This window comes from Lepidochelys olivacea (assembly GCF_965140295.1).
Source record: "Lepidochelys olivacea isolate rLepOli2 genome assembly, chromosome: 3".
In the NCBI taxonomy this organism is placed as follows: domain Eukaryota; kingdom Metazoa; phylum Chordata; order Testudines; family Cheloniidae; genus Lepidochelys; species Lepidochelys olivacea.
The window spans coordinates 107,925,126-107,997,214 of record NC_140413.1 but is presented as its reverse complement, the minus strand read 5'-3'; the positions used below and the strand labels follow the sequence as shown (position 1 = coordinate 107,997,214).

At 40.0% G+C, this 72,089-nt stretch overlaps 1 long non-coding RNA gene across 3 annotated transcripts; it reads right to left on the bottom strand.

Annotated features, from left to right (window-relative positions):
* Positions 1-16,442: 16,442 nt before the first annotated feature.
* LOC311518708 lies at positions 16,443-38,133 on the bottom strand. 3 transcript variants are annotated; one of them, XR_014711087.1, is made up of 5 exons: positions 38,110-38,131; positions 36,160-36,272; positions 23,164-23,276; positions 18,061-18,227; positions 16,443-17,755 (listed from the first exon to the last, which is right to left on the bottom strand). It is a non-coding gene; the product is annotated as an uncharacterized lncRNA (long non-coding RNA). The 3 variants fall into 3 exon arrangements; XR_014711088.1 differs by lacking the exon at positions 38,110-38,131 and adding an exon at positions 37,372-37,525; XR_014711086.1 differs by lacking the exon at positions 36,160-36,272 and having other exon boundaries at positions 16,445-17,755; positions 38,110-38,133.
* Between the last annotated feature and the right edge of the window lie 33,956 nt (positions 38,134-72,089).

Genomic DNA, 72,089 nt, shown 5'->3' with positions numbered 1-72,089 from the left:
GCATACTTGAGTAGGCTTTAGTTTAACTGGGTTTTCTTTTCTGTGTTGTTAAACTGAAGCAGCAATATGGGCTGGACATGCAGAGTCAACGCTGGGGAGGGAGAAATCAGAAGAAGACATTGAAAAGCATGCACATTTGTGCATTTTATGATGGCTGCTGTGGTCAGATCTTTCAAGAGTAATTTTTCACTCTCTTTATATTGTTGTGCTGATGGCCTGTCAGCTTCCTAAATTTATCTCTGAGCTCTTTTCTTCACTCTTAGGCTGTCCTTAGAGCTTGATTTTAATTCTTCCAGATCCTCTATTTCTCTGTCTGTATCATTTCTTCCAGGCTACGGAATCGTCAACCATGATGGCCAGCTCTTGAATTATTTTCAGTAATGCCACGGTAGAAGGAAGCAGTCAGTCATGAGCTTTTGTGTGCACCGTCTCTTTAAAAGAGAATGAAGGGAGTCACTGTTATTGAATGGCAAGGGTCTGCAGAGTGGATGCTGTGAATCTCTGACAAAAGATCTACGGTAGTCATGAAAAATTATGTGCAAATACAGTTCTAATGACTGCCTTGAGAACTGCTTCTGCAATGGTGTTGGGTGGCAAAGTCATATATTTAAATATAGGCATGCAAAGGTCATCTTTTTTTAGGTGACCAATGCATCATAGATATCAGTATACACTCTGGGCCTGAGCATGAGTCATCTATGCACAAAATCCCAAGAAGAAGAGTCCTTGTCAAAAGACAGCAGACATGGCCATTTGTGCATGCTTCTGATAAAGAATTAGCACTCTCTCATAGTGACCATAGAGCAAGAGGAATTTAGATTCACAGGAAACTGCTAATCAGACTAGCTCCCAGACTGGGTATGTTGATGCTTCAGACCCTGAAATGATAGTTCTGATGTCTGAGGAGCTGAAGCCTCCGTATTCCCTGATGCCACTAGCTCTTGGTAGAATAAAGAAAGTGAGGAACAAGCACATTGATTTTTCTAACCTTGGTATGTGAGGAAACAATCTCAGTCCTTCTGGTTGGTTTGTTGTACTAGTCTCTGCAATAACTATATTTTTTAGAAGGCTAATAGGTAAAACAGAGAAATGACATGCATAGCAGTATGCCTGCTAATAAAAAGCATGTGCTCAGTGCACTGGAGAGCTTATAAAAAAATAGTTCATCCATAGAAAAATATGCCGCCTAGAGTATTGCCAAGGTCAGTGAGAGTTAGGATGAACTGAGTTAATGCTGGTTGTGCAAACGAAAGCTGCCTGGGGCTGTTTAACCTTATGCACTGAATGTTTTTCAAAGTTTGTTTTTTCCCCCCTCCAAATTTGAGGAAGTCAAATTATGGCAACCTGAATGACTGGGCCAGTTTCTTCTCTCAAACACAGCCCATCCATCCAGGTTTTTATGAATAGTATCTAAGCAGTCTAGTCTAAGGCCAAATCCTCAGAAGGTGTAAACTGACATGGCTTTGCGTCAGATCCTCAGGTCAGAGCTGCACCAGTTTACACCAACTGAAGATCTGGCCCAAAGAGTTCAAAACTAAAAACAGTCTTATACAGTCTGTGCAGCAAAACAAAGAGAAAGCCTGAATAAAAATATTAGAAGCATACAAGAGAAGTAGATAGACTCAGAGGCATCATTGTTTATAAAAAGATATTACAATAAATCAATATATCCCACTGCATAGGCAGCTAGACACTAGTTCAGAGTGGTTCTGAAATGCTCATTATTTTGTCTCTGCTCAAAAGATGATTTCCTTTTAAAGTTTGAGGAAAATCCCATTAGTTAAGAACATCTGAAGATTTTGTAGTGGGATTTCAGAGCACAAAATTTCACTGAGACTGAGAAGAGACACTACCCATGAGTATATTTTTCCATAATCAGAGAGCGAGCATATACTTTGTCTCAATTACTGACTTTAGACTAAATAAAACATCACAAGAAAGAGCAAACACCCATGGAAAAAATAGTACATGTCTCTTCTGTAACAACCTGCATTGAACTCTGCCTCACAAAATGGCAGCTACCTCTTCAGAAAACTGTAAAACAGAAAATGTAACCACTCCTAGCAGCCATACATGCACCAAACATGGCCTTGTGTTTAAAGATGCAGCACTGGGAGCCAGAAGATCCAAGTTCTGCACCCAGAACAAACTTATGCTTCCTAGTATGGTCTTGGGCAAGCCACTTACTCTCTCCTTGTGCCTCATCCATAAACTGGAGAAATATCACCTTTTTTTCAGGAGCGTCCTGAGGCTTAATCCAATTTAAAATGTTCGTTCCTGGAGATGGAAAGTGCTACAATTATTGTTGTGCACACAATTACAGTGATTGTTAAGAGCCTCTGACTCTTGTCATTTTTGGCAACTTTATAATTCTGGTGCCCTTTAGCTAGGCAAGCACCTCCTTTGTTACACAGTGACTAGGCAATAAGTCTTATCGATGCCAGTGAGTACTTTTGTTCTTTCCCTCCCTTCTTCTGTTTTTCTTTTTGTCTGTCCTTTTCCACTCCTCCCCCCTTAAACAAAGAAATTAGAGATTCTTTCTACTCTGTCAAAATGGTGGTGTGATATCTGACGTTTTTAAATTTACAAGTATAAAGATGGTATTTTAACTGTTAATCCTACCAACACCTCCCAGTTCTGAGAGTCAAACTGGGTATTTTACATCTCATACATCACAAGTATTCAAAGTTTTCTGCAAGAACCTTCATTGACACTTGTGTAATAGCTTACAATTGCCTCAATTGATTTACACCGAAATTTTTAACAGTTCTGTTGATTGTGCAAAAACTTAGCAGAATCTGCAGCAGAGTCATCCAGTATTTGCTGTGTTGGCTCTGCAGGGCTAAGAAGAGTAAAACTATATATATATATATATATATATATATATATATATATATATATATATATATATATATATAAATCTTACTTTCATCACTAGAGTCTGTAATTCTAAATGCCCAGAAGGAGCGGATCTGACTAAGAAGGTGCTACTTTTACATGGTCACTTTTCAAAGCAGAATTGCTCTTTAAATGTAACAACATTAAGGGTGAACAGATAAAGTCACCAGAATGACTTCAATAGGTCTTAGGAAAGGATTGAATAAAACCCCAGTAAGGACCCCACAATCCAGCCTGAGAAGAACAGTGCATTTCAATAATTGCCCAAGTCTCTTTACTCTGTGTATAGAACTCCTTATTAATAACTAATAGCAGCCCAAGGGAGAATAGCCCCTTAGACAATAGTTTGAAAAAGCAATTACAAATAAATTCCCTAAGAACAGTTTTGGCAACTTTACAATTAGTTCAGCTGTGAATATTCCTGCCCCCACATCCCATCCCCAGCGTGTTTATAGATAGAAGCAGATACTGCAGAAGTGTAATACCTAAGGCCCTGATCCTCTAAAGTATCATCTATGGAGACTGAGGAATTTATATCTGCCTTGCACATCTCTACACAGTGTACTGTATATTGGATGCAGAGATATATTCCATATTTGTGTTGCTGTATTTAAAATAAAGGTCCATTTCCCATGGGAAAAAATGGCTTCCATCAGCCAGATATGTTTATTTGTAAAAGCTTTTAGCACTTGTGTGGCTACAGGACAAGTTTAGACTCCTACAGCACATCCTAAGTGTAAACTGTGATTTGGCATTGAAGTTTAACTGCATTTGTTCAGTATTTGGTCCTTCATCAGTATTATTGTACAGAAAATGGCCACCCTCTATTTAACCAACCACAGCACATTTTAAGTCAAATATAAAGTGATTTTTGTTCTTTGTAGTTTTTATAGATAGTTTAGAAATGTTCATAGACTAAATATAATCTAGGAGAAACTATCTATAAATAAATGCACACATATACAATATTTCACACACACTTCTTTCTAGCAGTGTTTGAGCCCTGACAGATCAGAGTACGATGAATGTCTACAGTTTGATTTGGCCCCCAATTACTAATTTTCTACATAATATTTTCATGTCCTAGAGTCCTTTATTCAAAAAGGATCAGAGCAGGTTTAAGCAGAAGTAATATTTGACAGACAATTCAATTTCAGATTTGGGTGGTGAATGGTAAGGAGATAGAACTAGATGAATTAGATCTGATAAAATTAGGTGGAAAATTTTTCTTCCCTTTCCCATTCGTTACTTTGTCACCGATTGTTGCAAGACCTTGAGCAAGCCACGTAGACCAACATTCACATATTAAGGCAAAATCCTGTGCTGATCTCACAAAGTAAGCCTGAGACACAGGGGAAACAGTTCTGCTGTATAAGAAGACAGGATTATGGGATCCTGCCAGTGGGCACATTTTGGAAGCATTAGCATGATTATAGCAGAGGATCTACAACCATACAGATCCACAGTCTATTTTCCACAGCAGAGGGAAGCATGGCAGCCATGCGAACTACTGCAGTCCTAAGGTAGTAGCCATAGGATGGCTCTGTAAAAGGGGTTCCACTCACTGCAGGGTGTGCCTCTTTGTGGCTACATTTAGGCTCTCAGCCCCTTCCATTGATTGCCCATGCTGTGGCCCTTCTCTCTCCCTGTGACTCAGAGTGCTGCCTTTTGTGACTTGACCCTCCAGCCAGGTCACTATATAATCCCACCAAACAAATTGTCCAGACACTACCTCAGATGGTCTTCTGGTCCACATCTCCAGGTTCTGTGCTACTTGCCCCATGGCTTGTAGGGAACCTGGCCCCACTGGGACTCTATGACTACCAACCAAGAGCTGCTCAGTCTCAAAAGCTGTTGCTGCGTCCCTGGACTCCTTCCTCCCCTGTCACATCCTCTTACCTATCTCTGGCTTTCCACCAGACATTCCTCTGGCCCCCATGGCTACTTCATCTTCTCAGCCTCTGGCAGAACCCAGGGTTTACTCTCCCACTGGATCTCCTTCTTGTCCCTGACCAACTCCCTTTCCCTCTAGGAAACCTCTTCCCTACAGCCTCTTCCTGCTCTCACTTCCTGGCTTATAAACCTAACCCAGCTGCTCCCCCAGTTGACTTTCATCTGCCATTAGGCCTTATCATGCCCTGGTTCCCTTCCAGGTGCAGAATGTAGGGTTAATTGTCCCTTCCTAGCCCACAGTTAATTGGCCCTTCCTAGCCCACCTGCTCAGGGCTTGTATGCCAGTCAGAGTCCAGTGGGGAAGAATCCCTTCGTCCTCAGCCCCCACTGCTCCCCCCAACACACAATCCATGTAATGTGCATGGGATTAGGCCCAGGGATATCAATGGGAGGTTTGTACATGTATGGTAGAGTTAGGATAAAGGACCCCTAAACACTGATGTCGTGTTCACTGAAATTCTATTGCCTATGAGTTAGAATCATAGGAGACAATGTACAGAGCTTCTGTGATGTGCATGCATCACAGACCTTGAAGAGGAGGGTAACATGTTTCTTTGACCTGCAGTAGTGCTCAAGAGTTCATATTGACAAATTAAATCCAAGCATAAAATGAGAAAGGTGCTGGCACTGATTAATTCTCCAGGTGCTCATAGTGTTTTGTATTACTTTGTACAATGTCAACATGTTCTGACTTGAAGCAATAGCCTTGGAGTAGAGAGTGAGACTCATAATGACACTGTACTTTGTGTCAGTGATATTACAACTCGAGTTGTAGGGAAACAATTCTTATTATTGGCAAAACCAGTGAAAACTTTAGTTTATTGTTGGAGTTGGAAAAGGTGAAAAATATAACACATTCATCTGATGCTTTTGTGGTTTTCCACCATGTAAAAGACAATTTCTTGTAAGATAAAAAAGAAATCTGCTTCAACTTAAAAACGTTCCACTTCCATATATAATTGAAGAACAAAAGAGTTGGGAAAACCTCTCTTTTTTCCTCCTCACTTTAAACATTTTCCTCTATTTTCTCACTTTCATCAGTTTCAAACAGACCCTGGATCTCAAAACAAAAGCTAACTCTCAAATTTAAGCTACGTTTTAACCTACCAACCAAAACAAACAAACAAACACCTTACACAGGAAAATCATTAGGGATGTTTTTTTGTTTCTTTGTTTCATTTTTAAAAACCTGAGTTTTGAGTTTGTAATGAAAAGTACCAGAAAAGCATTATGGAGTGTTGTAAGGCATAAAGTTAGGTGAATAGTGGGGTGTATATGAGGAAATCTATCAATATTCATTTGGATATTTTCAGTTAAGTTAATTTTGACCATGTTCTTGTCCTTTTGTGATTGCTTTCTATGAATATTCAGTGAAAAATATGGTAGGAATATTCACCAGCCTGCAGGGTTTACATGCATGGGAAGTGAATTTAGGATTTGTAACTGGACTGTGCACACCAGAAACTTGATTCAAACAGTTAGGCTGATTCAATTACTTTATATGAGCCTGTAATTTCTTAGCAAACAGTTTAATAGATTCAGAGATTCCAAAGCCAGAAACATTGTGACCATCTACTCTGACCTCTTGAATAACCCAGACCATAGAACTGCCCTGAATTAATACTGGTTTAAAACAGAGCATATCTTTCAGAAATGCATCCAATCTTGATTTTAAAATTTCCAGTGATAGAGAATCTTCCACAGCCCTTCGTAAGTTCTTCTAATAGCTAATTAACCTCATGGATAAATATTTGTGCCTTATTTCTAGTCTGTTCAGTTCAGTTCTCAGTTCTCAGACTGAAAATGTATAGTCTCACACAGCTTTAACAATAAGTCATCTGGCAGTTAACTTGCTGAGTCACTCAGCTTTCCCTCTCTTTAAACTCTCACAGGCCCACTTAGAGCTGGTCTACCCTGAAAAGTTACATTGGCATAACTACATCTCTCAGGATTGTGAAAAATCCGCATTCCTGAGAGACTGTGAGTATGTCTACAGGGACAAAAACCCTATGGCTGGCCTGGTTCAGCGGACTCAGGCTCATGGGGCTGGGCTCTGGTGCTGAACAATGTCTGTGTAGACGTTTCGGCTTGAGCTAGAGCCCAAGCTCTGGGACCCTGCGAGGCTATAGGGTCCCAGAGCTTGGGCCCAACCCAAGCCCAAATGTCTACACAGTGATTTTTAGCCCCAAAGCCCAAGTCCCACAAGCCAGAGTCAGCTGACCCGGGTCTTTTATCCTTGCATAGATGTACCTATAGTTAAGCCGACCTAACCCCTAGTGTAGACTGTGCTACGTTAATGGGAATTCTTCCACTGAACTAGCTACTGCCTCTCCAGGAGGTGGATTCCCTACAGTGATGGGAAAAACCCTCCCGTCATGGTAGTAAGCACTACATTGAAGCACTACAGCAGCATTTTGAATGTAGCTTTTTGAATGTACATATAGCCTTAGTCACTGAGATATGGGAACACTTACTAAAGGAAGGCTCAGTCATGGCTTTGCCATGAGCCCTGAACAAGCTGCAGTCCATTATGGTGCTGGTCCTGGACCAGACCAGGAGGGAGATAGGAGACCAATAGGCAGACCTTACAAGACCCTCTTGCACATCACACTTCCTCTAGAGCACCAATGAAACTACTCTCATTGACATGTTGGGGTTTTGGGTGGGGGAGGGAACAAGACCTAGTTCTCCTTGCTACATACCTGTGAAGGGGGAAGATGGGACAGAACAGAGCCACCACAGATTCTCTTATGCACCACATGCAAGCCAGGCCGCAATTTGGCCCTGACAATGCTATCAGCTGAAAGAAACACCATACTGCTGCTTTTGGTTCTTGTTATGGAAGTTTGTTAATGTAGAAGGAGAGTAATAGCAATTTACCTAGTTTACTTTTGTTCCATGTTATTATTTAAAATTGTAGGTAGGCTCTAATGCGCAAAGTTTGGCCCCAAACTATCACAAAGTTTAGAAGAGTTCAGATCCTGGGGTCTGGTGCAGGCTCATCTGTACACTTCAAACACTGGAATTTTGCATGCAGGCTGTGTGCAATTTGTATTTGTCAAGGTTTTATCTCAGGATCTTTTAAAAATTACAAGATTTTCCTATGCTGGCACCAATATCAGAATTTATTCCCATTGCCATTCACATGTGTAACACCTATAGATTCCAATAGGACTAATGCAAGCGTATGGAGGGGAGGTTAAAGTCGGTCGTGAATAACTTGATTTTGCAAAAGCAGGTAGAGTGCACATGATGATATAGATGCCAGTTATAACAACAAAGAATAATTCTCATGGACAGCACAAATATTGAAACTGCTACACCTGGAGAACCAGTAAGGTACCCTAGAACTGAGTAAAAGGAATGTTTTTGGTTTTAATAACTCAGAAAGTATTGAAAACATTTGTGGCAAAGATCACTTAGGTGACAAAGGTCACTTAGATAACAAAGGTTACTGCTTTTGAAAAGGTCACCGCTGAAAATTATAAAATTTTTCTGAAGGTCCATCCTTCATATCACAGCTTAAAAAAAAAGGAAACAGGGGACTCTTATAATCAGTGTGAGCTGTATGTCTAAATCCCATGCAACACTTGACATGTATAGTAAGTGCCACGCAAACTGGAATTGGGCAAATTAAGGGAACCAAAATAGGGTGTTTCTGTAAATAATTTTGATGCAATGCCTGGGGCATTTCATACATAACCAAGGATTAGTTAATGATGAACACTTGCACATGGGGGATTACATGCATAAACTATACGTACACATTCAACTACCCATCGGTTAGTATGTGCAAAAACTCATTTGCACATGGAAGGTGAGGCCGTGCATGTAATCATTTGCACATAGATTAATTATAGATCCAATTTAAGCACCCATACTTGACCACGTTGCTCTTCATAATTAGAATAAACATTTTTAAACATTTGCCATTTCAGAGCCTTTACCAAGCTGAAGAGGAGGGGGAAATCAATCCCTTTAACATTTATGAGCTATTAATATTCAACTCTTGCTTGAATTGGCACTGAATTTGTCTTGGATTACCTGGAAAATTGTCTTCTTCATAATCTTTTTGTTCTGGGCCTGTAAAGCAATCCTAATGATCTGGACAAGCCCTGAAGCCCCTCTAAGGGCTTATGGGAAAATTAATCGAGGTCCTGCTTTGAGGAGGGGGTTGGACTAGATGACCTCCTGAGGTCCCTTCCAACCCTGATATTCTATGATTCTATGATTCACTGCCCTTGGAATTTACTACTTCTGGAACTTAATAGCTCAGACAAATTCTCTCTCATATGTTAATAAATTACTATGGCACTGTGGCACTTCTGTCTTGGCATCTCCTCAGCTATTATTCATGTGTCTTCTCAATTAGCTACTACAGGGTCTTACGAATGTAATTCCCCATCTAATCCTTATTTCTCTGTTTCCTTTCCTGTTCCAGCTGCATTTCCATAGATTATGTTTTGCTGTATGCATGTGTTTGTTCAATGTACTGCAATATGCTAGGTAATGCCCACTTGCTGTCCTTTCTGTTCTGACCCTTGTGGTGGTATTATACCCGTAATATACTACAATCCTTTCAAGAACTGCTGTGGCAAGCATACAATACCTGCTTTTGCTAGGTTAAAGATTCTAGAAACTGTCATTAAAATAAATAATGAATTTGACAAACATCAATAAAATGAATCTTAGTCTCGTATGTGCAGTGTACAGAGCACTGGACCAGGAATTGGGAGACCTTGATTTTATTCCTGTCTCTGCCACTGACCTGCTGTGTTATCTCAGATAAGTCATTTCACCTATTTCCCCTCCTACCCCTTGTCAGTCTAGGCTATATGATCCTAAAAAAAACTTACACATGCGCTTAATTTTACACACAACGAGTGCTTGTTCCCTGCTTCTGCCATAATTGGTACTGTAATCCAAGTGACCAAGTTAGCTTCTCCTGTTTCAAGTTTAGCCAGTGAATCTGTGAAACGGCTGATCCAGAGTCTCTGCTCTTACTTCACTCCAAGCCCACCTTCGCCATGCTCCCTAGACTACCCAGAAGCGGGGGCAGATGGAGCACAGCACATATTGTTACATCTGCACTAACACACTCTCTGGCGGGCAGTCACCTCCGATACAGCTCCAAGCTTACTAGCAAGGGTGGAAACTGTAGCACAGACAGGGCTCGGTTGTTCCACCAATATGTCATCGCACTCAGATAGGTCTGAGCCCAGCCTACACTATAGATGCCACTGCTGCTATCATCAAAGCAGCTCAAACAGTGGTGAATTAGTGTCACCAAGTTTGCTAAATTAGAGAAGGCTTTTAGGTGCTACTCTAATAAGTGTCAAAGGGCAGGTTCACTTACTGTGAGTAGAATGTCACCTAAAGCATATTTTACAACCATGTAAAAGAAGGAGTGAAAGATAAGAAGGCATCTTTTAAAAAGTGGAAGTCAAATCCTAGTGAGGTAAATAGAAATGAGCACAAACACTGCCAAATTAAGTGTAAAAATGTAATGAGAAAAGCCAAAAAGGAGTTTGAAGAACAGCTAGCCAAAACCTCGAAAGGTAATAACAAAATGTTTTTTTAGTACATCAGAAGCAGGAAGCCTGCTAAACAACCAGTGGGGCCCTTGGACGATTGAGATACAAAAGGAGCACTTAAAGACAAAAAAGTCATTGCAGAGAAACTAAATGAATTCTTTGCTTCAGTCTTCACGGCTGAGGATGTTAGGGAGATTCCCAAACCTGAGCCATCTCTTCTAGGTGACAAATCTGAGGAATTGTCACAGATTGAAGTGTCACTAGAGGAGGTTTTGGAATTAATGGAGAAACTTAACAATAAAAAGTCACTGGGACCAGATGGCATTCACCCAAGAGTTCTGAAAGAACTCAAATGTGAAATTGCGGAACTATTAACTATGGTTTGTAACCTGTCCTTTAAATCAGCTTCTGTACCCAATGACTGGAAGATAGCCAATATTTAAAAAGCACTCCAGAGGTGATCCTGGCAATTACAGACCCATAAGTCTAACATCAGTACCAGGCAAATTAGTTGAAACAATACTAAAGAATAAAATTGTCAGACACATAGAAGAACATAAACTGTTGGGCAAAAGTCAACATGGTTTCTGTAAAGGGAGATCATATCTTACTAATCTATTAAAGTTCTTTGAGGGGTCAACAAACATGTGGACAAGGGGGATCCAGTGGACATAGTGTACTTAGATTTCCAGAAAGCCTTTGACAAGGTCCCTCACCAAAGGCTCTTATGTAAATTAAGCTGTCATGGGCTAAGAGGGAAGATCCTTTCATGGATTGAGAACTGGTTAAAAGACAGGGAACAAAGGGTAGGAATAAATGGTAAATTTTCAGAATGGATAGGGGTAACTAGTGGTGTTCCCCAAGGGCCAGCCTTAGAACCAATCCTATCCAACTTATTCATAAATGATCTGGAGAAAAGGGTAAACGGTGAGGTGGCAAAGTTACTAAATTGCTAAGATACTAAACTGCTCAAGATAGTTAAGACCAAAGCAGACTGTGAAGAACTTCCAAAAGATCTCACAAAACTAAGTGACTGGGCAACAAAATGGCAAATGAAATTTAATGTGGATAAATGTAAAGTAATGCACATTGGGAAAAATAACCCAAACTATACATACAATATGATGAGGGCTAATTTAGCTACAACTAATCAGGAGAAAGATATTGGAGTCATTGTGGATAGTTCTCTGAAGACTTCTACGCAGTGTGCAGCTGCAGTCAAAAAAGCAAATAGGATGTTAAGAATCATTAAAAAAGGGATAGAGAATAAGTTGAAGAATATCTTATTGCCCTTTTATAAATCCATGGTATGCCCACATCTTGAATACTGTGTACAGATGTGGTCTCCTTATCTCAAAAATGATATACTGGCATGAGAAAAGGTTCAGAAAAGGGCAACTAAAATGATTAAGGGTTTGGAACGGGTCCCATATGAGGAGAGATTAAAGAGGCTAGGACTTTTCAGCTTGGAAAAGAGGAAACTAAGGGGGAATGTGATAGAGGTATATAAAATCATGAGTGTTGTGTAGAAAGTGAATAAGGAAAAGTTATTTACTTGTTCCCATAATATAAGAACTAGGGGGCACCAAATGAAATTAATGGGCAGCAGATTTAAAACAAATAAAAGGAAGTTCTTCTTCACTCAGTACACAGTCAACCTGTGGAACTCCTTGCCTGAGGAGGTTTTGAAGGTTAGGACTATAACGGGGTTTAAAAGAGAACCGGATACATTCATGGAGGTTAAGTCCATTAATGGCTATTAGCCAGGATGGGTAAGGAATGGTGTTCCTAGGCTCTCTTTTGTCAGAGGGTGGAGGTGGATGGCAGGAGAGAGATCACTAGATCATTACCTGTTAGGTTCACTCCCTCTGGGGCACCTGGCATTGGCCACTGTTGGAAGACAGGGTACTGGGCTGGATGGACCTTTGGTCTGACCCAGTATGGGTCTTATGTTTATTAGGAACAGGGAACTTTTTTTAATCCTGTAAATTTTCACACAAGCAGCAAAGTTGTACTGTTGTCTCTAATGTAGCAGCAGATGCTAAAAACTGAAATAAAATTCCAAGGGGACAAAGAAATACTGGATCAAAGTATTTTGAGTTGGACAGAAACAACGTTGTTACTTTTCTGTTCAGTCCTGACTACTGAGCATAACAGCCCCAGAAACTTCAGACCTCCATCACTTATACCTGATGTCTTCTTCATTCCATTTGTTTTCTATTGGAATTAATTTCAGTGAGACGGTGACAGTCTACCATTATGTTCACCCCTTTTACAAGACTATGATAAATTTTGTACAAAGTATGCCTTGTGAGGTATCATTTGAAAAGTCATAATTTGCTGAACATTATTATCCCACTGAAATATGTGTAGCAAAACTATATGTGAAATTATGAGATTCTACTGTATGATTGCTACTGAAATATGTTATAATTCTGGGTAACAACCACAAACCAGTTTTTCAGAGACAAAGACACACTAGCCCCAGCCAGGTGTTAAAAAACTATCAATTGCTTAAGTGGCCATTCTCTGGTAGGGGGAATGTGTGAATGAGAAATTTACATGGCATCACAGGAACAGTTCAAATCTCACATCCACAAGAGACTTTCACCTGCATCCCAGCTGGAGGCAATCCTCAAAGTCAGGAGAGTGGTATAAAAATGTGAGACAATATCTTCCACCTGTCCGCTCCTCCTCCCATCTCTCTGGTCCTGACGTCAATGAATATCTGAAGGACACTGAACTAAAGAGGAAAGGTCCCAGGCTGAGAGGACCCAGGCTGAAAGGAGACCCACCCTGTGAAATTTACTGCAGGTGAGACAAAACCTTTTGCTTTTGAATTCACTTAGCTTGTTAAATTAGGTATTCACTTGCATTTTACTCTTTTATTTTTTTTGTAATCTATTCTGACTTTTGTGCATCATCACTGGTAATCACTTAAAATCTATCTTTCTGTAGTTAACTTATCTTATTGTTTTATCTTAACCAGTGTGTTTGGATTAGAGCGTGTGAGAAACTCCATTTGGGATAACCAGGCTGGTGCATTATCATTCTCCTTGAATGAAATGACAGACTTTCTATGAGTTTATACTGTTCAGAAGGACACTGAACAATACAAGATGTACATTTCTGAGGAACAAGGCTGTGACTAGGGATTTGCTGGTGTTTGCCTGTATATAATTCATGAGTGGCTGACCATAACATTCATATACACAGTTTGTTTTTGCCATATTTTCAAATTGTTAATACACATGTGAAACATATGCACATAAGAGGCTGTAATGATTATGTGGGGGGGAGGTATGTAAACTTGGTGGGTGGAGTATGTAAACTTGAAAGACAACCATAATGATCCTACAAATCATGATTCAGGTCATTGATTCCCATGAAAAAGCATCCTGTGGAAAGTTTCCACAATGATCCTGTCATAGAGGTTCTTCTCTATTGTTACACTGAGGTCATGGATTTTTGCCATCTCTCTCTGTGGAATGGGCTATGGAGCCCAGTCCCAAACCTGGCAGGTTCCCAGGGATACATGAGAAGCTAGAGGTATCTGCACAGACACTTTATACCATTATATCATCTCTGGCTCCTGTTGGTCCCTCCCAAGCATTGTATTATCTTTTCTGCTGAGGGCTGGCAGGACAAATTATGTGTATCCCGTGACCCCCATCTGCCCACTGTAGGCTCCATACTACAGAGCACCCTGTGTAGGGTGCTACAGTGGGGGCACCTGGTTCACTAAGCTGTTTCTAACTGACAGTACATATGCTTGTGTGAGGAGAACCCTCCCGTCCCCTTCCCTCCCACCAGCTTTCTCTGATACTCCACTAATCAGTCAGGACTCATGGGTCCTTTAACTGTGGAGTGGGGGGTCTGCAGATGCTAAGAAAGGGGAGGGCTGTTCCACAGAGAGACCTTCTGCCTGGTCTTCTCCCTTGGGGGAGATCTATGTGAGGACGGTCCGCTCCATGTATGGCTCTGAAGGGGACAATCTGGATCCATGTTATCATCAGGCATGCACAACCACATGCTTAAGTTATTTAGTTCAGGACACCTAGGAGGGAAATCCCATTGTTAATTTGACATGGACTAGCTACTTTCTCTCTATAGTAATTTTCTCTTAATCTTCTTGGCCTAACATGCTTCCAATTTGTCTTTCATTCTATAGCAGTCAGTCAGGTGTACACATGGGTATGAAGCATATGGAACTGGTAAAAAGTATAGGCCAAACCCTACAGTCCTTATTCAGGCCTAGATCATTTTACATGGAGCTGTGCATAGATGGTCATCTCCACATACCCAGGCCAGGGAAGATGAGGTAACAGTTTCCTGTGGTAACATCTTCATACCCCAGTGATCTCCAAGGATTCTTTCATTGAAACAGGGCATGACTGAGATTGGACAAGCATAGTTCCCGTCAGCCCCATGAAAAACACTCAGTGAAGGTAACACATTCTAGGGCTGCATTACGTTTTTTGTAGAACACCTCTACGCTGTAGACTTACATGAGGTTCCAAGAACAGCAAGGATTTGAAGCCATGCTGCCAGGGGACTGAAAAGCCCCAAATTCATTGTAATGGCAAAGGGCCTCAGCAGAGACAATAGTTCTAGGAGATGAACTCTCAGCACATTTCATGGAAATCGGGCTGGACAGGGGAATTAACCTTGCCCCAATGACAGCACTAAGGAAATCTGTGAAGAAAATAGTTGTGGAGTTCCATAGCCTTTTCCACAGGAGTGGCCAATCTGGCTCCAAACTACTCATTCTATTGATTCCAAAGGGATTCCTGCCTGAGCAAAGACTGCAAGATTTGTCCCTGCTTTAAATATTTGATCTAGTACTAATATCTAAAGTGTGCAATAAAGAAGCTACTTATTGTATATTTCTCTGTGCATTTATCTGGCTATCTCTGAGTGACTGACCATTCTCACCTATGCTACTACTGACATCCCTCCCACTGGACCCATAGTTATTGTAGGAAAAGGCAAAATATGCTGTAAATTATAACAGGTTGGACAAACACCTGTCAGAGATGGTCTAGGTTTACTTGGTCCTGCCTTAGAACAGGGGGTTAGATGAAATGACTTCTTGAGGTTCCTTTCAGCCCTACATTTCTGTGATTCAACTAATTGTGTCTTTGCCCCAGGCAATGAACAGTGCATAGTTGTGGTGCCCCAGGATCAGACCATGAACTAGTTTGTGTCTATGACTCACGATTTGGTTTCCAGATCCCCATTTGCTCCATTGTGAGGCACAATAATAATCTGCTGCAGCTTTATATATGTCACAGATTACTTGCACTAGCCAATATATTAAGAGGTAGAGCCAAAGCTACACTCATTCTTCACCCACACAAGGAGAACAAGGAATAGCAACCCCACCGAGGCTTGCTTTCCCTATGATACAGTTAGAAAATGTAGGAGATTAAGAGGGAACTTTTACTTCCTTACATGGGTGGACTACAAGGATCACAATTTATCCTTAGTCAAAAATAGTGCATCCAGCACAGTGGGGGGAAAAAACAACAATCTTTCTCAAAAGAGATCTGAAAACCAACACCAAAGAGGTATAACTATAGGACATAAGATTGGGAGGTTACTAACTCCAAGGGCCACTACGATTCTGCAGTTATTTACTGCTATTTTCACTTGCCAAGAAGCAATATGTGTCCTTCATTTAATCAGAAAAAAATGTTTGAAAATATATTCAGAATAACCCATTAACAATGTTTCATGAAAGCTTCTAAAATATTCAAAATCTATATAGAACTTTTTAAAAAATGTTTTAAAGATTTTTGTTAAACTTCTAGTTTCTTGTTATGACTCACTGCTGTCATAAGCAAACAAATACAAACTAATCACTTATCTATGGTAGTAATAGAGCTGCAAAGAAACACTGAATAAATGCTTTGTGGGAGCTTGTTGTTTATTTGGGAAGTTTATGTTTTGTTTTCTAAAACAGTCAATCAACAAATGAAAGATTTTTCTGAATTATTTTTTTGAACTTTTCAGGAAATTGTGTTGTTTAAATTCTGAATGCTCTGGTTTTTCTCAACAAAACAGAGAAAACAAGTATTTTATTTCCTTTTTAAAATATGTGTATGAAATCATTTATTTTTCCTTCATAAAAAGACACCACATTTTAAAAATAAACACTGAAAAGACCCTTCAGGGAAGACTCAGGGCTTGCCTTCACTACCGGGGAGATCAACGCTGCTGCTATCCATGCAGTGGGTATCTAATTAGTGGGTCTAGTGAAGACCCGCTAAATCGACAGCAGAGCACTCTCCAGTCAACTCTGGTACTCCAGCTCCCCGAGAACAGTAAGGTAAGTCGACCAGAGAGACACCAGGGTAAGTCGACCTCAGCTACGCCGACTCCAGCTATGTTATTCACGTAGCTGGAGTAGCGTAACTTAAGTTGACTTACCCCAGTAGTGAAGACAAGCCCTCAGTCTACAAATAGGAAAAAACATAATGGCCTTTTATGATACAAACTATAGTGCACAGTGAGAAATATATATGGTCACTAGGAACTTTAGGGCACAAACAGATTTTATTCTGAGGATCAATTTTTATTTTAACAGGTTGGATATCCATATCTTCCTTTCTTCCCCCTGCTTTTTAATGTATGTATTTCTTACTAAGTTCCAAGACCCATCAAGAGAATCTCTTCTCAACAAATGAGTTAGAATACTGTGTGCTTTGAATGACAGCATTTGAAATCCTTAAGTACTACAAGAGCTACTTACTGTAGGAGTTTAAACAAAATGCCCAAGGCAAATCAACATTCCCTTGCTTTATTCTGTCATGTTAAGGCCTTTTGTGATTTGGCAAAGTTTAATTTTGCTGTAGCTGAGCCAATGGTGAAAAGTGTCAGACTGTACTTGGCTAAGAAGCTGCCTAATATGCGATTACCTTTACACTTTTTTTTAAACACTAAGGCATATCTCAAAAAAGTTTGTTTTCATGTTGAAACAGAATTTTAAAAATGCATGCCGGAAGAGGATCTCATAAAACATTTTCAAGGGTGTCGCCATCTACCTGGAAACATTCACACTGGATTTAATGGCAGGTACGTTCCACGTTCATATGTTGTGTCAATACATGCATTATTGATGTCATTTATTACACTAAACAGTAGCAGATTCTGCAGACATTTTTTAGTACATATTAGATCATTTAAAACATTCCTGAAACACAAATATCTGAACAGTGGCTTTGGAGAAAAATGTGACTGGACTACTTCCAACATCTCTATATATTTTTGTTGCTGCTGCTGCTGCGAAGGGTTTTTTCTCTCCCGCAACCAAAATGCAGAGGAATGGAGCAAGATCAAGGCCAACCAAGGGATTCTTCTCTCCTCTCCTGCAGGGAAGAGGAAAATTTATTCTCTTTCAGCTCCCCTTTACATGCTCTGCCATTGACAAGCTCGGGCCTCTAGTAGCAGCAGCTAATATCACTGCTGTAAATTGGCATAGCTGCGCTGAAGCCCGTGACGCTACATATCTTTACGCCAACTGAGGATCTGTCCTTTGATGTGCAATTTAGTGTCCTCTCACCAGCAATTGCTCGTCAGAGTTGTGTATGTGTGTGTGTGCGCGCACCCATCTGGCCAAGTCTAGAATCTCGGATGACCTTGAGAAGAAGACAAGGGAAGACAGAGAACTTACCTAAGTATTTGATATGTTGAAACAAAAGTGTTGTGGCATTGTTCCGGTGCAATGATTTTTAGAGGTGTTTCTCTATCTGTTCCTTGGCTGGAAAACCCCACTGAGCTGAATATATGGTGGTTTAGATGCCGCAGTCTGTCAATGCATCCATTAGTACTTCTTTGTCTCTAGGTAAAGTGGATATATGAAGGAAAAATGACTAAATTAGGGGCTCATTTCCAGGCAGCAACATGATGGGAGATCGCTTCATCCTAGAAATAAGTTTTTGCACTGCAAAGTCAGAGACGTTTGGGGGAAATTGAGCCAATTTTCTCGTGAAGTGGCAATTTTTTTCCCTATGGGTGTTGAAACAACAACCATTATCAATAGCTAACTCATTCGAATAATGTCAATTAATCCACTGTTGTTTTCATATAGCTTCTACTACGCAGTTCAAATGGAAAAAGAAGGCTAGGAGTCTCTAGACCACATGTTCTCCTCCAGTATTGGTGTTGAAAGGAAGAACTACACCTCAGTGGCACATCCCCTCTTGCTTCTAGAGGCCATGAACACCACTTTTGTGTAGGTATTCTACAGAACTAATGGGAGGCTTCGGTCAGGCAGGGGTGTGTGAGAAAAACTAGGGAGCAGACACTGCTCCCTTGAGCCAAACACTTTTCCTACTAGAAATCCCCAGCGGTGCGACTGTTGATGGAACTAGCCGTAGCACCTTCAATGCACCTTTTATTGGAACAATGGGGAGGGTCCAGGTACTGGGGCCAGGGTTAATAGGAGACCATACTACCTGGAGCAAGGAGAGGCTCAGGGATGTGCCCAGAGAACAGTGCTCCCTATAGTGATGACCTGGGATTTCTGTGGTCTAGTGTGGACTTCCCACTGAATACAGGGGATCCACTGGTTTAGTATGTTGCTCCCCCTCTGCACTTGTGCAAAAGCCACATTCAGAAAAAGAAATTACTACCTCAATATTTTTTTAATTGTAACATTTAAAATAAGGGGGAAATTCAAGGAGGATAATATTTTGCCCTGATTGAAGGTCTGCCTCACAAATTGAGTGCAGAATTAAACATGTTTTAACAAAATAAAAGATGAGAAGAGAAATGGTAAGAAGGGACTCAGGATGAGAGGCTATTTGATATGCTTCTTTTTTAATAAAGGCAACATGACAGCTCTAGATGGTTGTGGCAAGCTGACAAAATGCCTACAACATGAACTAAAAGTATGAGTATACTCAGCTGCTTTAGGCTGATCCCTTTTTCAAAGCCAAGGCAAGTGGAAGCCAGCCCTTAAAAGATCTTATTGTGCAGGTAATGTTTTCTTGTGGTTTTGCCCCTTTGAAGTGTTCCTTGACTCACTGATCTTTGATGATCCCTTTTGGTCTTCCTTAATCATTTGACTCTGGAAAAATGACTGTGATGTTGCATCCCATAATACTTTATAGAAATATCCTTATGAGTGTAAATATGACATAACTGGAATATGTTTTATGTTAGCTTTGCAAAGGTTATGTTCTACTGAATGTATTCATGTATCATTTTTATATCTGAAATTATGAGCATTGGCTCAATGCTTGTATTTAAAGTGTTTGCTGTAGGAAGCACATAAGGCAGATTTGGTCAATATAGTGTGAAGGGGTTATTCAAGTAATTGGGAGTACTTAGCTAACAATGGACCTTGGGAGATGCCAATCCACATCTGAGCTTTCCTGGAAACGTTCAAACTAACATGTAAACAATGGCGTTGGCCTGCAAAAAGCTGAATCATTCATAAACATGTGACTTGCCCAGGTGACTGCAAAACTCCATCTTATTGAGAGGATTTTACACAGGAGAAGAGAGGGGTTTCCACCCACAAGAGAAAGACCATATAAGCCCCTGGAAACCCCTCCATTTTGTCTTCAGCTGGGTCAAGAGATAGCCTCTCCACCCCAGAGAGATGCCTGAAAGAAACTGGAACAAAGAGCCGTAACTACTGGGGTGTGAGTGATTGCTGGAGCCAGACTAGGAAGAAGTCTAGTCTGTCAAAGAAGCTTACTGGAACATCTCTGAGGGTGAGATTTACCTGCATTTAGTTTCCTACTGTATTAGGCTTAAACTTGCGTGTTTTGTTTTATTTTGCTTGGTATTTACTTTCTTCTGTCTGTTATTATTTGGAACCACTTAAATCCTACTTTTTATGTTTAATAAAATCACTTTTTACTTATTAGTGAACCTAGAGCAAGTATTAATACCCAGAGGAGCAACCAGCTGTGCATATCTTTCTATTAGTGTTATAGAGGGCGAACAATTTATGAGTTTACCCTGTATAAGGTTTATACAGAGTAAAACAGATTTATTTGGGATTTGGATCCCATTGGGAACTGGGTGTCTGGGTGTTGGAGACAGGAGCACTTCTTAAGCTGTTTTCAGTTAAGCCTGCAGTTTTGGGGGGACGTGGTTCACACCTGGTCTGTGTTTGTAGCAGACTAATGTGTCTGGCACAATCAGGCAGAGTACTGAAGTCCCAAGATGCCAGGGAAAATGGGCTTAGAGGTAATCTCAGCACATCAGGTGGCAGTCCCAAGGGGGTTTCTGTGACCCAACCTGTCACAGCGGACATCTTCAGATATCTGACTATATGTTGAATAGCAAAGAAAATAAAGTTACTAAAAGCATCACATCATCTACTATGTGCTTGGTACTCTACACTCCTTTTGATTTTTCTACACTCCTCGTTTTTTTTAGGGGAACTTAAGAAGAGGAGTTTTCAAGGTGAACTGAAGAATGTTTTGTGTGTTGTCATGTTTCTTCCTGCCCTGCTCTGCCACAAACACAAACAGTAACAGATGCATATTTAATCCAATTGTCTCTAGAACAAATAACTTCCAGATTTTACATTAAAATGGTCCTTTAAAGGTTTTTGTATGTTATTAGTATTCTATTCTATTCTATATAGATTTTTATACTGAGCTAAATCACCATAGTATCTGTCACAAGCAGGATGCAGGCAGTCATGTCTAGAGGGTGGAGCAGGAATCAGGAGCCAGGGGTGAGTCAAAGTCAGGAAACTGGAGTCAAGCTGAGGGTCAGAGCTGGAGTCATGAGCAAGCCAAGCACAGTAATGATCATAGGTGCAGGCATAAGAGCTGAACATCCAGCATATTGCTATTATGCTTAAAACAGGCCTGCTGACTCTCTTCAGCCAATCAAGTGGGCCAGCCAATCAGGCAGTCTTACTGCAACCCAGCTGAGATCACTAATCTGCATGGAGGAAGGGCTGGCTAGTCGTCAGGCTCAGCTAAAGGAGCTCACTCCATACAACAATATCTAAGAGCCTTCCTGTAGTGCATTAAGCAACATGACTACACATCTGTTGTGTTTTGTTTGGTTCAGTACTGTTTCATTCCACAAACAAAGACTACCTATTAATGGAAAGATGTCAGATTGGAGGGAAGTTTAAAGGGGGGTTCACACGGATCTGTTCTGGGTCTGGTGTTGTTTAACATGTTTATTGATAACCTGGATGTAGGAATACAAAGCATACTCATCAGATATGCAGACAACACAATGTTAGGAGGGTTGCCAATACTTTGGAGAATAGACCTAAAATTCAGAGGGATCTTAATGAATTGGAGAATTGGGCTACAGACAACAAAATGAAATTCAACAAAGATAAATGTAAGTGCCACACTTAGGGAAGAAAAAACAAATATATAAATACAGAATGGGGGATAACTGGCTTGGCAGCAGCACTGCTGAGAAGGACCTGGGAGTTGTGGTGGATCACAACCTCAACATGAGTCAACAATGAGGTGCTGTTGCAAAAAAGGCAAATGTAATTTTAGGTTGCATTAACAGAGGCATAGCATGCAAGTCACAGGAGGTGACAGTACCACTCCACTCAGTGCTGGTTAGGCCTCAGCTGGAGTACTGTGTCCAGTTTCGGTCATCAATGTATAGAAAGGATGTAGAGAAACTGGAAAGCATCCAGAGGCGAGCGACAAAGATGATCAAAGGGTTGGAATACAAGCCATATGAGCAAAGGTTGAAGGAATTGGGTCTATTTAGTTTGGAAAAGAGGAGATTAAGGGAGGACAGGATAGCAGTCTTTGAATACTTGAACGGCTGCCATAAAAAAGACAGAGAAAAGTTGTTCTCTCTTGCCACTGAGGGCAGGACAAGAGGCAATGCGTTCAAACTACAGCATAGCAGGAAAAACTTCTTCCTAATTGTAAGAACAGTAGGACAATGGAACAGATGGGCCTAGGGAGGTTGTGAAAGCTCTTTCACTGGAGGTTTTCAAAAGGAGCCTGGATACCCATCTGTCTTGGATGGTTTAGCCACAACAAATACTACGTCTTGGCAGGGAGTTAGTTTAGATGACCCTTGCAGTCCCTTCTAACCCTATGATTCTATGATTCCATTTTAGTATATTTTTCTTTACATGTGTGTTACATTTATTTTTAAAACTACATGATTAAAATATTTTTAAAAACGATAAATTATTTAAAGGATTTGATTCTATTTTTACATATGTGCTGCGTATCTCAGGTCATTGCAGAAAATGAAATAAACATATGCAGACTGGCACTCTTGCTCAAATTAAGTGGCATGACAGGATATTATTCTATTTAGCCATTGTGCAAGTAATGAAAAAAAAAATTAAGTACACTAGGAATAACCTATGTGCAAAGTGAAAGAAGAAAAGAATTCAAAGAAATTAAGACATGCTACCCAATTCCCCACACAGTCAAGGACAGTCTTTCAATGGATTTCACAAAATCTGAATCAGCCTTACAAGGGGCAAAATTACTACTTGTAAACTTCCAATCACAAAAAGGTTTGTGTCATGTTTCCAGCTATACATTTAAAGGCTACAGTTGAAAACTTTCCCCCTTATGTGGATTTAGGATTAAATCCTGTTTTCAGTAAAGTCATTGACAAAATTCCAATCAATTTTGGTCTGGCCAGGATTTGGCCCATAATTTCTAATTATTAATTTCTTCAGTTTATTCCCTTTCTCCCACCTTTGCTATTCTCTGTTTCACATTGGGCTTCTCTTTGCATATTACCCATTTCTCTCACAACCCAAATCAAATAATAGCTAGAGGAATATCAAACTCACTTAAGTGGAAAAAGGGAGTTGCAGCAGTAATTTTCCTATTCCTTCTTTTTTCCATGTTCAGTGTTTGAGGGTCATTCATTGCTCATCTTTATTCATTTTCAGTATAATGTACACTGAAAAAAAGTATAAATGTTAGGTTCAATGTACAGCTCATTTTTGTTGAGTTACTGTTGTTAAACTGCTTATTTTTTATATAGCCAGACAGTCCCTTTCCACTAATCATTGTGAAAGGTTTCAGAGTAGCAGCCTTGTTAGTCTGTATTCGCAAAAAGAAAAGGAGTACTTGTGGCACCTTAGAGACTAACATATTTATTTGAGCATGAGCTTTCGTGAGCTACAGCTCACTTCATCGGATGCATTCAGTGGAAAAGTGAGCTGTAGCTCTCACGAAAGCTTATGCTCAAATAAATTGGTTAGTCTCTAAGATGCCACAAGTCCTCCTTTTCATTGTGAAAGAGGCACTTCTACTCTTTCCTTCTGTGGTCAACAAAATACCTAATGGACAAAACTGAAGTCATCATTTTTACAGTAACTCACAGAGTTCTGTTCCAAGGCAGGTGCATAGATATTCTTTGGGTGGGTATATTGTGCATAACACATCAATATAGGGGAAAATAAACTCTGCTGCTTATTTCCAAAAAGTGAAAAATGGAACCCTGGGAGGCAAAATTCACCAGGGAGATTACAGAAAGAGTAAAAGTAGGCTGCTTATACATTGTAAAGTCTAGAAAAGATTGATTTACTGCCAGTCTTCTACTACCTGTTATTCACCCAGCATTCGACATGTCTCCTCAAGACATTTTTCTTAAGAAATAACTCTTTGGTTTTCTTACCACATTTCTATCTTGCTCTGCTTGCTCCTCTCATACAACTGCCTCACTACTTTCTTCACTTTCTTCTCCCACTGTAGTCTTCATACCTTTCTTCTTCTGCCGCTATACCTGGAAGAACCTCCCTATTACAGTTCCCTCTCTTCTTTCAGAGTCTATCTTTACATAAAAACCCCTCACTCTTCTGAAAATCCCAGCAATGCTTCCCCATGCCAGTAAATATGCTGTAACTGGGTTGTTGTGCCTATCTTTTAATCAATAACTCTATTTGTAAATTGAAATTATCCCCTTTGTTTCTGTCTATGGAGACAGTAAGGTCCCAATTCAGCCAAGCAGTTAAACATATATTTAATCCCATGGAAGTCAATCAGTGGGGTAAGGACCATGTATCTTTGTCTTATACCAAGGCAGACCTCACTGTCAGCACTTGATAAACAACAACAATGCTGTAGTATTTATACATGAGAAGAATAGACACCAACAAGCTTAAATCAAATCAGTTTGCCCATCTGTACTTGGGAGATAATTGCTCAGAGCCTTCCTCCTAGGGGAATATAATTTCTCAGTTTCAACATGCCTAAGGCATCTGCTTCCCTAACCAACAAGACACAAACTCTCACTGACAGAGGAATTGTCAGTACATTTGACAACAGTCATGTACAGTACTGAATATAGCTATCATATCCAAAAATACCACAGTAGCTCACTAGAAAGTTTGGGAATAACAAACACTTGAAAAACATTCATGTTTATTAAAAGTTTTTTACAAATGGCAAATCACTATCATTTTAATTTTACTTTCACTATTTTAAAGAGCTTCCTTTTTGAGTTTGAGACTGAAAAAAGGGTGACTTTGTCACAGAAACTATGCCTAGAGAGACTCAAAAGGCAGCAGAGAAGTGATTTCTTAGCTCTATTTTTATATCAATTATAGATAGGCTAATAAAGTATCATGCTCAGAGAGAAGCTGATTTTCACAGAAAGGGTTATCATTTGGGGAAAATATATACTTTTGCCTATTCAGAAATATTTTTATAGGTTTCTATACTTGGTTATATTAAGAAAAAATGCTTCCTTTTAATGATACTTCTTTCTTTGAAGAGTATACTACAAGTTTCAACAAGCTTTAGGAACTTTACTGCAGACCTTTTTATGCTATATGAAAAATGACAACGTCAAACATAAGCAAATATCAGTACATGTGTGTTTTTAATATTTATTAGAAATCAGGTAGCTGCATTCTGGATGGTATCGAATACCCTCCCTAGAAATATTTACATTAAGGGTGTCAAGCGATTAAAAAAATTAATCATGATTAATCACACAATTAAAAATATTAATCATGATTAATTGCACTGTTAAACAATAATAGAATACCATTGATTTAAATATTGTTGGATGTTTTCTACATTTTCAAATAAATTGATTTCAGTTACAACACAGAATACAAAGTGTACAGTGTGCACTTTATATCTGTTTTTGATTACAAGTATTTGCACTGTAAAAAACAAAAGAAATTGTATTTTTCAATTCTCCTAATTCAAGTACTGTAGTGCAATCTCTTTATCATGAAAGTTCATCTTACAAGTGTAGAATTATATACAAAAAATTGCAGTCAAAAATAAAACAATGTAAAATTTTAGAGCCTGCAAGTCCACTCAGTCCTACTTCTTGTTCAGCCAATCGCTCAAACAAGTTTGTTTACATTTGCCCTCTTCTTATTTACAATGTCACCAGAAAGTGAGAACAGGCATTCTCACAGCACTTTTGCAGCCAGCATTGCAAGGTATTTACGTGCCAGATATGCTGAACATTTGTGTGCCCCTTCATGCTTCAACCACCATTCCAGAGGACATGCATCCCTACTGATGATGGGTTCTGCTTGATAACAATCCAAAGCAGTGCGGACCGACGCATATTCATTTTTATTCTCTGAGTCAGATGCCAACAGAAGAAGGTTAATTTTCTTTTTTGGTGGTTTGGGTCTGCAGTTTCCGCATCTGAGTGTTGCTCTTTTAAGACTTCTGATGGCATGTTCCACATGTTGTCCCTCTCAGATTTTGGTTGGCACTTCAGATTCTTAAACCTTTGGTCAAGTGCTGTAGCTATTATTAGAACTCTCACATTGGTACCTCCTTTGCGTTTTGTCAAATCTTCAGTGAAAGTGTTCTTAAAATGAACAACCTGTGCTGGGTCATCATCTGAGACTGCTATAACATGAAATATATGGCAGAATTTAGGTAAAACAGAGCAGGGGACATACAATTCTTCTCCCCAGGAGTTCAGTCACAAATTTAATTAACACATTATTTTTTTAACAAGTGTCATCAGCATGGAAGCATGTTCTCTGGAATGGTGGCCTAAGCACGAAGGGGTATACAAATATTTAGCATATCTGGCATGTAAATACCTTGCAATGCCGGCTGCAAAATTGTCATGCAAATGCCTGTTCTCACTTTCTGGTGACATTGTAAATAAGAAGAGGGCAGTGTTATCTCCTGTAAATGTAAACAACCTTGTTTGTCTTAGTGATTGGCTGAAGAAGAAGTAGGACTGAGTGGACTTGTAGGCTCTGAAGTTTTACATTGTTTTGTTTTTGAGGCCAGGTATGAAAAAAAAAATCTACATTTGTAAATTTCACTTTCACAACAGATTGCACTACAGTACTTGTATGAGGTGAATTGAAAAATACTATTTATCATTTTTACAGTGCAAAGATTTGTAATAAAAATAATATACACTTTGATTTAAATTACAACACAGAATACAATGTATATGAAAATGTAGAAAAACGTCCAAAATATTTAATAAATTTCAATTGGTATTCTATTGTTTAACTGCGATTAAAACTGTGATTAATCTCAATTAATTTTTTAAATTGCAATTAATTTTTGAGACAATCGCGTGATTTAACTGCTATTAATTGACAGCCCTAATTTGCATTAATCTTTTTAAATCAAGGGCTGTTTAGGGAAGGACTATTGGTTTGTGATTAAAGGACTGGACTGAGATTCAAGAGATTTAGCTTCAAATTCTGGCTCTGCCACAGATTTTCTGTGTGACCTTCAGCAAGTTACTTAGTGTTTCTGTGTCTCAGTTCCCCATCCATAAACAGGAAAAATAATACTTTCATGCTCCCACCATTTTTTTGTCATTTCTATTTTGACTGAAATTTTTTGGGGCCAAAGACTGTCTATCATAATGTTTCTATACAGCACCTAGCACAATTGGGCCTGATATTTGTTGGGGCAAGTAGGTCTACTGTAATACCATTAGGTTTTACACTAGTAAGCAAAATTTAATTCCTCTCCATTGTCATAGTAAATTGTTACAAGTCTTCAATGACACAGCTCAATTTCAGACACTGTTACATCTTAGTCTACTCGAATTAAAACAGATAATCTGTTCACCCAGATTAATCTGAATTGCCAAACCAAAATTAACCTCACATCCAATAAATGCTAACAACATGATCGATTCATCATTCACCTGGTTCATTCATTCGCAGAAGAATCATGCTTGGATACTTTTAGCCAGTGTATGGAACCGTGGGTCAAATTTTCCAGAGAACTTCAAAACCAGCCTCAATTAAGGCTAGATTCAAAGTTCACTATAGTTAATAGAAAGATATTTGTTGACTTCAACATTCTTTGGATCAGATCTTTACTATTACTTATGCACGGAGGTGATACTGTTTGCATCTGCCTAACCCATTTAGACAATTACCTCAGGGTAACATTTTCAAAAGCACAAGCTCCAGTTTCAAATTTCTGAAAATAATAATGCGTTGGCACCTAATTAGGGTGGGCATTTTTGAGTGTGCAGTTTTTGGTTTGCAAACAGAAAGCTGTGAACACACAAAGAGAAGCCATTTTTGGAAGTTTGTTTCTGTTTGTCCATAGCACTTATGAGTAACAATTTGAAGTTCATTTTAGATGAAAATACCCTCCCCATTCCCTTTCCCCCCTATTTTTGGCATAGTTTATTCAGATTACATATCTTCAGCTCAGCATTACAAAGAACAAGATTAAATACATATAGTGTCTGATGTTTGCAAGCTAACATGCCGAAAGCCAAACTACAAAGCATATTTTGTACAGCTCATCATTTTTCTTCTTATTCGTACAGTTAGTATGATATATATTCACAAGAATAGGATTAAGTACAGGATATTGTGGGATGATTTACAAAGCCCATAGACACATATGTGCATGTGCAAGGACATATGCAGATCCAGGCCCACAATCCCCCCTCACTCTCTTTCAAAATGCCATACAGCATGAAAGACGCCACTGTAAAATAGAAAAGGTCTCTGCTTGCTCAATAGCATCCCTAATTAATAACAAGTTTGTAATAGGCAACCAAAAACTCAGATTTCAGAGTAGCAGCCGTGTTAGTCTGTATTCGCAAAAAGAAAAGGAGTACTTGTGGCACCTTAGAGACTAACCAATTTATTTGAGCATAAGCTTTCATAGCTACAGCTCACTTCAAGGAGAGTAGTCACTTTAGATAAGCTATTACCAGCAGGAGAGTGGGTTTGTGTGGGGGGGGGGGGTGAGAAAACCTGGATTTGTGCTGGAAATGGCCCACCTTGATTATCATACACATTGTAAGGAGAGTGATCACTTTAGATAAGCTATTACCAGCAGGATAGTGGGGTGGGAAGAGGTATTTTTTCATGCTTTGTGTGTATATAAAAAGATCTTCTACACTTTCCATAGTATGCATCCGATGAAGTGAGCTGTAGCTCACGAAAGCTTATTCTCAAATAAATTGGTTAGTCTCTAAGGTGCCAAAAGTACTCCTTTTCTTTTTGCAAAAACTCAGAGTTCATCCGATTTGTTTGTTGTATAACTTTTATATCGAAGTGTGGCACTATGTAGTAATAACAACAGAAAACTATAAGCATTTAATAGTGAATGTTCAGAAATGGCAGATGGGTGGCACCTATATTTCTGTCCATTTGTCTCCAAGGCCATTGAATTGTGATTCTGAAGGAATGCAAGTTTATCAGATTAATCTCAGAGCCTAGCCTCTCTTTCAGACCCAAGCTATTCAGGCCAACATTTTCAGACTTGAATGCCTAAAATTATGGACATGAGTCTATATTTAGGCAAAGTGACCAGGTTTTCAGAGGTGCTTAACCCCATAAGTCTAACTGAGTTACAAAAATGAAAGGTGACCAAATCCAGGGTTTTATTCTGAGCATATCACTATTATTAACACATCACACAAGTAAGATTCTAGTCTTTACAACTTCATAAAAAATGGGGAGGTAAGTACATTCTAGTACATACAAGCACACTCTCAAAACCCCTTCAGTTCCTATTGACATCGTACTGAACACACCTGTACTGCTCTTTTTTCTTCTCTGCTTACTACTGGCCTAGGGGAAAAGGCCACTGGGCCAAGGTCTTGCCTTCACCACCATCAGCAAAAGGTCTGCCAAAGGAAAGTATGCCCCCAAGAATTGTACGACCATCCCCCATATGGGATGACTCCTCAACATTAGCACATGATCCAGGCTGGAGTCATAACTCCTTACAACAATCAGAATAAAGAGGCTTCACTTTCTAAATTTTAACTACCTATTTTAAAAGAAAAATGACCCCTAAAGCCATGCCTGAGAGGAATCCATATTTTTCTTTAGGAGCACATAGGGGCTCCCATGTGCTGCATTTCTGCCACCTTTGATAACATTGTAGTCTGGAATCTCAGCTACATACACTTTTCTCCCCTCTTCACCTAACCTACTCCACAGCTCCCCAGAGTGAAGGAAACATAGATTTTGGTTTTCTGCAGCAAGCTAGAAAACTCCCTTGAGCTATTCAGTCCACTTAGAAGTCTTCTGCACTCTGTATGTCTCAGAAATCTGTCTGATAGGGACTTTGATTGGTTCCTCTGATAGGATAAGCGTATGGCTGGAAGCTTAGATTCAGCTGATTAGCAGCAACATCTTAGGAAGGAACAAGTAAATTGCAATAAGGTGTTACTCAACATGGGTAAGGGTATCAGAATCTGGCCCTTAGTGAATAAAGTAAAAGTGGCAGAAATAGCGTCTAGCTTTAGTAAGGCACTCCCAGTGAAATTAGAGAGATGCAGATCAGAGGAAATACTGTACAATAGATATCCAGTTGGCTAAACCAAGCCCAATATTGTAAGCAATTATTAATGGGGTCAGTGTCATCTTGAGGTGAGTGTCAAGTGTGACCCTGCATGGGGTCCATTCTAGATCCATTACCGTTCAATATTTTCATTAGCTGCTTTGTGGGATAGAAAGGAACACACAGTAATTCAATTCACAGCTGATATGAAGCTGAGAGGAACTGTGAATTCTTTGAAGGATACGTACAGAGCCATCTTAATAGCTTTGATAATTGCAATGAAAGAAATAAAATTATATTCAATAAGGTCATAAGTAAAGTGGTTTATATATAGGGAGGAAGAATCACATGCACAAATATAGAAAAACGTGGGGGTTACTGGGTAGGCGTAACGTGACTGAAGGACTGTGGGTGTAGTAGATGATAAACTGCATAGGAGGCGAAGATGCAGCGCTTTCACCCAGAAAAATGCTACAATTTATTAGAGTGTATTAAGAGTAATAAATCTAAAATAAGAGTTAATTATTCTATTCTACTTAGTGCTTATTAAGCATCAGTTGGAGTCCTACATTGAGTTTCAGGCACCACAGCTGAAAAATGAGAGGCAAATTGGAGAGAGTTCAGTGAAAAACCAAAAATGATGAAGCATTTAGAAAACAAGGCCTTTGAGAAATGATCTAGGGGAAAAAGGACTAAAGGGAGACATGATATCTGACTAAATATGCTATGGGATGCTATTAAAAGGACAGGGACCAATTATTCTTGCTCTGTCCTTGTTGACTGATAAATAATAGGTTTACAGGGAAACTGCAGCAGGGAAAATTTATGTTAAATAATAGAAAAAAACTTTATAAGAACAGTTAGGCTTAATGGAATAAGCTGCCAAGGGAGGTTGTGAGATCACCTTCATTGTATAGATTCAAGGTTAAAAAAATATCGTCAATCAGAGAAGTTAAGGGATAATTAAATGAATCCTGCCATGTTGCAAGGGGTTTGACTAGATGACATAAGAGGTCCCTTCCAGCCCAAGTGTTTCCTCTCTCTCATATATATTACATACATAGACACATCTATGTGAGAAGAAGAATACATGATGGATGATCCCTCTGTTATGACACATATGCACCATCCCATCTCTCCTCATAAGAGAAGACACAGTACATGTCATAACAAAGATCAGTCTTGTATTAGACGTACTGGATTTTCTCCACTCATCGTTCTGCAGGGCTGGAATTGTTTTACTTGACAGTTGTAGAAAGCTGAAAGTGCATACAGTGTGAGAGAGCAGAAAACAGTGAATCCTGAATCTAATCAGCCATAAACTCTGGAAATTTGGATCTGAAGTTTGCAGAATGAGCACATGTCCAGAAATTGTGATTTTTTTAAATTATAGAGCAAACCCCTCCTTTGTTCCCCCACATTCTTTGCAGGGGAACACAAATTGGTATTATTATTTCTTGTCTTCTGTAACAGCTGCCATTAACTTTTAATAAGAAGATTAATTGGATGGTGATTCGGATGCTGGTTTAGCTGAAGGATCACAAATGTTTGGTATCACCATCATTACCTGCTCCAGGGCAATATATTTAATACTATTTCTTCTAGCTCTTTTGTTCAAAGAAGACTTTTGAAAGGGAGCAATGATGTAGAGCTACAGACTGCTGGTGCTGTAACATGGTAGAGGGAACATTTACACATGTGTGGGGGGATTGCCGCAAGGTACAGTCTTGTGGAACCACAATATCTAGGCAAAGCAGCTCGATCCTTGGTTTCCTTATACTGATTAGTATGTCTGCTACTTTCCTTGGGGTGGACAAAGTCTGTCCTTCAAAAAATATTGATCTTTATGTTCAGCTGATTGCCAGTAGACTTTCCATTGCATCTTCATTGCTTATCTTCCTTGCTCTCACTCTGGGCAAGTGTCCCTGAAAGGTATGGAATGCCCTGCTTATGGAAAACTTTCTCAGGAAGGAGAAAGATAAAAATTACCAAAATTGGGCAATTTGATTACTTTACAAAAAGAAATGGAGTACTTGTGGCACCTTAGAGACTAACCAATTTATTTGAGCATGAGCTTTCATGAGCTACAGCTCACTTCATAACTCATGCATAATGCTGGATGAATACTGCAAAATATATTAATTAAAACACACACTAATCACAGGCCATGAATAATAAAGAGTGAATCAGTGAAGATGCTTTTATTCCCTCAACGAGTGAGTGGACTGGGGAAGAAAAATAGCAAGAGATAAAGAGGTCCAGTGAATTTTAAAATCTTTACCTGTTCTCTTTTGCAAATATGACTATTTTAATTCCACTTGGATCTCAGATTGAAAAATAGTTGGATTACTAACCAAGGAAAGAGAAAAAAGATTAGACAGGATTTATTAGCTGACTAACAAATTTTCCCTTAAATTTCCTTGGGATACTTTCACATCAAAGAACTGTGCCTGTGTATAGCTGTGAAGGTCGTGGACAGATCCTTGTCTAGATCATTTAATCATCTCTGTATGTGAGCTCTGACCATGGAGAGGTCAAAGAGCAGCTGTGTATTTCCTCTTTCTCTACAGAACAGTATGACAAATGTTACTTTCTATATGTATGCAGAGAGATGTGAATAGCTGTAACAAATACCCTATTAAACTTTGTCATTTAAAAAACTAATTCTCACTCCTATTAGGTTGTGAGCACCCTCCACTTTGGAATTCAATGAGTATTGAAAACACCATCACTTTCAAAGATCATGAACCTATGGCTGCTGGTTGGCAAACCCTAAAAAGGAACTAGTGAATTAAGTCTAATATGAGGTAACTGAGAACTATCTGATTAAGGGGGGAATGGACTCGATATCAAGGTCGTCTCACGGATCAGCAATTGGTTAAAAGACAGGAAACAAAGGGCAGTAATAAATGGTCAGTTTTCACAGAGAAAAGATATACATAGTGGACTCCCCATAGGATCTGTACTGTCACCTATTCCGTTCAAGATATTCATACATGATCTAGGAAAGGCAGTAAATGGTGAAGTGGCAAAATTTGAAGATTATACTAAATTAGGCAAAGTTCAAAACTGACTATGAAGAGTTACAAAGGAATCTCACAAAATTGAGTGAGTGGGCAACAAAATGGCAGACCAAATTCTGTGTTGATAAACGCAAAGTAATGCACATTGGAAAACATAATCCCAACTACACATATAAAATGATGGGTCTAAATTAGCTGTTACCACTCAAGAAAATTTTTAAAGTCATCATGCATAGCTCTCTGAAAACATCTGCCCAGAACTCAAAAAAGCTGACAGAATGTTAGGATCTTTTAGGAAAAAGATAGATAATAAGACAGAAAATGCCATAATGCCACTGTATAAATCCATGGCACACCACAACTTGAATATTGCTTGCAGTTCTGGTCGCCCCATCTCCAAAAATATATATTGGAATTAGGAAAAGTAAAGGGAAGAGCAACAGAAATGATTAGGGGTAAGAAAGAGCTTCCATATGAGGAGAGATTAAAAAGACTGGGACTGTTCAGTTTAGAAAAGAGATAACGGGGTGAGAGGGGGGAGAATAACAGAGGTCAATAAAATCATGAATGGTGTGGAGAAAGTGATTATGAAAATGTTCACAGAATCATAAAATCGTAGGGTTAGAGGGTCCCACAAGGGTCATCTAGTGTAACCCCTTCAACACAAGAACCACGGGTCACCCAATGAAATTAATAGTCTGCAGGTTTAAAACAAATATAAGAAAGTACTTCTTCACATAATGCACAATCAATTTGTTGAACTCATTGCCAGGGGATGTTGTGAAGGACAAAAGTAGAACTGGGTTCAAAAAAGAATTAGGTAATTTCATGGAGGATAGGTCCATAAATGGCTATTAGCCAAGATGTTCATGGACACAATCCCATGCTCTAGGTGTCCCTAAACCTCTGACTCCCTGAAGCTGAAACTGGATGACAGGGGATGGATCACTCAATAAATTGCTCTGTCCTGTTCATTCCTTCTGAAGCATCTCGGAGTGGTCACTATCAGACAGAGCAAACTATCCCACCACATAGGAAAGACAGGAAAGGGAAGAGCAACAGAAAGGGAAGTAAAGGGAAAGATAGGAAGTATGGCAAGAGACCACCCTGGTTTAACTGGAAGATCTTCAATTATCTAAAAAAAAGTGGAAACTAGGTCAAATTACAAAAGATGACTATAAAAAAATAATGCCAAGGCACAAAAAGGGATCTAACTAGCTAGAGACATAAAGGGTAACAAGAAAACATTCTACAAATACATTAGAAGCAAGAAGAAGACCAAGGACAGGGTATGCCCGTTACTCATTGGGGGGTCAGGGGAACAATAACAGAAAATGTGGAAATGGCAGAGGTGCTTAATGACTTCTTTGTTTCAGTTTTCACCAAGAAGGTTAGTAGTGATTGGACATCTAACATAGTGAATGTAAGTAAAAATGAGGTAGAAGCAGAGGCTAAAATAGGAAAAGAACAAGTTAAAAATTACTTAGACAAATTAGATGTCTTCAAGTCACCAGGGCCTGGTGAAATGCATCCTAGAATACTCAAGGCGCTGATTGGGGAGATATCTGAGCCATTAGCAATTATCTTTGAAAAGTCATGGAAGACAGAAGAGATTCCAGAAGACAGGAAAGGCCAATCTATAAAAAGGGAAATAAGGTCAACCCGGGGAACTACATACCAGACAGCTTAATTTCTGTACCCGGAAAGATAATGTTGCAAATAATTAAGCAATCAATTTGCAAACATCTAGAAGATAATAAGGTGATAAGTAACAGTTAGCATGGATTTGTCAAGAACAAATAGTGTCAAACCAACCTGACAGCTTTCTTTGACAGGTTAATAAGCCTTGTGGATGGGGGGAAGCGGTAGACATGGTACATCTTGACTTTAGTAAAGCTTTTGATACTGTCTCGCATGACTCTGTCATAAACAAACTAGGGAAATGCAACCTAGATGAAGCTACTATAAGGTGGGTGCAAAACTGGTTGGAAAACCATTCCCAGAGAGTAGTTATCAGTGGTTCAGTCAAGCTGGAAGGACATAACGAGTGGGGTCCCACAGGGTTTAGTTCTGGGTCTGGTTCTATTTAATATCTTCATCAACGATTTAGATATTGGTATAGAGAGTACACTTATAAAGTTTGCAGACGATACCAAGCTGGGAAGGGTTGCAAGTGCTTTGGAGGATAGGATTAAAATTCAATATGAGCTGACAAACAGAAGAAATGGTCTGAAGTAAATAGGATAAAATTTAATACGGACAAATGCAAAGTACTCCACTTAGGAAGGGACAATCAGTTCCACACATACACAATGGGAAATGATTGCCTAGGAAGGAGTACTAAGGAAAGGGATCTGGGAGTCAGAGTGGGCCATAAGCTAAGTATGAGTCAACAATGTAGAAAAATCGAACATCATTCTGGGATGTATTAGCAGGAGTATTGTAAGCAAGACATGAGAAGTAATTATTCCGCTCTACTCCGTGCTGATTAGGCCTCAACTGGAATATTGTGTCCAGTTCTGGGCGCCACATTTCAGGAAAGATATGGACAAACTGTATAAAGTCCAGAGAAGAGCAACAAAAATGATTAAAGGTCTAGAAAACATGACCTCCTAGGGAAGATAGAAAAAATTGTGTTTGTTTAGTCTGGAAAAGAGAAGACTGAGAGGGGACATGATAGCAGTTTTCAAGTACATAAAAGATTGTTACAAGGAAGAGGGAGAAAAATTGTTCCTCTTGACCTCTGAGGATAGGACAAGAAGCAATGGACTTAAATTGCAGCAAGGGCAGTTTAGGTTGGACATTAGGAAAAACTTCATAACTGTCAGAGTGGTTAAGCACTGGAATAAATTGCCTAGGGAGGATGTGGAATCTCCAACATTGGGGATTTTTAAGAGGAGGTTGGACAAATGCCTGTCAGTGACAAATGCCTGACTAGATGACCTCTCGAGGTCCCTTCCAGTCCTATGATTCTGTGATTCCCTACTCACAAGCACTGAGTCTTGTATAATAAAAGAAAAGTCTGAAAGGTTAATATACCTTTAACATGTCATTCTCGTTTCCCTTGGCTGCACCCCACTCACAGTTGGTTGTCTGAAGTCAGCGAAATCCCAGAATTCATAGATGTGTTCACATGGATTCACCTCCTACTCCTGAAAGGGAAGGGAGTCAAGCAATGGCTCTGCTGTTGTTGCTTACTACTATCAGAGTTGCCTCTGTCACTGCTCACTGCCACTTCCGTGTGTAGCTGCAATGCTGTGTTGTGCTGTTTCCCCACTTAGCCTAGTTCTTAGTAATTTCACCAGGTAATAGGGTACCTCACTGCTATTGTATACTCTGCATTGTCTTTCAATACCATACTTCACACATAAGGTCTAAGGTTCAGCTTCCTAGACCCCCTCATCAGTGATTCCAGTTCTAGTGATCACTGAACAGAAACAAGAACTCCAAAGTGAGTCTGATCAGCTTGTTTTTAAGCACTAAAGAAAGGTCAAAGAATACCTAATACACTTTAAACAAACTCCAAAGCACCAGACAGAAACACCCACATCCATCCCCTCTGACTGTCCCTTGAATTGGGCTTCAGTTAGTGAGTGAGTTTCCAGTTAGGGTGACCCCTTCAATTAGGGCATGTTAGGTACAGTTCTGCAGCTCTTTAGTCATACAATAAGGATAATACCATTTCATTACCCCTGCGTTCAAGACTAAAGTGAATTTTAATCCAAAATAGCTAGAACTGGACACTTTGGCAAAACAGGTCTGTCTGATGATCACCAAGGCAAAACAGGTGTGTCCATGCAAATATGATCTGCTCCTTAGGTCTCTTCTCCCAGTTCATCAATAGATGGCAGGGGAGAGCTCATTCAGACACAGTCTTACACTTAACATTACAGAAGGATCTAGAGGCCTTTATTGGGATCCGAGTCCTACTGTGACAGGCATTGGTAAATACAATACATACAACAAGACTCTAGGCCAAAAACCTTACAAGCTAAATATTATATTGAGCTACACTGTGAGTTAAATGAACATTTTGGGTGACTAGTTTTAACTGAACTTAGATTGTCCCTTTTTCATCGTGCGGTTTAAGTCCTCCTTTCTGCCAGCTGTGCTGGAGTTTGCTGTTGCACAGAGCTGTGCTAACTCCAGCTCTCCCAGGATAATGAGAGCAGCCCCTGCCACTCGTCCTACCTACTAGAAAAATCTCCCTCCATCCCATCCCTGTCATCAGCCATCCTCTTGGTACCTCACCTCCAACTACGAAGGCAGACACAGATCCCTTTAGAGTTGTCATCAGTGCTGCTCCATCAGCTGAATGACAGGGCCTTGTGTCTAGTGATGCAGTCAAACTTCCTTTTCCTCTTCCCTCCTGGAGATTAAGTGTGTCACCTCTGTGGTACACTTAGGCCCCTCAACAACCCACAGAAAGAGTCCCAAATCAATTTCCAGACTCACTTTCCCCACAAGTATGAAACAGCCTGCTACTGAGGCCTGCTGCAGTTGCTACTGCTTCTGCTGTCGATTGCTCTGTTAAACTCTACTGTATGCTGCATAGGAGTGCCAATGTGTCGGAAAATACAGCTGTCAAATGTAAATGTATAGTCCCAGAAAAAAATCATTCACCTCTCACCTCTCTCCCCGCAAAAGCCCTCCACTTTAATTAAGGCCAAACCTACACAGATTTTAAGATGGATTCTAAATGTAAAGCAAGCTATCAGTCTGACATGAAATGCGGCATGCAAAGTTCAAATACATTGTAAAGAATTGAATCATAGTAAATGGATCACTGATACAACAAACAAAGGCAAAAGGGAGTGCATGCAATACAGCATGTTATTCAAATTAGACTGTAAACACTGCATGGCAAGAACTCTCTTACCACTGCAGCCCCACTCGAGAGGTTTCTCCCCTGCCTCTTACGTGAGAGTGCCATATAGAATCACAATAGTAGCATGTGTTCTCTCAGTGCTCTGAAGAGCTCCTGCTTACCCTTCCTGCCTCAGGCCATCAGGAAGCCCGAAAAGGGACTTTGAGGTGGGTAATTATTAATGGGAGAGCTGACATAGAAAGTTTAACAACTTTCCCAAGGTCACACAACAAACTGGTTCCAGAGCTTGGAATGGAATAAACTCATGAGTTCATTCCCCTGGTTCTAAAAATGGTACTTCCTATGATGTGCATGTGACTGCTGCAAATTACGCAACAGTGGTCTTCAGGGAGGAAATGAGATTCCCCTTTCAGATTACAGAGGTGAGTTTTGCCACATCTTATTTAATGCTGCACTATTTCTGACCATTAGAAGGCAATTAAATGCCTGGTCAAGGTAAAATGAATTTTCCCTGTATTCTTTTGCTCCAGTACTCTTTAGCAGTAAGCAATGAATGTATTAGCTACAAATGAAGACACAATTGAATTGCTTAATGAAAAGGAGAAGAGGGCTTAAATGATTTCAGCTTTTTAAATTTTAAAGTAAGAAAAAATACAGTAGATAATACATAAAAACAAACACACACTCTTACTTATTGTATTAGGCCTACATTGCCAGTGACACTTGTTGCACTTCAGTTAAACATTGGGCATTATGCGATGACCCAGGAGATTACATTACTTCTAATGGAATTAGCTTTAGAAAGAGAGAAAGAAGAGAGCGTCTATAGCAAGATTCAAGAAAGGAGTAGACATTTGTGAGAACTATAATCAAGGTTTCAGTTACATTAGCTGGGTCAGGAATTACTAGGTATATCAAATCTCATGCATCAGGACATAAGATGATTCAAGAAGGCAATTTTCACCCATGAATTGTGTTGTACAATTGGCCAAGTGCATTATTTGGAGTGAGGAAGGAAGTGTAAACTTATGCTTGAGGCTCAGAACAGAGGTCAGGAGTCCTGAGTTCTATTTCTTCCTCTGTCACAGGCTCCCTGTGTTAGCGAATTTTCAAATGTAGGCTAAAGAGCAGCAGCAGCAACAAGAGTACAGGCAGCCAGAAGCTCTTTTCTTAGCTCCCCCTTGACTTTACCACCCATGGATTAGGGAGCAAGTTTTTTGTTTTATTTTCCCTCCTTTTTTGTTGTTGTCTCTGCTCCCAAGGATCCTCTTGAGGAACATGGTGTGATATGGCATGTATTAAGGTAAGTGCTCCATTTGCTCCCACTGAATCTTCACAAATCTCTATTATGCAGAAAGTATGGACGACAGGGGATGGATCATTTGATGATTGCCTGTTCTGTTCATTCTCATTAAAGCACCTGGCATTGGCCACTGTCGGAAGACAGGATATTGGGCGAGGTGGACCTTTGGTCTGTTCTTATGGCTGTTCTTATGTTCTTATCCATAGGAAAATGTAGGAATCTTCCCAAAGTTCCTGACCTACGGAGAGAAACAAGTCTAAACAAATTATCTAGCTATGGTACTTATGTGCCTCCCATTACCATAGGCTCTCTCAATAACCCTGTGAGAAAGAGAAATGACATTATTACTGTCTTACAGATGGGGAACTGAGGCACAGAGAGCCTAAGGAATTTGATGATGGTCTCACAGCAAGCGGAGAATTGAACCTCACTGTCCCCGACAGGCAGCCTGACCACTGACCATTTCTCTCATCTGTGAGGCTCTTTCCAAAATCTCCAGAAGGAGTTCATATCTCCTTTCTGGCCGAGACCACACTGACTTCAGCGACTATCAAGATCAGACAACCTATCTCTCACATCTGGAGGGTTCCAAGCTAAAAGAAGATGAGTTACAGAGGATGCTTCACCCACTAAGTTTACAGACATAGAGGGGTGATTTTAATTAGTTGTGTGTTATCTTGATGGTATCTGTGTCATTGTGTGCAATTATTCTACTAGGTTTACATGTGTATGTGTGTGCATGTGTGTGTGTAAGATACATATACCTGCATTCTCTACAATTATTTGCAATCACTACCTCATGTAAGGAAGCTGCTCTGAGTAGTTTAACTGACCTTATTCATCTCTAAGAAATTCAGATTCCAAAAAACACTTAAGTAAAAACATCTTTTTTGACCCGACCATATCCCTAATTAAATTAGATATTAGATGACTATTAGCGAAATCAACAGAACTAAGATACATGTCAACAGAAGTAATGCATGCCTTGTGTACTACCATTAATGCTGGGGCCACAATTGTGGGCAGCTCCTACTGATACCACGCAAAAAGGGAAGCTGTTTACTTGACCCACCCACACCACACACATAGACATGAAAAAGGGCTTACTGTAAGCTCACCCTCAATAAAAGAACTTCTATTTTATTTGTGCCACTATCAATGACTAATCTGAGTAGAGTGGGTGTCAGGTCCTGCTGTCACCACAAAAAGTACGGCTCAAGCCGTTAAAGTGGCTGCTAGTACACTAGTGGAAACAAAGTTCCTGGTGGTGGTAGAAAATACAGGAATGGTTATTCTACCTCTAAGAATTCTGACCATGAGAAAGTTGAGGTGACTTGGTCACAGTCTGTAAATACTTACATGGGGAGAAAATTTCTGAATCTAGATGAGAAAAAAAGGCATAACAAGATCCAGTAACTAGAAGCCGATGCTAGTGAAATTCAGAATAGGAATAATGCAGACATTTTTAATACTAAGTATAATTAATCACTGGAACCACTTACCTAGGGATTCTTGCAGTCTCTATATCAAGACTGGGTGTCTTTCTAAAAAGGGATGTTCCAGCTCAACCAGAAGTTATGTTTCTCAACAGGAAGTATTGGGTGAAATTCTATGGCCTGCATTATGCAAGAAGCCAAACTAGAAAATCACAATAGTCCTGTGATGGGGAATTTGCCCCACACTGGCCTGTAAAGAGTTAATGGAGCCCTAAGAAGGCTGTGCGAAAAGCAGCCAATAAGAGAGGGGCTGCGAGGAGCAGCCAACCAGGACCTGGCAGGCCCATATAAAAAGAGCTGCAGGGCAGAACAGGGGCAGTTGCTTCCTGGAGGTCAAGGAGGGAGGAGTTGCTGCCTTGCAGGCAGGGAAAGATAGCATCCTAGACAGAGCGTCCTGGGCAGGAACAGGGGAGTGAGAGTGAGCTCCTGGCTGGCTGGCTGCTAAGACTGGCATGCCAAGACCCTGAGGTAAGGGTGAAGAAGGCGCTTGCCCAGGGAAATGTACTGAGAGGTTTGAGAGGATGCAGCACATGGCTGCCTGGGCTAGGACCCAGAGTAGTGGGTGGGCCTGGGTCTCCCCAACCCTCACTTGCCACTGAGGAGGTGGCTGGACAGTTAGACTGCTGTACTGGCCCCCAGGAGGGAGGAGTGCAGAGTGTGGACTGGCTGGAGGGCTGTGCCATGAAGAGGATGCTACAATCCTTGTAGTGGCATGGGCCCAGGAGCAGAAGTGACAGTGGGTGAGACACCACTGGGAGCGGGCATGTTGATCTGTGGAGCTGATCACCAAGATGACCAGCAGAAGGTGCTAGTATGGTGAGTGGTGCTGTAGGTGCTGGAACTGGGGGTTCTGGGGGAGCAGCAGCACCCCCTGATTTAAAATGGTTTCCATCATTTACAGGTTTTATTGTATTGTTTAATGGCTTGCAGCACCCCCACTATACAAATTGTTCCAGCACCTATGAGTGGAGCCCCATCACAGGTCCCTTCTGACCTTAAACATTTATAACCAGTCCCATTTTTGCCCCTGTGGAGAAATAAAAGCTAAAATCCAGAGATTTGGCTAGGGAAGATGAAAGACCAAAAACCATGAGGGTTATGAAGGCTCTAGGCATCAGATGGTAGCATAACCAATGAGATAATGTCTCATGTGGCTGAAGCCATCACTATAGGCGGTTTGTGTGGCACTGAATAATAAAGGCTCTGATCCAACAAAGCACTGCTAAAAGCCCTATTCACAAGCTAAAAGTTGTGTGTGCTTAAGTGCTTTGCTGGACTGAGACCATAACAAAGGCTTAGCACAATCAGTCTCAAAATAGAAAGTTTCTCTAACATTATGAACAAGTACAAATACAAAATACAGCAGAACCAGTTAGGGCTTTATAGTAATACCCTGGGTATTTTAGATCTAGACTCCTATAGAAAATCTGAGACCTAAAACTGCATTAAGAGCAGTTAAGATCCTGCTCTCACTGATGCCAAAAGCGAAATTCCTGTTGGTGGCAGAGGTGCAGAATCATGGCCCTAATTAAAACCCCAGGGCCGTGGTTGGCAGCAAAATAATTTTCCTGTTGCCAGTTTATTTGGGGTTTTTTAAATAGAACCATTTATTTATTTTATCGTGGGGAGTTTCATCATGACTTTAGTGTTTACTGTAATTGAGTGCATTTTCTAAGACATTCTAAGTAGCACATTAATTTCCAGTTCACTCTAACAGGTACCACCTCGTTAAAGTGTTCTTTGGTCTGGGGTTATTTATGATCCTCCACAGCTGGGCCAGAATGTACAAAGTTACTGCACAGGTTCCCCTTGGAAAAAAAAATAAAGGTCCTTTTAATTGTTTCTTAAACAATGTAGATTCAATTGATGTGGAGAAAAGGTTTCACAAAATTAATGTTCAATTTGCAAAACATGTCAGCAAGTTTGACAGGCTCACAAAAGCCCAACTTCTGCTGCATTTTCCCATCTCTGCTTGAAATCTAAGAACAGAGTTCCTGCAGGGGATGAATATTATTGAAAAGGAAGGAATGTAGACTTAACAGAGAAGTTCCTTTTTAGTACTTTTCAGAGTGGCTGTGTTTACTGGGTTCCCTTTCCTATGCCATTTTGTTTCAAATCCACTATAATATTGATAAAATGGGATTCCAGTAGTGAGCAGTTTGCACTGATTGTGCATGTGTGTGTGTGACTGGATTGACGTGGATTTCTTTGAGTGTCATTTGTAGTGGGGGGGAAAAAGTGGTTCTGAAAATAAGCCAAACACAACGTCATCTGTATCTTAATCTGCTCCACTGTTTTGTTAATAATCTAATGTAACTAGAAAATAAATGCATCAAATAGTGTTTGTGTTTATGTTGCTATGGCCAGTAATCTCCCTACTTCAGGATGCAAGCCTTTTTCCTCCTGTCCATTAGTGTCTGAATTAATTCTTCCATTATTGTACAGCTCCATTTCATATTTGACTGACTGCTCCGGTTACATCAGTGATTTCACATGCTGTGTTTAATGAATATATTTTCCATATGGAAAAATATCTAGCTGATTGTGTCTTACCAGCTAACCAAAGACGAGAACAACTGATTCAGAAAGATTCCTTTAACACCAAACAGAGTGTCATTACAGTACTCAAAGCATACCCACTAGCCATTGGCAATGAACAGAATAGACTGGCCCACACAGTTTAAGTTCCCCAGGACAAATCTAGTTTACATAATTACTTGGGCCTGGATACACAAAAGGAGTTCACAGTGCCTAACTTTTTTAGGTACTTAGAAAATCATTGCATCTCACAAAGCCTGAGTTTGATGCCTAGGTTCCCTATGCAACAAATGGGGAAAAATAGGCTCTTCCTATCCACAAAAGCCAGTATTCTAGGCAAGGAGCCATCTAAGCTAGCCAAGGGGAGATGCTGGCTAGAGGGGTATATGCTAAGCACTTAAACCCAGGCTGCAGGGAGGTGGCTAGCTGTGCTAGCAATTCTCAGCTGTGAACCCTCCCCTGGAGTTTGGCAGCTATGCCATTTTAGCAATAAGCTGGGGAGCAGGAGGCACTCCCTTTATAAATTTTAGTCCAGTGGTTAGGGTAATCACCTGGGATGTGGGAGACCCCTATTCAACTCCTCCCGCACCACCACTTGAGGAGGAGAAGGCAGTGATAGGGCCCTCTCAAGTCCATGCTCTTGTCACTGGGGAAGGACATATTCTGAAGTAGAGGTTCTTTCAATCACTCCTGTTGAAGTTGTTGCACTTGAGATAAATAATGAAAGCAGGGAGCACTGTATCTGGAGTTTCCTACATTCTGGCTAAGTGCTCTAATCACAAGGCTACAGAGTCCTCCTTATGCTTGTGCCCTCTCTTTGTCTCTGGCCATACATCAGGATATTCCATAGGCCAGTGATTAGAGCCTACACCTAGGAATCAGAGTAGCAGCTGTGTTAGTTGGTATCCCTAAAAAGAAAAGGAGTACTTGTGGCACCTTAGCGACTAACAAATTTATTAGCGCACGAAAGCTTATGCTCTAATAAATTTGTTAGTCTCTAAGGTGCCACAAGTACTCCTTTTCTTTTTACACCTAGGAGGTGTCAGAGCCCTGTTCAAATCCCTCTCAACCCCCCCACCCCGCTCCCCCCTTGTGGGTGAAGAGAGGACTTGAACCAGCAGTATCCTCCATACCAGGTGAGTACACTAAGCACTGGACTAAAAGCTATGAGAGAAGTCATCATCAGCCTAGCTGTTCTGCATGATTTTGCCTGAGAGGCCCACTCTGATAGTTGTGTTCTAACCATACACCTGCTGGCTTGGGCCCTGCATATAATTTAGGCAGCCGAATGCCTGTCTTTTGCTGGTTTATGAATTGCCCTGGGACTTAGGTGGAGATAAGTGTCCAGACACCTAGGCTGAGGCAGCAGTGCGCAGGCCCAAAGGCAGAAACATAGGCAGCTAGGGAAAGCTGCAAAAACATAGGTGCCAAGTGAGTGTAGACAGGAGCTTTGTGCAGGATAGTGGTCCCAAAACTGGGACTTGCGCATCCAACTGTTTTTGTGCATCCAGGCCCTCTCCCACACCCAAGCAACTCCAGAATGGGGTTCCTCACTCTAAGGGCACTTTTTGGTCTATGGAATCTATTGTTTTGAAAAGGAAAATATAATGTTTCAAAATATTTTTGAGTTGTAAGTTTTCTCTAAATTGAACCTGACTTCTAGCAGCCAAAGGATCTATGACAGCAATGAAGGATCACCCGGGATTTTAAGGATGCCTTACCCCACTCCTGGAATTCCCCTACACTAGCGGCTGTGAGTAGGTGGTGTATTATATATCTAGCTGATACCACCTATTGAATGGAATGGAAAGCAGATGGCTTTAAAGCAACCACCAGCTCTTTTGCCCATAGACAAAGGAACACATTTGCACTGGTGTGGGAGCAAATCTGGGGTCATGTACATTTCTCCAGCCCCACTATTCTCATCCCCCCTACACTCTCCCCCTCTGGACTAGTCTGGAGCACCTCATCTTTGGAAGCACAGGCATAATTCATTTATACTTGTATTTAGAGTCTTCAAATGTGCAGATTAATAGTTCTGTGAAATCAGCTAGAGATACATTGGCAAAGATAATGAAGGTAAGCATTAAAATTAACTGAAAGATACAGGAAAGACTCCAATTATACAGGTAAGAGGATATATTTCCTATTCTCAGAACTGAGGCTCCTGCTCCCATAATCCTTACTCAGCAGGAGGGTTGCCTGGAACTAGCAAGTCAAAGATATTTTTGCCTGAATGTGGACTAAAGGATTGAGCCTCAGGAGAGGTTGGAAGAGGATAAAGTATGGGCCAGATCAGACGAGAAACATTCACATAAAAGAATCTGACACATCAGAAAAGGGCAGACAAATAAACAGTGACAAGTTTTTAAAGTGCTTGTACACAAATGCTAGAAGTCTAAAGAATAAGATGGGTGAACTAGAGAGCCTCATGTTAAAGGAGGATATTGATATAACAGGCATCACAGAAGCCTGGTGGAGTGAGGACAATCAATGGGACACAATCATTCCGGGATACAAAATATATCGGAAGGACAGAACAGGTCATGTCGGGGGAGGAGGGGGGCACTATATGTGAAAGAAAATGTAGAATCAAATGAAGTAAAAATCTTAAATGAATCCATGTGTTCCATAGAATCTCTATGGATAGTAATTCCATGCTCTAATAAGAATATATCAGTAGGGATCTATTATCGACCACCTGACCAGGACAGTGATAGTGACGATGAAATGCTAAGGTTGATTAGAGAGGCTATCAAAATAAAGAACTCAATAATAGTGGGGGATTTCAATTATCCCCATGTTGACTGGATACATGTCACCTCAGGACAAAATGCAGCAACAAAATTTCTCGATGCTTTAAATGACCACTTCTCGGAGCGGCTGGTACAGGAACCCACAAGGGGAGAGACATCTCTCGATTTAGTCCTGAGTGGAGCACAGGATCTGGTCCAAGAGGTAACTATAACAGGACTGCTTGGAAATAGTGACCATAATATAATAACATTTAACATTCCTGTGGTGAGAAGAACACCTCAACAGCCCAACACTGTGGCATTTAATTTCAGAAAGGGGAACTATGCAAAAATGAGGAGGTTAGTTAAGCAGAAATTAAAAGGTACAGTGACAAGAGTGAAATCCCTGCAAGCTGCATGGATGCTTTTCAAAGACACCATCAAAGAGGCTCAACTTAAATGTATACCCCAAAGTAAAAAACACAGTAAAAGGACTAAAAAAGAGCTGCCGTGACTTAACCATGTAAAAGAAGCAGTGAGAGATAAAAAGGCATCTTTTAAAAAGTGGAAGTCAAATCCTAGTGAGGTAAATAGAAAGGAGCATAAACACTGCCAAATTAAGTGTAAAAATGTAATAAGAAAAGCCAAAAAGGAGTTTGAAGAACAGCTAGACAAAAACTCAAAAGGTAATAACAAAATGTTTTTCAAGTACATAAGAAGCAGGAAGCTTGCTAAACAAACAGTGGGGCCCCTGGACGATCAAGATACAAAAGGAGCACTTAAAGACGATAAAGTCATTGCAGAGAAACTAAATGAATTCTTTGCTTCAGTCTTCATGACTAAGGATGTTAGGGAGATTCCCAAACCTGAGCCATCTTTTGTAGGTGACAAATCTGAGGAATTGTCACAGATTGAAGGGTCACTGGAGGAGGTTTTGGAATTAATGGAGAAACTTAACTTAATAACAAGTCACCGGGACCAGATGGCATTCACCCAAGAGTTCTGAAAGAACTCAAATGTGAAACTATTAACTATGGTTTGTAACCTGTCTTTTAAATCAGCTTCTGTACCCAATGACTGGAAGATAGCTAATGTAATGCCAATATTTAAAAAGAGTTCTAGAGGTGATCTTGGCAATTACAGACCCATAAGTCTAACATCACTACCGGGCAAATTAGTTGAAACAATACTAAAGAATAAAATTGTCAGACACATAGAAGAACATAAATTGTTGGGAAAAAGTCAACATGGTTTCTGTAAAGGGAGATCATGTCTTACTAATCTATTAGTGTTCTTTGAAGGGGTCAACAAACATGTGGACAAAGGGGATCCAGTGGACATAGTGTACTTAGATTTCCAGAAAGCCTTTGACAAGGTCCCTCACCAAAGGCTCTGATGTAAATTAAGTTGTCATGTGCTAGGAGGGAAGATCCTTTCATGGATTGAGAACTGGTTAAAAGACAGGGAACAAAGGGTAGGAATAAATGGTAAATTTTCAGAATGGAGATGGGTAACTAGTGGTGTAACCAAGGGTCAGTCCTAGGACCAATCCTATTCAACTTATTCATAAATGATCTGGAGAAAGGGATAAACAGTGAGATGACAAAGTTTGCAGATGATACTAAACTGCTCAAGATAGTTAAGACCAAACGGTGAAGAACTTCCAAAAGATCTCACAAAACTAAGTGACTGGGCAACAAAATGGCAAATGAAATTTAATGTGGATAAATGTAAAGTAATGCACATTGGGAAAAATAACCCAAACTATACATACAATATGATGGGGGCTAATTTAGCTACAACTAATCAGGAGAAAGATATTGGAGTCATCGTGGATAGTTCTCTGAAGACTTCCACGCAGTGCAAAGCGGCAGTCAAAAAAGCAAACAGGATGTTAGGAATCATTAAAAAAGGGATAGAGAATAAGCTGGAGAATATCTTATTGCCCTTATATAAATCCATGGTACCCTCACATCTTGAATACTGTGCACAGATGTGGTCTCTTCATCTCAAAAAAGATATACTGGCATTAGAAAAGGTTCAGAAAAGGGCAACTAAAATGATTAAGGGTTTGGAACGGGTCCCATATGAGGAGAGATTAAAGAGGCTAGGACTTTTCAGCTTGGAAAAGAGGAAACTAAGGGGGAATGTGATAGAGGTATATAAAATCATGAGTGGTGTGGAGAAAGTGAATAAGGAAAAGTTATTATAATATAAGAACTAGGGGGCATAATATAAGAACTAGGGGGCACCAAATGAAATTAATGGGTAGCAGGTTTAAAACAAATAAAAGGAAGTTCTTCTTCACATAGCGCACAGTCAACCTGTGGAACTCCTTGCCTGAGGAGGTTATGAAGGTTAGGACTATAACTGGGTTTAAAAGAGAACCGGATAAATTCATGGAGGTTAAGTCCATTAATGGCTATTAGCCAGGATGGGTAAGGAACGGTGTCCCTTGTCTCTGTTTGCCAGAGTGTGGAGACGGATGGCAGGAGAGAGATCACTTGATCATTACCTGTTAGGTTCACTGCCGCTGGGGCACCTGGCATTAGCCACTGTTGGTAGACAGGATACTGGGCCGGATGGACCTTTGTTCTGACCCAATATGGCCATTCTTATGTTCTTATGAGCCTCGTGAATGTCAGTAGCTGGCTGGCCACTATATAGCAGTTTTCATCAGAGGATCTCAAGAACATTTACAAATGTTAATAAATCAAGCCTCACAAGTAAGCATTAGAGCACCCATTGTACAGATAGGTAAACTGAGGTGAAGAGCCATTATGTGAGTTTCATAGGGGACCTTCTTTCTCCTATCCTACAGTATCTTCATTTCCCTTTTGCCCCTTTCCAATATCTGCTCTTCATCTATTTTGTTGATTTAAGCTAAGACAAAACTAGAATTAATATGTATATGCTTTTAAATATATTATATACAAGTATATGGTTCCTATACACAATATCAGTGAAAAAATAGTATCCAGACTAAACAGAAGGTCCTTTAACACCCCCCCCCCCATTGGGAAAGCAAATAATGAAGAGATTTTTATGTGCATCTCCCCAAACTTATCTCCATAAGCCATATAACATTTTTATTAACATTTTGTGTTAGCTAACTAAATTTAATCTGTCCATTTTGATTTATCTTTGCCAATGCTACATTTGTTTCACTTAAATCCCAATCCTATGTGCTCAAGTTAGATGAACAGACATTTAGATTTCTGAAGTCAGGATACTGAGACAAAGGTTGATTAGTATTTCCTATCACCATAATGGAAGACCTTAATGGGCCATATGTCTCTAAAGTGTTCTTCTTTAGTTTATTTTGGCCAATGCTATTTTAAATAGCAGGAATAAAAAGCAAACAAATTACAGTATTTTCAAGGCCCAGATGAGCATTTTCAAACCCTGAAGATCAAAAATTCTCAACGCTAGAGATCCTAATTCTATAACTTTTCTACTCATGAATGTAAAATATAAAGTAGTTTAAGTAGTTTCAGTGTATCACAACTTGCATGAGCACAATTATAAACTATCTCTGGTAGAATATTTTGCAAAGTTTTTTCACTTTAAAGTTTAAATAATTTGATATTCCACCACTGTAAATTAAATCTTTGCTTTTTTCCTTTGCTACTAATAAAATCCTTTAAAAACTGCTTTCCTGTTATTAAAATGTCCATTGTTTACAAACGTACAGACTGATTGCTGCCTATTATGACTCATAGATGGTAAAATCATTTTGCAGCACTGTTATAAATGAACTCTTTTATTAAAACAATACCTGGCAAACAAAGGATTCATTTGCATATCAGATTAATAGGAAAAAATATCTGACAGTCTACCCACTAGTACCAGAAGCAGGAGGGGTGGGGGAGTCTGAGTACTCTTCTATTATACTAAACTAGATTTCACAGAAATCTGAGCAATAAAAAGAGGCTGTGATTTAGACATCACATCAAATTTAAGTTTGGTATTCCTAGTTCCACTTTTTATAACTGACCCAGCCATGCGTACACTCATCTTTGATTTGCCACGCTGCTAATGGGCCTTTCTGAACCAATTTTCAATGTGCCAGGGTCAATGTGTAGCCAGCCTTCACACATGCGGCTATGGCCAAAGACAGACAATGTTACACATCACTGACGCCTTCCCTCTGACCAAATTTGATGGTGATCTGAGGAGGAAATCAGGAGGGAAAGGGTGAAGGAAAACCCAAGATGCAGGGCAGCAAGTAGGAAGTGTCTGGAGATGGTGGCCTGAGAGCCCTGCTCTGCACTGATGAGGGTGCCATAAATTGGCTTGGCAAGCTCCACATCCGATAAGAAGATGTTCTACTAACCCCAGTACATTGCCATCTAAGCCACAGCCATTTAAAGCCCTCTAGTCACTGGACCCCTTTAATTGCTCACTTTCTTAAGGATCTGAAACCAGAAATTAATAGTCTCCAGCCCTAATTTCAAATGAACAAGGCTTTACAGGAATCCTTGATTTTGCAATGTGGCTCCTTAGAACTTGTCAGTGATTCCTTCCCTACTATTTTTCTAGTTCCCCCTGGGGAAAAGGGTGAAGTAAGACGACTGGCCCAGCTCACCCGGGGTAACGCTGACTAGGCCAGACAAAGAATCTGCCACAGTTCTCCTTCTCTGCTCAACTAGATTTGCTTTATTCAAGCTCTGGCAATTCTCTAGCTATTCAGGTAATTTTTTCCTTTGTTCTGTGTGATCATTAGTTTGTTTAATTTGATAATGAAGGTTGTGCTAGAGCAACTCCAGAAACTGTCTACCTGCTGTGACATTACTTCCTGTATTCTTCATAGAAATATGGCTATGATATGAGTATGGCATAACTAAGATATACTTTATGCAAGATGGTTCATGTAAGGTATCATTGGAAAGGTTATAAGTTACTGAATCTGGTTATCCAATTTGTATGCATGTATCATTTCTGCATCTAAAGTTAGGAATATGCAACAATTACAACTCTCATGTATTTGGGAGACACCTACCAGACAGCAGGCCATCAGCCTTGATGGGCTGTTAGGAAGAAAAACAAGACGGTGAAGATACTAATCTCACTCCTTCCTGACAGTTGTCCTGGGATGTAGCTGTGACACGACTACGTCAGGCAGTCCTGTAATCTGGTACTAAACACTATCTTGGACTTCTAGTAATTTTCCACTAAGAGGAGGGGGAGATCAAGTTTGGGAAACAAAAGATTCCCATCTTATGTAAATCATATTTAAGGCGGGGGCGGAAGGCAAAGAGGACCCCCCTCCATTGCCTACCCAAGAAGAAAGACTGCTGAAAGTACCTGAAGGGACAAAGGAACTGATCTGAGGGTAAAGGCAGGGGTGAGTCCAGATTGAGATGGGGATCCAGTCTGTAAGAAGAAATAACTGGAACTGTAAGCTACAGAAACTCTGCAGCTTGCTTAAAATAACATTTAGGGTGAGAAATTACTTCTTGAAACCAGTCTCTCTAAAATCTTAATCTTAGTATGTATGTTTTATTTGCTCAGTAATCTGCTTTGTTCTGTTTGCTATCCCTTATATTCACTTATAATCTGCCTTTTTATAGTTAATACATTTGATTTGTTTATTATTAAACCCAGTTTGTGCAATTTCTAACTGGGGGGGGGGAAGGCAAGAAGTTGTGTATATCTCTCGTCACATTGAGGGAGAGGGTGAGGTTTTTATGAACTTGCGCTGTGCAGATCTTTCTATACAGCACAAGAGAATATACCTTTGGGTCTGCTCTCCAAGGCAGGTGGGCACCTGAGTGCCGGGGCGAGTCTCTTCAACTGTGTCTTCCCAGAGCTGAACTCAGTGTCTGTGTCTTTCTGCAGCTGGGTGTGGCCCTGCCTGTGTATGTGCTAGAGGAGGCTGAAGAGCCTGGCTCAGCAAGACAGGGTAAAGGGGCCCCAGGCTGGCAGAACAGGTGGACTCAGTGGTATGCCAGTACATCAGGTGGCACCTTAAAGGGGGGCAATCCATCACACCTGCTTCTCCTCATCCTGGGTTTTCCCTCACCCTTTAAAAAAACCTAACAATTGCTGCTGAAGTTTGGTGGGCCTGGCACCTGACTGTGCTGCTTTTGGTACAGTCAAAAACCTAAGTACAGCATGAAAGGAAGTGCACATTTTTCATCTGGCATCACATGTGGCCATTCAAGGGATTAAGGGGCTGTGCCAGTTTCATGCAGTCTTTCAGGAATGATTCAGCGTTATCTGCCACAAGTGCAAGGTTTTATGACATCTGATGGACACATGGAAAGGTGTATGGAATGGAAGGGCAGCCAGTATATCACAGTAGCTAATGCTCAGTAAAAAATGCAGAAGTCCAGTTATGACCTGCAATCACTAGCTTAAAGTAAAAGAGGCAGGCATGATTTCTGTCATCAGGGGTGACCAAATAAAAAATTAAGTTGGCAGAAAATACTCCCTTTGCCTGGTAAACCTCAAGCTCTATTGTGTTAAACCTATGCAGTCCTAGAGCCTGTTCCAAAAAATAGCGTCAATAGCTTTGACTTTTAAAAATATCTTCAATTTTACTGTGAGCAGCTGAAGGTCTGCATAGGAGATCAAGTCCTGCTGTAAATGTCAGGGTCTGAGGGGAAAGGCATCACCAAATTTGCAGGATTACTAGATAGGCAGGTAGCTGGGAGTCAGCAAAGAATGAGCTAGCCATGCTCAACAGCTTTTTTGTTGCTGCAGTTGTCGTTAGAAATTGAAGTGATAATATAAATTGTCAGCCCATAATAGAGGGGTTACAAAAGATAGCACTGAAGAGAATCTACAGCCCTAAGGATGAGCTGCAGTCCTCATTCATTGCAAAGCAAGCCTTGATTTTGCCATGTGTTACCGTGGAAGCTACTAGCAGTTTGCGCTACTTTGAATACTCAGGTCCCTCTCTGCTCCAGGAAGATAGTAGCTCCAAAGACTCAAGTATATCATGACACGGCTACAAATGTTCATTTTTTAAACATTGGACAATTCAGTGCAGTTGTCTAATATATTAGCACTTCAGCTCACTCAGTTGTCTCTTCATACCATGGAGTCGATCACAGTCTCAGTTACAGCGTGACAGACTTTGGTCTCCCATTACGCCCTTTTGGCATTGGGAAAAAACTGCTGCCATCACATTGTTCACTTGGCTTGTGTGTTATGTCCCGTCTCCCCCATCCACATCTGTCTTGTCTATTTAGATTCAGGGCCGGGACTGTCTACTACTTTGTGTTTGTACACTGCCCAGTGCAATGGGGCCCCTTTCTTGGTTGGGTCTGAGGCAGTACTATAAAAAAGGTGATGAATAAGAATGATCACAGGATCACAGTCTGAGATTAAAAGCTGACCTGGAATGCAGATGATTAACACATTAGAGTGTTATTAATTTCCCCTGATATATTTGGTGAGTCAAATCTATGTACTGTACGCTGTCAAAACCACCGAGAGCTGTCTTATGGAGGCTACACTACCAGTCACTGCCTGAACCCAATGAAGTCCACCTTCTTTTCCAGCTCTGGGTTAGGGAGTTGGCACACACTAGACTGTAAGCACCTTCTAGTGGTAATATTGTGTGTCAATGACTGGTCTGAAAGGTGACCATGATATAAACATGAGAATGAACTGTAGGCTCAGGACTTGTCTACACAGTGAGGTAATACACTCTAGGGGATGTCATTTCTAAAGTTCACTAACATGTTGTACATTATTTGGTCTATAGAGACCTTTCTGGTACACACGGAAGGTTCCCTAGTATGCTTTAATGTAGTACTGTTCCAAACAGCTTTATATTAAAGCACACCAGCAGGGTCTATATGGACCAACTAATGAGAACCATGTTAAATATGAGCTTTAGAATTCACAGCCTTGTACAGTGCATTACTTCACAGTGTAGAAAAGCCCTCAGGGTAATAGTTTCTATCATCTTAATGTGATGAATTCACAGGTGTCCTCTCCTCTCCCTCAACAGTTTATTTCAGGAGATGGGGAAAAGACAGACAATAATTAGACGCTTGGGATCTCCCCTTTCACAAGACATCTGTATTAAGATACATATTTCAGAGGTGGGAAAATGCATTTTGAACAATTTAGAACCTACATAAAGATTCTCTGGTCTAAATTTAGAACCTGAACTTGAATCTTTCCAGATTTATATTTTGCTTATGGCTGGGCAAAAATAGGAATTCCTGTTTTAAAAATCCTTTATAAACCAGTAACTTTCTATTCCTTCTTCCTAGCACAGCTAAAACAATGTAATGTCTCTCTCCCCAACAGCAGTTAGTCCTTGTCTCTCTTATGTAAGAACAAGACTGTATCATGAGATCTTCAGCCACATAAGCTTGTTGCTGTGCAATTCATTGTCATTGTTGGGAAGGGTAATAGGAGGGAAAGAGGAGTGGGTGAAAAATGGAGAAAAGAGGGTTTAAGGATTCACACTACCATGGATATTTTATTCTCAAAATGTACATTTTAATCATAGTGTTGCCATTTGGTAAATGCCTTGTTCCATTGTTTCCACAGCACTTTGTTCTTTCCTGGCCAGAATGGAATTAGTTAACTATATCCAGAATGACTTAAATTCAGATGTGAGCGTGTGTAATAATCATGCTGGGAAAAAAAAGTGATAATTAAAAGTCTGAAGTACAAAAGGGTAATGCACTGTCCTCTTCCCCAGTAGGGAAGTTCATTAGCAGTGGAATCATGTCATTTTCCCATCTGTTCATAATTGCATTCACCACAGGAACTAAGTGAAGGAAGTGACATCATACACTCCTTGTATACACGAGACTGTAAATCACATGTATGTTCCTATCTGCATGGATGCTTGCTGAAACACTAACTGAACCTTTTCTCCAGCTCAGCAAAGACAGATGACCCCATCCAATTTACACCATTGACTAAGAGGGCCTGTCTGAATGAACTCTCTGAGAGGGAAAAGGAAAAAAAAAAAGATGACACAGTCTCTGTATACTAGCAAGGCCATATTGAGGGGGTAATTATTCTTCAACTGGTTGGAGACATACCTCTTATTTGTATGTCCTCAACATTGGGTGCTTAGCAGCTGCTGTAATATCAATGGGCGATTGAAACAGGCCCTCATTAGATTAGCACTGAGTTTATTGCTTGTGCCAGTCTCATTATTATTGGGGACTAAACTGGCAGATTGTCAGGATGCCTCATGGCGAGATGAGCTTTTGCAGCTCTTTGTTTGTAGTTATTATAAACAATGAAGTGAAAGCAATCCCCTGGGCATAGTCTTGTCTCAGATGTTTTTGTGAGCAGCAATCAGCTTGCAGAAGCAGTAATGGTAAACAACTCCTTATTTTAAGGAACGATATTAATTAAAGCACGAAGCATGGTGCTGAAAGAGAACTTGTTAATTATTTAATGTCACCTGCACTAATCAAGCCCACCAGTTGGAAATTGTTTCGTTTTGTCTCAAATGAGTTCTGCCTGTCAGCTGAACCAATGGGAAAATGTGTGTTGCTAAGTGCCAAGAGTCTAGTCAGTGTGCAATTGGGAGTCATATCATATTTGAAGGTGCAAAATTCAGATTTTGTTACTTCTAAAGAATACTGTCCATGAATGACCCACCACATTACATAGTATTTATAAATGCTAAACTTAACTGAGGTTATTGCATTCAGAATAAGATTTATAGGGAACATCAAGTGAGCTTCAACAGCAAAGATTCACAGTTATTGAAATACCCAGTCCATCTACTGATATCACTACCTACCAGTGGGAGATTTGGAAACTGTTGTTAACCCAGCTGTTAAATGAAACAATGGGAATCAAGGGTTTGACATCTGCTAACACACACACATTGAGTAGATAGGAGAGAGAGACATCTTAACTTTTAGCAGGTCTCTGACTCATTAATGTACCATCACCCACAGTGCTTATCACTTGCATTCATTGTAAGCACAGTTTACCACTAGTGAAAAGTGAACCTCAAAAGAGTCAGAGGTTTGATCTGAACTAACACTCATAAGTTTGGATGTTTATCTGAGCTTACTGCGTCTGTAGAACTGCCCTAGTAATATGAGGACCTCTTTCATGAAAATAGGCCATCTGGCTAAATCTAGGATGACATTTTAGCCCTGTTAAAGTCAACAGCAAAACTCACCCTGACTTCAGTGGGGCCAGGATTTCACCCTTAGCGCTTCACAATATTTTTTTGTTTCTGACGGGGCTAAAAAATACCAGGAAAACAGCATCTTTCATGGTATGACAGCACTTCTGCTCCAAGCTGAAAGTAGGAATTGCAAAGGTAAACCAAAACAACAGAGAATGGGGAAAGTAAAGATGAGCCAGCTTTTTCAGACCTAAATAAAAAGTTCAGATTTGGTTTGAATGTGGGACAATGGGCTGCTTCTTATTTTTTCAAAACTGAATTATCTATCCTTCATTTACAACCCTATCATGACTCTTCCTGGAATAATTCATGAAATATTATGCCTAGTCTTGAACTCAGGCTTGACTGAATGGGAGTTTTGGCTGATGGAGAACTCCATAAGGTCTGCAGGACTGGGCCCCAACCCATGCTGACATTAAACCATGCTGCCACAAAAGTGGAGTCCTTAGTTTGAAGGCCACTAAACATGGTGAGCCAAATACAGTTACGATATCACTTAATTATATCCAGTGCGCCTAAAGGGCAGTCTGCAATAAATGCCCATCTTCCTCCCTCCCCTCAAAAAAAGATCGTAGCCGATCATCAATTTCGATTTTCAGCTCACAGGCGAAGGACATAAACTCTGTATGAGAAGTTAACACCATTATAAAAACAACCAATGCTTTGAGAACACCTTCCACAAAAGAATCAAACTAAACAAAACCACAGGGGGAAAGATAGGATAACATAACAAAATTATAGGCATCAATAGCAGCAGTAAAGAGAAAAGGAAATTAGGAAGTAAGCATGAAAGAAAGGAAGGGAGCATTGATTCACCAGTGGCTGATTTGAAAAATGAGATCACTATTTCTTTGCCTTATATATGGCAAGAAAACCTGGAACCCCTGAGGATACTGTTTGAACCAAAGGGCGTACATTATTAATGAATTGCAATTCTAATAAACTATAAGATCCATCAAAGGGTGAGAGGAATACAAAGCTTACCACGAAGGTTAATTAATTATCTGATGGGTATAGATAAGACAACAGGAGATCCATATCCCAAGTCGATCTAAACCAAAAGTTGACAGGGCATATCAGGAAGGAGGATAGCCCCAGGGACAAGTTTATATTCAGGACAAGTAATCAACACAGTTAGGTCTGGCAGCCAGTCAGAGCTAACAGTGAAGCAAACATGATTAAAATGATACATCGAGGAACTAAAGAGTAACATTTCAATTCATGAAAGTGTAAATGTGTTATTTGTTCCTTGAAAAATATATTTATGATTTGTGAGGAAAAAAATACTGCTTTAAGTTACAATTCTATTATCACCTTGCAACACATTAAATTGATTACATAATAATGTTTCTATTTTTTCCTCCTCTCTCTTAACTATACTAAAAAGTATCTGAACAGTTCATAAAGCAGCAACAAGAACAGGCACACCTTGTTGCAGGTAGACAACATTTTTGAATGGGATTATTTTCACTTTTGAAGAGCGTGAATGCATCCACTGTAGTAGGAAGAGGGCCTGAAACATAAGCCCTTGTATCAGAGGCCTGGTATGAGGCCTGAGGACCTGGGCTAAAGTAACGGTCAAAACTTTCTAATATAAAACAAAGATAAGTTGCAAACAAGAGGCAGGCTCTGCTCACAGAATCTGACAAGAACTGGGCTGATATTGCAGAAACACACATTCCTCAGTAGTGCTAGGCATAAGAATATATACACAAACACATTCCAGAAAGGTGGTACCAGAACACCTTCGATACCAGCACATTCCCCAAACATAACAGGAACACACTGATCCATCTGAAAGATAAGGTCAGGATGACAGCATGATGGATAGAGATGTTTTGATCAAACCAAAATGTACAAGGAAATGGGTGTCACCCTGATATGTTGGGGTAATACATTATTTGTTTGTATCTGTGTATAAAGATGTATCTCAGAGGGAGTGTCTTTGTCCAGCCGACGGGGGCAGTGGAAAGTCCTTCCACTGACTGAGCTGCGTCCATTGTCATGAGCTTAAGTCTTAATATCCTCGTAGAGCCTGACAGGTGCTATTACTGTGCTTCATTGACAATTAACCTGGCTGGGTGCCTTCACTACTAAACCAAGTCTTGTGGTCTTATTGGGCAGTTCGATCAGAGCCTGATGTACTGGCTATCTGGCCAGAGTCAGTGCAGTATGTAGAAAGAACACACGTCTGCACACAGCTGAACACACACATGCAGCTGAAACAGGAAAAGCCTATCTAATGGGGTCCCACAGGGATCAGTCCTGAGTTTGGTACCATTCAAAATTTTCAATAATAACTTGGTTAATGGAGTGCACAGTATGTTCATAAAATTTGCAGATGAGACACCAAGCTGGGACAGGTTATGAGCACTTTGTACCAGAGCATTAGAATTCAAAATGATATTGACAAATTTGAGAATTGGCCTGAAGTCAACAAGATGAAATTCAAAAAAGACAAGTGCAAAGTACTTCATTTAAGAAGGAAAAAAAATCAAATACACAACTACAAAATGGGGAATAACTGGCCAAACAGTAATACTCATAGATTCATAGATACTAAGGTCAGAAGGGACCATTATGATCATCTAGTCTGACCTCCTGCACAACGCAGGCCACAGAATCTCACCTACAATCTTACTGTTGAAAGGGTTTCGGGGGGTTTTAGTGTATCACAGATTGAATATGAGGCAACAATGTGATGCGGTTGTAAAAAAAGGCTAACAATCTGGAATGTATTAACAGGAATGTTGTACGTAAGACATGGGAGGTAATTGTCCTTTGCTACTCAGCACTAGTGAGCTTCAGCTGGAGTACTGTGTCCAATTCTGGGTGTCACATTTTAATAAAATGTGGACAAATTGGAGAGAGAGTCCAGAGGAGAGCGACAAAAATGATAAAAGATTTAGAAAACCTGATCTATGAGAAAGGGTTAAAAACAACTGGGCATGTTTATTCTTGAGAAAAGAAGATTAAGGGGGGAATATGTAAAAGGATGTTATAAAGAGAACTGTGATCAATTGTTCTCCATATCCACTGTAGATAGGACAAGAAGTAATGAGCTTAATTAGCAGCAAGGGAGATTTAGGTTAGATATTAGGAAAAAATCTCTAACTATAAGGGTAGTTAAGCTCTGGAATAAGCTTCCAAGGGAGGTTGTAGATTCCCCATCATTGGAGGTTTTAAAGAACAAGTTGGACAAACATCTGTCAGGGATGATCTAGGTTTACTTGGTCCTGCCTCAGTGCAAGGAGGATGGACTTGGTGACTTCTCAAGTTCCCCTCCAGCCCTACATTTCTATGATCTCCTAGAGTCAGGCTATCACATCACATTCTAAGCTGTCATTTAAGAAAAAAGGAAATTTATCTCCTCTGCCCCTCATCATTTTGAAGAAAATCTTCAAAATGTGAACTGAGATGCAATGACTAGGGCTGGTTGAAAATTTTCTGTCAGAACAGCCAGGGACTCCTATGATGCACCACAATGACTCAGCAAGAGGGGAGACCATCATGTTTCATTGAATATGGAATCTGGCCAGGGAGGCCAACCCACAGAGAATAGGGGCATGATGCATCTGAATTACAACTCCCTTGCAGCATACTCCTGCGTTTCTCAATCAAATATTTGGATTTAAAAATTTTAAATTTGGATATTTTGGATTTTGGCCAAACCCCCTGCCCTGAAAGAGTTGGGGGGCAGGGGTTTGGCCAAAAAATGATCAGCTTTTGATATTTTCCTAAGATGGGGACAGGGGAATTGTCTGGCAGTGACATCTACCTGAGCCAGCAGACAGCCTGGGACAATATTTTGTAGCTGTATGAACCACCTATTCATCTCAAAAGGAACATCAATCTGACAACTCATTGATCAGAGGGTCCGTATTGACACCTTCCCAACCTAGAACTCTGCGTATGGCAGAAGAAAAAGAGTGCAATGGGCCTGGCCTAGCTGTACAAGCAGCTACATCCCAACTGGTGGAGTATATTGGGGGAGGGAGGAATTCTCTCTCCTATCCCAGCCTCTCTGGGGGAGGACCCCTGCTACTTCTCTTTGGTGAAAGAAGAAAGGAGGAGCTCTGGATGCAGACCCATAGGTAATGGTGTGCATAGGGCCCCAGATTGTCTTAATACACTCCTGGATAGAAGAACACCCTCCAAAGCTTTAACAGCTCACTAACCAGCACCACTCATGTTATGATGGAGAAAAAGAGTGGATGAAGCAAGAGTACATAACCTTCCTCCCCTCACGTTGTTAGTTTATGGTACGGTTACAGTGCATCCCATGTTTTGCGGCTTCCCATTTCCCGAAGCAAGGTACTTCTGATTTTGTATTGAATTGGATCAATAAGTTAGGCAGAAGACAACAGGCATAGCTACAATTGTTATTCATTACTCACACATCTTTAAAGTATAACAACAGAAAAGTGACTCAGTGAAGCATTATGAACACAGGAAACACTATTTTATAAATGGCACATCACTGTGCAGGATATAACAGGTTGAACTGCACCATTATAAACATTGGAGAAGGTTCACAGGCCTATTGGAGATGATAAGAAATACATTACCAGTTGCATCTCTACTTCCTATACTATCATGTGCTATCCAAAGCTTTTATTCATTTCCTTCATTGTTACTCAGAAGGACTTAATTTTTTCAAAGAGACAGTAATTATAGGCTGTACTTAAAACCATTAATAAAAGCCAAAGGAAATAAATGACAAATGTTTCACCCCAGAGATTACGCAGAGTGGGCTTTTTGATGTATTTTTGCAGTGAGAATATGCTGGCAAGTGGCAACATGAACAGGAATAAGAAAATGTGTTTGGCATTGAGATTATACTGTGAAAGCCTTGTTGGCAAATAATACATCTATCATCCCACCACTGAGGCAGACATGCAGTTGAAAGCAGAATTTTGGGACATTTTGTTGAGGGTATTTTGCATTTTTAGTGCTTGATTACCAAACAGAGGGCCCACCGTCTGTGTGTTCTCTCAGTTTGTCTTTTGTGCTTTCCTAGAGCCTCTTTACCTGATCCTCACGGTCAGCCATATGATTTGTTGCCTTTAGATATTTGGAACAAGATTGTGACTAGCTCTGGTGCAGCAGAGCAAGAATCTTCACCCTGCTGGGTTGTACACAACACAAGCTCCGGTCATGTGAAAATGAACTGCTCCTTCCTTGCATCCCCAGAAACACAGATCTCCCAGGGGGCTGGGGAGGGGGAAAGGCCATGGCTCACCAGTACACCAGTTTGCAGAGCTGGCTGCATGATCCTAAAGAGGGATGCACCCCAGAGCATCTGTGAGCTTGGAACTGAGAGCTACTTGGGGTGGGGAAGCTGCACACTCCACCTTACTCAATACTAGACTTTAACTAGCAAAAGGTAGCCCTTAGTATGTTGCCACTGCTTCTGACACTAGTGTCTCATTCCAGCACTAGTTTCACCCCTCTGCCGAGAGGTAGCTGAATTCAGGGCCCTGCAAAGAAGAAGAGTAGATATCAGTGACACAGAGTCTGAGTATATGTTAAGTGTCATTTGCTTTATTTGCATAAATGCACCATCCTGGAATAGAGCTGCAGGCAACCCCTGCTTTCAGGAATTTCAGCCCAATACCAGTGTCCCATTCCCAGCGAGCAACGGCTCCCTCTATCCAGAAAACTATATAACCAAAAAATTAACACAGCATCTCTTGTGTTTCACATACCATGTGCTGGGCAATATCATGAATGGACTCTGTGCTTGTAAAACTTAACTGGTTCTTTATTAAGAGAACTATTTCCAGAGATGCTGCAGCTGCAACTAGCATTGTAAATGGACTCCCTAGTCCCTCTTCCGAACTCTTCTCTCCTGCAACTTGCACTTCTCCCTCAATGTTCCACACTGATTGCTACATCCTCCAAGTCTAAAAACTTGCTCACATGCTAACAACACATGTTTGAACACTGTTCCACATCACCACCTGCTGATGTATCCGTAATGGTATGTTTCGCTTTCCTTAAGGAGGTGAAGAGGGCAGAATTTCAGAATGAATTTCAGTGAAATCTGCACCAAGGGCCACTTCTAAGAGACAAACCCCAAAGTTTCCAGTGCTGTTTTGTTTGCTTTTTAGTTAAAGAATCCTTCTACGTATGAGTGGTTTATTGAGTGTTCATGATATACTGCAGATTTTTTCATGACAACCACATTGGTAAGAGGTAACGATAGTATCTTCATTAGAAAACATTAATTCTGTAAATATATAGCTCCTCATAATACTAACCCTTTTTTTTCCTGTGAGAGGAGAATAAATAATTTATATCACCACTGTAAATACAAAGTTATCAACTATAATTCACAGTGTTTTGGCTTTCCTCCTACAGAGAATATAAGCAATGGCTCGTATCTCTGGCTGAGAATCATGATTAAAAAACAGAAAGGAAAAAAAAAAAAAACCAACAGCCACAAAGCTACACCTGCTCACACCAGTGCTGCATTTGAATCTAGACGTTTATTAAAATAGCTTTTAAGATAGGAAAAATCAACTCTAGTATTGTCTGTAATATTATAAGAAAAATATAGTAAATTGCTACAAGACAGTCTGGACTGTGATGCCGAGATTTATATAACATTACCAAATGTGTTTGCTTTCGAATAATTAGATATTGTCAATAAGAACCAAAATGCAAAATGTTATTCACAGACATGCTTTCAGAACATAAGCTGATCACCAGCTGGAGGCAGGAAGAAATGTCTCCCTATGGTCTATTACTACACAATTAGATACATTATGTAGAGTTTATTACTTCCTCTGAAGCTTCTGGCTTTGGTCACTGTTCGAGACAGGACCAATTGGATAGACCCACTGGTCTTTTCTGTTGTAGCACTTTCAATGTGTCTAGGCTTATAGCATGAATTATGGGTATGCAAAGTATATTCACCCTAGTAAAACAACCATATTCATACTCAGTAATGCAGATTTACTGATAGTGTAATGCATACCATCCAAGATTCCCATGTGCATTCTTACTTTAATCTTGGTATGTTATGCAAGAACCCAATAATATTAACTGGCTCTTCCTCTCTACTTCTAATCTTGTCACCACCAAAAAGCAGACTTATGGGCAGTTGCTCTCTAGGTTCTACTCTTTTAGTTTTTGCCATACTTCATTTCATTGCAATTAAATAGGGGACTAAAATTAAAAATCTGGGGTGCAGGCATTTGGATCCTCAAAAGTGTTTTAAATAACCCACCGAGGGTACTTCTGAAGTGGAAATGGGCCTAAAGATCCTAAAACTTGGCATTGGTCATATTCAGAGGAGGTTTTCCAATCCCCAGGTTGGAGAGTATCCAGTTTTGGGGGTGATTCAATTCATTTTATAGATAAGAAGTTCAATTTTGGAATTCAGATCTGGGTTCTGGGTTTGGCCCATTTCTTTTTGAGATCAGTGAACACTGTTTTGATTAAGTATCAGGGGGTAGCCGTGTTAGTCTGTATCCACAAAAACAACAAGGAGTCCGGTGGCACCTTAAGGACTAACAGATTTATTTGGGCATAAGCTTTCATGCGTAAAAAACCCACTTCTTCAGTTACATCGGAAGAAGTGGGTTTTTTACCCACGAAAACTTATGCCCATTTCCTTAACTGTTAGTCCTTAAGGTGCCATCAGACTCCTTGTCGTTCTACTGTTTAGATTAGTGTGTGTCTCCTAAAAGTTCTGATGTGTGATGAATGCACTAGTTCTCAAATTACCATCCTGGTGTTCATCCAGGCTGATGGACCATTCCCTGATGACCACTTCTGTGAGAAGTTTCTGGAATGACGTATCATGGAACTCTGCAGATCAGTGCATACTAGATAACTGAGATTTGGGGAAAACCTTTGCACTGTGGCGGGGATGAGTACTTTAGTACTTGTTTACATATAATTACAAGTTTAATATTTGGAGGGGAGGTTTTTGTTTGGTTTTGGTTTTGGTTTTGAGTGAGAGAGAAGAGGTTATTTCTTTGTTTTGAAAACTTTAGGTATGGTATTCAAGGTAAGTCATTTGGGAAAACTAACTACCTCTCCCTTGCAGCTAGGATGTATCATCTTACCAAGGCTACCATTAAAAACTCACTGCCCCAGGTAGTTGCGGAAAAAGTGCCATCTTCTACTTGGAATAAGAAAATAAAGGTGTTACTATTCCTGCAATGGAGCACATGCTGAATTTTTAACGGCATTTACTCTGCTTTCCTTCTTTCCCATCTGGACATAGCATAACTCTCAGGGAGAGAAGAGACGGAGACAGTTGTGAAACAAATTCAGAAGGAAAATAGAGTAGCCATCAATCAAGCAATATCTGCAGTCATCTCCTTAGGGTAAAACTGGTGTGGTTCTGTTATATCTCATTGCAATAAGGAATGGCATAAAAAGTGGCTAAAAAAGAGCCTATAAGACATGAGAGAGTAAGAGAGAGATTTAATCAGACTGACTGACAAAGCTAATATATATTCTCTATGAAAGAGGAGTCTCCAGGGTCACGGTTTCAGTGTTGAACAAGAACTCCAGAAAGTTTAGAGAGCTGGATTGAGTCAGAATTGATTTTTTCTCTGTTTACTACATTCCCCAGGTGAAAAGTTAATGAACCAAGGCTACAGCATAAAAAAAGAATAGGATACTTAAGGGGCTGTGATAAAAATATTATCCAGGTAGATCAGGGGATGAACTTTCATGCTCCAGAGCAGGCACCTTACTGACCTTAGAAATGAGGAAGGAGCAATGCACTGACCAACCACATGTGTTCATGTTTATACATTGTACTGGAAAACATTTGGTAACCTAAGTAGTGTAAACAAATGCTTATACCTTTGTATCAGTAGACAAATAGGTATTTCACTGCATGCCTCTTAACTAATCCATGAAGTTTGAATCCAGTATTTAGTATTAGAATTAAAATTCCTAATGGGTTCAGAAAAGAATTAGATCAATTAATGGAAGATAGGTCCATCAATGGCTATTAGCCAAAATGGTCAGGGATGCAATCCCATGCTCAGGGTGTCTGTGACTGTCCAACTGCCAAAAGAAGGGGTTGGACACTTGAAATTACCTTGTTCTGTTCATTCCCCTGAAGCATCTGGCAATGGCCACTGTCAGAAAACAGAATACTGGGCTGGATGGACCATTAGTCTGAGCCACTATGTCCATTCTTCCTGTTCTTATGTAGTAAGAACAGCCGAGAAGTCTGAAACTAATGCAATGAATTGAAGCAAGAGAGATTCAGTAACTCACATCTTTCAATAGCCCTGTGAAATCTGTCCCATTGGAATCAAGTTCATTCATTCTTTCCCCACTCTCCTAGACACTGCTTCTTGCTGCCTACCCAGATCCCTCCCCCGACCCCCACCCCAGGATAATTAAATGTCCATCCCCATAGATAAGCACAGCAAGAAGGGGAAGGGTGTACATGTGGGCTGAGCTAGATCTAGATACCTGCAGGATTGGGAGGGACACACTCTTGGGATCTCTTCTCTTCCCAGGTCCCCATTTTCTCACTTTTGCTCCTCTCCCAATGCAACACAAAGCAGATATTAAGGGAGTCGGGGGAAGCTGACTCTGACTCTATTCCTGTACCTTATTACGGAGCCCTCAGGGGGTAAAGGGAAAGAGAAGGAGCTTATTTCCTTGACTGTTCTACCCAATGCATTACAGAGAGACCAGATCAGCCATGTACCTTAGAGAAATAGTCCCCAAGTATTCTGAGTCTCCTCTGGATCCCAGGTACCTGAAGAAATTAGCACTACTTGATCACAGCTGGAAGGTATCATTTTGGAATGATGCAAGAGAGCCTGGGAGTGTTTCTGATTTATAGTCTTGCGCTTTAAAACTCCTCAATACTGAAGTTTTCCATTGAGTTGAATGGGAGACATGACAAATACTAGTCTTTGTTTTGTTGCCTCTCTTTCACAAGTGACTGGAATTCATATTCCCTTTCTTCCTCCTGGCCACTTGAGGCCACTTTCATGGTTGAAACTAGGACTGTCAATTAATTGCAGTTAATGCATGCGATTAATGCAAAACAAATTAACTAGATTAAAAAATATCATGATTAATCACAGTTTTAATCACACTGTTAAACAATAATATACTACCAATTTAAATTTATTTTAAATATTTTGGGTGTTTTTCTACATTTTCAAATATATTGATTTCAGTTACAACACAGAATCCTGCACAGTGTAAAGCTTTAGCACCGACTTCTTGTTCAGCCAATCGCTGAGACAAACAAGTTTGTTTACATTTAAGGGAGATAAGGCTGCCCACTTCTTATTTAGAGTGTCACCTGAAAGTGAGAACAGGCGTTCGCATGGCACCGCTGTAGCCAGTGTTCCAAGGCATTTACCTGCCAAATATGCTAAACATTCGAATGTCCCTTCATGCTTCAACTTGTAGGCTCTAAAGTTTTACATTGTTTTGTTTTTGAGGGAAGTTATGTAAAAAAAAAAATTACATTTGTAAGTTGCACTTTTGTGATAAAGAGATTGCACTACAGTACTTGTATGAGGTGCATTGACAAATGCTATTTCTTTTGTTTATCATTTTTACCGTGCAAATATACGTAATCAAAATACTAATAGAAAGTGAGCACTGTACACTTGGTATTCTGCGTTGTAAATTAAATCAGTATATTTGAAAATGTAGAAAACCACCCAAAAATATTTCTAAAAATGTAACTATTATTGTTTAACAGTGTGATTAAAACTGCAATGAATCATGACTATTTTTTTTTAAATCTTGCGATTAATTGCAATTAATTTTTTTAAAATGTTTGACAGCCCTAGTTGAAACACATACCACCAAAACTTACAGGTGGTGGGGAGAGGAGAGGAGATGGAAATGTGGTTGATCTGCATAGGCTGAAGCAGGAATGGGGATGAAGCCAGAGGGCTCTAAAACTAGTGTCCATCCACCATTCGGGGCAGGACTGTGAGCCTATGTGTATTGTTTCTTTAAAATGACAGCAGGAATGGGACTGTGGAATGTTCAATACAGGAAATCTACAGTGAAACAGAAGCAGATAGAGCAGCTTCAGGGGTAATATTATTTTCCTCTATTCTAACACAGTTCCTTCTTCACAATTAGAAGAAGGGGACTCTTTGATTCTTTATAAATATCATCTGATCAACTCAATTTGTGACAGAACATCCCAAAGTTTAGAAAGGGGCAACTGTTTCTTAAGGAATTTCCAGTTGTTTCTCAGATGGAATTTAAAATAAAAACACACTACTTTTGATGCAGAATGGACACCTGACTGGCCTCCATCTTTTCTGCCCTTATTGAATTAAGCACGTCTTCAACCTGCAGTTGACTCCGCTATTTCCACGAGTCTAATTGTTATTGCCTGAGTCAGAGGTGCTCTGTGGAGTGTGGGAGAACAGGGGCTGAGTTTTGGATGAATTCCCGGCACCTGGAAGATATTTATGATTTCAGGTGAAAACAATACTTAATGTGGTGGTTTTACATAGACCTCACCCCAAACCAAACATTCATCTCTCCACTCCCTCCCTTATTAATTATTAATTATTATTATTATCATTATTATTTTGCAGGAGTAGGGATGTTTTCATGCTGTACCAATTCAGCAACCCTCAACAAACAACCAAGTCAGCCACCCCACTTCCTGCCCCCAATAGCCACCATTGTATCTGGCAGCAATGAATTAGTCTTGAATGTTACTACTAAAATGATCACCAGTGCACTCCACTGAGACAAACAGTTCCTACCTCTCACTGCTGTTTTGTCTCAAAACTCAGGAAGACAGTACTGCATTGGCTTCCTATTTAGAAGGTTGTGTTCACAACCAAAAAGACTAGACCCTGACTTCTTTTGTAAAAAGAAAGCTTAGCTTTTGGGCCACTGTTGTGTGGCAGTAGGTAGATTATTCAGATGCATACTCCATAGGTGCTGGAACTACGAGGGTGCAGCCGTACCCCCTGGCTTGAAGTGCTTTCCATCAGATACAGGGTTTACAGTTCCATTCAATGGCTTTCAGCACCCCCAGTACAGATTGTTCCAGCACCCCTGACATACTCTTGAAAAACAGAGCCTGAGCTTTAGGCAAGTCACTACACCTCTCTCAACCTTCATTTTCCACTTGTCAGATGTGACTAACGATACCTCACACAGGGGGTTGTGAGGTATAATTGATATACGTTAAATGTTCGGAAGACTCGTTTGTCCTGAAGATTAGCCCGGATTGCAGCAGTTGGCAGACAGCAAACAGCGTAGTTGCTGCAGAGGTATAAATTCCTAGCTTGAAACCAAGGTAAGCTCCACCAGGGCAAATCACAGCTTTCCTTTTCTACACTAGGGGTGACATCCTGGCTCTACTGAATGGCAAAACTTCCACGGACTTCAAGGATGCCTAGATGTTTATACAAATGTGGCTACCCCAGTTCCTAGCTATGGATTGCTGAACTCTCCACTATAGACAATGCTTTAGGTACTTGGATAAGATGTGCTGAGAAAGTATATGGTATTAAGGTATTCCACTTGGTGCACTTGACCACACTGCTTATGAAGTTCACTTTCTTGACTCCCCTCCCCACCAAGGTCAGACCGATTTTGGGGCTCATGGTGCCTACTACAACACGGGCACATTAGGAAATTTGCCTCAAGATGGTGTGAATGTTGGGATTCACAACATATATAGTATGCATAGATAATTTTATTAACTATGGACCTGATTTTTCCCTTACATAGAAAAAACAGCAAGAGAGGGCTCTGGCAAAGGAAATTTACTTTGGGAAACTTTGAGACAGGATCTTCATAGAAAAGAAGGCATCATCAACTTCAGAGACACAAATAGAAGAAGACCTCCTTCCCCCCTACCCCCCAAAAAAAATCAAACCAAGATTTTTTAGTGGAAGCAGTTTTGGGGATAGACAAACCACTTCTCAAAAAACTAAGGGAGCTATGTGAAAAGCAAGCAACATTTCAGTTTTGAACCCTCATTCATAAGTTATCTAATTGTGGTGTATGAAAAACTATTAAAATAACAAGCTAACACTTTAATTTGTAAGAGGGTCCCTCATCCTGCTTGCAAGTTAGGGAGCTCTGTAAGGAAGCAAATAATCTGACTCAGTCTGCAGTGAGCCAGCCTGGAGTAAGGTGAGTTGAGTTGCGCCTTTCTGTTTTAGGGAGCAGACTGCTTTGTCGCTCTCTGGTTTGGGATTCTTGTGCAGCAGAGTTCTGAATTCTAAGAAATAAAGTAGTGTTAAATTGCAACCTTCCAGCAACAGTTTCCTGTTTTTATCTAACTTCTGTGAGTATTGCATGAACACAACAGTAACCAATTTCCAAACTTTCCAGAAAATATTCTATCCTAACACATGACTACACAGATGAAATTTCTAGCCTGTTGATTTCGTTTTATGGATGGTTATTTGGCTGCTGGTGGGGATCAGCAAAGTTGGGTTTATAATAGAAATTTGTTACAACCTTCACTTGTTGATAGACTAGTCTATCTCCATAATACATACACACCACATGGGATATTTGTTATTGTTTTTAAAAATATAAATACCCAAATTTAAATCATTTTAAAGTCTTTATTGTGACAGATAGTCTTATGATGTCATGTTTGTGTAATTACAGAGCCATAATTGCACAGTTATGACTCATTGTGAACCAATCAGTGCACTCCTTTTCCTAATGCTATTTTCTATTATAACATTGTTATTATAAAGGCAGAAATTCTTTAATCATCACAAATTGAATGTCTGCCAAGAGCTCATTTTATTGACTGTTAAACATGCTTCTGTTTAGAAGAAATGCTACAACACCAAGGTTTTTCAATGGAGGATTTGTTCTGCAGTGGTTTTCTTTACGACATTCTGCAACCAAATGATTGGTCAAATAAAATGTGTATGAACTGCAGATTTACTGTACCCTCAAAAGCTATGAGCCTGATCCAAAGCCCATTAAAGTCACTAGTAAGACATTAATTTCAGTAGACATCAGTTCAGGCCCTATATGAGGAAACAATGCAAATGCCTTTCAGATACAGTTGTTTTCATTGTCAAATTACAAATTCTCCAAAACAACTGTTAAAAAAAACAAAAAAAAAACTCACCAGCAATACATATCTTGCTACATATGGCATATTTGTAACCAAAATGCAATTTTCAATTTTCAATATAAGCAATTTTCATATAAGCAACACTAAAAAAATTATTTTAAAACAAAAATTTGTTGCTGGGTTGTGGGAATGTGTTTTAATGAATACTTCATTTTCATCTGCTCTCACACTGATGAACATTCCATGGGAGGCACAGCATGGTGTCATTTTAGTCAGAGAATAATTTTCCACCTGCTGGAAAGAGGCAAGTTGTTGGCAGATACTTCACTGATCTGAAAAATCATCTGAAATATAAATGTATAGATGGCTTTATTGACTTAGTTGGAGAAGGTTGAGTCACTCCCCAACTACTGGAAAACTTTACTATGTATAAGTATCCCAATGCCTGTAGCTTAAATATTTCTATTAGTACTATCTCTAAGAGCATTCAGAGTACCATCCAGCAATGAATTTCCACTTTATATTTAAAAAAAAAAGATTTTTCTTCTTTAGAAAGACAGCAAAAACATGAAAAACAAATGCATTTGCGTTGCCTTTTTATCTTTAAGCATATAGTAAGTGAGGAGTCTATAGAAACAATCTCATCACACAGATTTGTCAGTGCCAACTAATGATTTCGCACTATTTTCTTTTTGGTTTACTTTGCTAAGGGAAAGAGATGGCAGAAACATAAAAATAAAGCATTTTTTAAAGCAGTAAAAATGGGTACTACTTTTGCAGCTCCATAAATATCTATAAGAACTTCAAATGCCACTAAATAACCAAATCCATCAATTCTGAATGAAAGGGAAGTAGTGTAGGCTGGTAATCCATTTAATAAATATATTAATTTGTACATCAACAAAAATTGGATTACATGAATCTGTAATAAGTGGAGGCTTCGTTTTTGGTCAGTTAACAAGCTCTAGATATCCTTTTAAATGTCAACAAGCCATAAACAAAGACATTTTGTAAATAGCAGCAAAGAAATGCAAGATGCATCATAATGGTATGCAACAGAAAATGTTGTTTGCACCACAAAAAGGTGACAGATTGAAAAGGAAACTTGCTTGTGTGGTAACAGATATACTAACTGGTGCATCCATTATTTACTCGGGACACAACATTTAAACTGAGGGGAAAAATGAAACGTAGGTCCAAACTCATTCATTTTCATTAATAACTAAGATAGACTTTTGTAAATAGCAAAATAGCTAGGTTATTTCCAATTTTTTCAGGGTTAAAAACTCATGTTGACTGCTTTTTTTGCTATTCTCACTCTTTTCATAATAAGCAACCTCAGCTATCCTTTGACATTTTTAAAACAAAACAAACAAACATTATGTTGTTGTTCACTGAGCAATGCAAACTCTAGATGAAGTCACTGAGAGCTGCAGGGTCTCAGTACCAGTTTAGAACAAGCTTCTGGTGGCTCAAGTGCAGTATCCATACCTAAATGTGGGGGAACTAATAGCACAGGAATGGCTGTACTGTGTCAGACCAATGGTTCATCTAGCCCCATATACTGTCTTCCAGTTGTGGCTGGTGCCAGATGTTTCAGACTGAGTGAGACTCAGTGGCTCATGTGGCTAGCTATGGTTGGTATGGATACCTTAAGATCCTAACTCACCACAGAAGAGTAATAATTTATCTAGGCATAGAAGTAGCCCCAACTATAAGGCTGCATACCACCAGACTGGATAAGAGCTCATTCAGCTCAGATTGAAATCCTAAGAGCACAGGAATGGCTGTACTGTGTCAGACCAATGGTTCATCTAGCCCCACATACTGTCTTCCAGTTGTGGCTGATGCCAGATGTTTCAGACTGAGTGAATAGAACAGAGAAATGTATAA